This window comes from Gossypium arboreum, chromosome 3 (genome assembly GCF_025698485.1).
Source record: "Gossypium arboreum isolate Shixiya-1 chromosome 3, ASM2569848v2, whole genome shotgun sequence".
Classification (NCBI taxonomy): Eukaryota; Viridiplantae; Streptophyta; class Magnoliopsida; order Malvales; family Malvaceae; genus Gossypium; species Gossypium arboreum.
In genome coordinates, this window is record NC_069072.1 from 4,858,390 (window position 1) to 4,930,478 (window position 72,089).

General features: G+C 32.1%; 1 protein-coding gene, 1 long non-coding RNA gene, 1 other non-coding gene and 2 pseudogenes across 8 annotated transcripts; 1 reads left to right on the forward strand and 4 right to left on the reverse strand.

Annotated features, from left to right (window-relative positions):
- The first annotated feature begins 12,884 nt into the window (after window positions 1–12,884).
- On the forward strand, window positions 12,885–16,028 carry LOC128290234 (uncharacterized). Of its 3 annotated transcripts, none has more exons than XR_008279895.1 (5): window positions 12,885–13,024; window positions 13,259–13,472; window positions 13,571–13,652; window positions 13,735–14,096; window positions 14,236–15,886. It is a non-coding gene; the product is annotated as an uncharacterized LOC128290234 (long non-coding RNA). The 3 variants fall into 3 exon arrangements; XR_008279896.1 differs by having other exon boundaries at window positions 12,896–13,024; window positions 13,303–13,472; window positions 13,719–14,096; XR_008279897.1 differs by lacking the exon at window positions 12,885–13,024 and having other exon boundaries at window positions 13,340–13,472; window positions 14,236–14,312; window positions 15,591–16,028.
- A 1,796-nt stretch (window positions 16,029–17,824) lies between these two features.
- On the reverse strand, window positions 17,825–18,551 carry LOC108475048 (dehydrodolichyl diphosphate synthase CPT3-like; annotated as a pseudogene).
- A 4,726-nt stretch (window positions 18,552–23,277) lies between these two features.
- Window positions 23,278–23,384, reverse strand: LOC128290938 (small nucleolar RNA R71). Its single transcript, XR_008280717.1, has one exon. It is a non-coding gene; the product is annotated as a small nucleolar RNA R71 (small nucleolar RNA).
- A 16,908-nt stretch (window positions 23,385–40,292) lies between these two features.
- LOC108475809 (dehydrodolichyl diphosphate synthase CPT3-like) lies at window positions 40,293–41,456 on the reverse strand (annotated as a pseudogene).
- Window positions 41,457–44,442: 2,986 nt separating this feature from the next.
- Window positions 44,443–47,644, reverse strand: LOC108474791 (probable serine/threonine-protein kinase PIX13). 4 transcript variants are annotated; one of them, XM_053025436.1, is made up of 7 exons: window positions 47,557–47,644; window positions 46,892–47,454; window positions 46,471–46,784; window positions 45,994–46,129; window positions 45,747–45,889; window positions 45,534–45,657; window positions 44,443–45,381 (listed from the first exon to the last, which is right to left on the reverse strand). In XM_053025436.1, exons 2-7 carry the CDS (start codon window positions 46,956–46,958, stop codon window positions 44,933–44,935), a joined length of 1,233 nt encoding a protein of 410 aa, XP_052881396.1. In that variant the 5' UTR covers window positions 46,959–47,454; window positions 47,557–47,644; the 3' UTR covers window positions 44,443–44,932. The 4 variants fall into 4 exon arrangements, with proteins under 4 accessions (XP_052881396.1, XP_017632297.1, XP_017632298.1 ...); XM_017776808.2 differs by lacking the exon at window positions 47,557–47,644 and having other exon boundaries at window positions 46,892–46,981; window positions 47,130–47,520; XM_017776809.2 differs by lacking the exon at window positions 47,557–47,644 and having other exon boundaries at window positions 46,892–46,991; window positions 47,130–47,520.
- Window positions 47,645–72,089: the final 24,445 nt, after the last annotated feature.

The window sequence follows — 72,089 nt, forward strand, 5'->3', positions numbered from 1 at the left end:
TAACTTATACTCACTAAATTAATAATATTTCCTACTCATTTGTCGGATTTAGTGATCTTGAATCACTGTTCCGACACCACTGAAAATTATGCTGTTACATATGGAGTGTTCGAATCCTTGATATTCAAGTGTTTAAACTTTTCCAATAATTTCTTGGTGTAGTGAAATTGGCTTAGTGTAAAGCCTCTTTCATTATTTTTCATCTTTATACCGAGAATTGTATATACCTCATTGAGATCCTTCGTCTTAAAATTCGAGGCTAGATACTCTTTAGTTTCACGAACACCTTTTATATTCGTCCTAAAAATCAACAAATCGTCTATATAGAGACAAATCGTCTTAAATGCATTTATCCACACCATTATGTAAAAAATCATATGACAAGATAACCGAGTCAAATTTCTCATGTCACTATTTAGGCGCTTATTTTAAACCATATAATGACTTGATCAACTTACACACTTTATGTTCATTTCCAGGAAACTGAACACCTTCTAGTTGCTCCATATAGATGTTGCTTGTAAAATGATATGCAATTTTGTGCAAGTATACACGTCGATTCAAGTAATAAAGTGAAGAGTGAATATCGTTTCCACGAGGACCAGATTGAGGCACAAAAGTGGTCAAGTTATTATAATAAAATGCAATTAATGCTATGGTAAAGCTATGGTCAGTATGCAATAGCAATTAAAAGGAATAGTGATGTATGCAATATGTGGAATTAATAAATACTTGTAAACACTATGGCAAAACGAGAGTAGAAATGTAATGGCAATTATGGGAATATTATATAAATAAATAACTAACAATGATTAACAAAGATACTATGACAAAGAATAAAGGATATACAATGTTGATTTGGAAGGTCAGGATTACCTAGAATCAACCCTTACTGTCAACGAATAGTTCTAAAATGGTTTGCCTCTCACAAAAGCAAAACTTCAAGTTACCTTGCCCGTGTCTATAGACTTTTTAGATATCTTGCATGAGTTCCTTCTATATGATCGTGACTTTATGTCCAAAGTCGACTACAAGTGTCTATCAAATACTTTCTTATTTTATTTAATTTTAATCCAACCAATCCAACCCTTTCAGAATTAGAATCAGATTATAAGTATGTGGATAGTCTTCTATGTCTAGATATAGTTTGCATTGTAATTAAGAAATAAGAACAATCAAATGAAACAGTAAAGTAAATTAGAGATATACTACATCCATAAAAATAGTTAAGGTTTCATCGGAAGTAATCTCAACCCTATGAGATTTATCTCATGGAATAGGAAACAAAATTCCAAACCAAAATATTATCCGACATTGTGTTCAACTACTTCAATTCAATTTTTCGAAAGAACACTTAATGGAAATAACGAAAGAACTTCATGAAAACAGATTTTGCTTGCCTAGTCCACACTTCGGCAGCACAATGTCCTATGATGGCTAAGAAGGACTGCCTTCATTTTTCTTTCCTTTGCGCAGCCGAACCCTTATTCATGCCCAAAGATCTCTCACTTTTTTCTTTGCCCTTTGTGAGGCTCCCTTCATCGAGTTTTATTAATAGATTAGGCTAGGGTCGGCTAACAGCTCGTAATTATCTTCGCTTCTTTTAGGGGGATTTATTTGGTACAAGTTTGAATATAAACTGGGACTGCTGAGTAGAAAATGCTGACTTGGTCTTCCCGGTATTGCCACAGCATTCTTGCTGACAAAATGTCCCACCTTTTTCCCTGATAAACCTTCATTCATTTATTTCCTCGTTCCAATACATGTTCTTGTCACACCAAAACACAAAAAAAAAAATCTACCACAAGCGATTAAAAGCACATAATTCCAACACAGTCCAAGTCCTAATGCAATATTAAAAATGCTAACTAAAATGTCCTAAAATGTAACAAAATGTACTTAAGTACAAGTAATTAGCTAGGTCTAAAGGCATGAAATATAACTCTTTTCAAGAGTTATCAGTAGACTTCTTCTTCGAGATCACCATTTAAAAAAGCCATCTTAACATCCATTAGATGTACATGTAACTTATGGATAGATGCAAGTGCTATAAGAATTAGAATAGAGGTCATTCTAGCCATTAGTGTATAGGTGTCGAAATAATCTAGGCCTTCCTTTTACCTAAATTCTTTAGCCACCAACCTAGTCTTAAAGGTTGGAGAACCCCTTATTAGAGTATTCTTCCTTTTAAACACCCATTTACACCTGATAGGCTTCGATCCTTAAGGAAGATCAACTAGAATCCAAGTATTGTTGGACAATATTGAACCCATTTCATCATTGATCACCTCTTTCCAAAATGTTGCATCCCTAGAAGTCATGGCTTCACCTAAGGATTGTGGATCACCATCCACATTAAACATTGGGGGGATCTTCATTTCCCTCAACAGGGAATGCTAGAGATTGCGAGGAAATGAAATGAGGACCAAAGTCCTTTTACTTTTTTCACTATTTGACTTTTCCTTATCTCCGTATCATTATTGTCACAAAGACTTCTTTTGGTTTGATCACTTAAGATCATTGGTTGATATTCTTTTTTAGAATCTATTGAATCATCAAAAACCTTATTTTCAATGAATACATCTATTGTTTCAATTATTGTATTTGACACTAAGTCAAGAACACGATAAGCTTTAGAGTGTTGGGCATATCCAACGAATGCACCTTTGATGGCTTTTGGTCCTGACTTTGTTCTTTGTTGGTCGGAAACTCTATAGTAAGCCAAACACCTCCACACTTTGAAATAATCTAAGTGTGGCATCCGACCCTTCCATAACTCATATAGAGATACTCTAAATTTTCTCAACAGTATTCTGTTAAGGATATAACACACAGTCAATAATGTTTCACCCCATAGATTATATGGAAGTTTAGCATTTAACAACAACGAGTTAACCATATCCACTAAAGTACGATTCTTTCTTTCTGCCAAACCATTTGGTTGCAGAGTATAAAGCGCAGAACACTTATGTACCACACCTTGTTTGTAACACCCTTAACCCATATCTGTTGCTAGAACAGGGTTATGAAACATTACCAGACTTTACAGATTAATTACGAACATTTCATAATCTTTAATACATATATCATAACTCATTCATATAACACTCATGTGGTCTATTATATGGGCCCTCAAATAACAAAATAGGCGTTAGAAGTAAATCGGGACTCGACCAGAGACTTCAAGATTTTTTTGCCCGTGTGCTAGGCCGTGTGCAAAAACCTGGGCAATCTATTTTGAAATTTTGAAGTACAGAAGATAAACGGCTAGACCACATGCCCATGTGTCAGGCCGTATGTCACATACGACTGAGACACACACCGTGTCTTTACCTGAGTGGACGAAAATAAGCCATTTTAAGGCCACTTTTCTCACCATTTTTAACATCAACCTGCACACAACAATCTCATATACCAATGTATCCCAACCATGCAACCAATGCAAGCCAAAACATTTTCTCAACATGACATAACATCTCAAACATTTCCATTACTTATATTTACCTATTTAACTCATTCCATAGATTTATCAAATTCTATTTCTATGTAACACTCCTAACCTGTACCTGTTGCCCGAATAAGGTTATGAGGTATTACTTGACTGAACAAAACTTCTATAAGGTCAAAGATACTCACTATCAAAACATAACCGAATATCTAATAACAAATTTACTACTGTCAAGTTATAACTAAAACATTTCACCACATTAGTTCAATTATAAGGCTTCTCTAAACCAAATGAGCAAGCCATCTTCGAACGGCTATAATGTATACAAAGTCGAAATATCATTCTACCTATAGTCTATCCTATACATACCTTAAACCATGATGATATACAATCTTCTCAACTCACATAATGACTCAATAGTGTGATGATATCTCCGGCCCTTCCAACTTGAGCTAAAGTATAAACCTATAAGAAATGGAAAAGAGAACACGGAGTAAGCTTCAATGCTTAGTAAGTTTTAAGCAATGCAAACAATTAATTTACTTATAGATCGATTATTTCAAATTTTCAAGAAATCATTCCTAGATAATTGCCATTTTGGCCAAGTATCCATGAACATAATGCATATTTAGCATATTCACCTCACTTGAATCTGAACTCAATTAAAACCAAATATTGAAATCACAAATAAGATCATAATAACTCGAAAAGCATCTCATTAACAAGTTTTAACCATCTTTGCAACAAAATCACAAATTCACTACAAGCTGTCTTCCTGAGCAACAGTCACTAAATTATTTATAACTGGAGATAAGAAACTCCAAATCAAGTGCCGTTAATTTTCCCTGAAATTATACTCATATATATTCCATCCATCAAATTTTCAGAATTTTTGGCTTGACCAATCAATACCAGATTTTTTATTGAAGTTTCCCCTGTTTCACTGTTTGACTATTCTGACCACTCTTCACTACGAATCAATTTTCTCATTATACATAATTATAAATATGTTATCGTTTATTTAATTTGAAACTAGACTCATTAAGGAGTCTAAGGATATAAATTTTATCTTATAACCATTTTTGTACCATTTATAATGATTTTCGAAAAGCGAGCAGGGGACCTCAAGTCATTTTGACTCTATTCCACGCCACTTCAAATATCTCATTATTGGAAATTCTTTTGCTCACACGGTTTCTTTTATAAGAAAATAGACTTATTAAGATTTCATGACATGATTTATTCAGCTTCTAACTCAACTTCCACGATTTATGGTGATTTTCTGAAATCACGTTACTGCTGCTGTCCAGATTTATTACCCATTCTTGCATTCATATTATTTAACATGTATATCACCAAATCAATCTCATATAACCTTTCACCATAACCGAATACACATATGAGATTTTCACATATACTTCTCATTTCTCAATCATGATTCAATTCCGATCAATCTAACATATAAAAGTATATAATACATACCTGATCAACTTAATGTATTTGACATATTCAATGGTAGTTTACTACGAACATTCGAAATCATAATCTTACTCCAATCATCGACGTTAAGTCTGCTAGGTTTAAAACCCAAATCCAATCACCACCACAAAGCATGCGAGACTTTAAGCCTGAATATAATACCAGCACGAATGCCTTTGGGGCTTAGCCCGGATATAACACCAGCACGAATGCCTTCGGGGCTTAGCCCGGATATAACACCAGCACGAATGGTGTTAGCACGAATGCCTTCGGGGCTTAGCCCGGATATAACACCAGCACGAATGCCTTCGGGGCTTAGCCCGGATATAACACCAGCACGAATGCCTTCAGGGCTTAGCTCGGATATAACACCAAATCATATAATAAAATCAAATACCAACATCTAAGACTTTCTTTCTTTTTCACGATATACTATGTTATTAAATAAATACAACACTTAATAAATCACTTAAAACTTATAAAAGAATCAACCCCAAGTACTTAAAAAAAACTTACCTCAAAAGTGGTTGAACGATTATATACGGCTATTCGAGTACTTTGATTTTCCCCCTATCCGAATTTGGTGTCCTTGGTTCTCGAGCTAATAGAAGAAAACAAAGTTTACCATTCAATGATCTACTCCCAAAACTACAAGTTCATCATTTAACTAAATTTATTCACAACCGAATCTATATATAATTTATACATTAATATCATATGCATTTAGCCAAATATGTTTTCTTTTCATGTTCACATACAAATTTCATTTTCAAAATCATGAACTTGTAAGTTATATTCGAACACACAACTACACATTAACTTAGCTATTAAATCAAACCTTGTAATCATTTAATTTTATTAGCCGATTATTTGGTATATTTAAAATTACACATATAAAACCATTTTTCCAACTCAACCTTCTCTTTCTAATACTTCCAATTGCAACATCAAAAACACCAACTAATGCATTTCTCTCATGATCGAACATAAATATAAACTCATAACCAAATCTTTATATAAATCATTTATATACCAATTTACCGTATGCTCATAGCTTATATACTAATTCAATTAAATCATTTCTTGACTAAAATACCACATTGCCATAGTACATATAACCTAAATGGTTGAATCCACTTGGTTACTACTATCACATATCACATTCGTCACTACCATAATAATCTACTTGGAACTTTCAACTAAATTTTACTATACCAAGATTACATAGAAACAAAATAAATTCATTTCAACCATTTAGTACATTCGGTATTTGCTCACATGAATACAAAGATTTAGCATTAATTTTACTTAACTAAATTCTCCAATCTATATTCGGTAATTATGTTAAAATACTTAAGCACACCAAATAGATTCTAGCCTATCATCTACTTCACAACAATTCGTCTTCTTTTACAACACATACACAATCTATTAACTAAAGAGGGTCATTCGGCATCTATCCAGTATATATTAATAATTTAAAACACAACATCACCAAGCTATTACTCACATTCACATTCGGCAAGGACCAATTAATAAACCTTAAATTCAAAATAACTTCAATCTTATGATTTTACAATTATCTTATACTTTCACATATAACTTATTTATGGTGCATATATATATATATATATATATATATATTATCAAAGCATCTTTCGGTTCCAAAACTTAATCATTAAAAGACGTGCATGTACACACATAAACATATACTTATGAATTAAAATATAATTTCTTATGCATAAGCATAGCAATGACCGCATAAACACTCATATATATATATACAACAGATGCATTAACAATTTATCATTCAATGACTAAGCCAAAACATCTTTATCATATCATTTACACTTTTGCTTACAAGTATATACTCTTAAATCAAGGTATAACAATCACACGTGTATATTTTTATAAGTATGTATAATAACGTTCATACAAGTATACACATAATTCACAATTTGGTTTCGTATGCATATATCACTTGAAGCATCAAACCCAATTCATTAATACCTAATTTAACAAGTTCAAAACTCATTTCGACAATGAGGTTCTTGATTTAGAACAAGGATAATCACTCTATTCACTATCCATAATCAAATTCGGCAACCATATACACTGAAATTTAACATTCGTTCTTTCCCTCAAAATTCAAATTCATAATTCATTTCTTGCCAATTGTCGAACATCAATAGCCATTTAGGACAAATATACCTCATACAAGCATTATTTTAACCCACTATGTACTATTCATGCATTTTAACCCTTATAGCCAATTACTATCTATCTAACTAGCCACAACTAACTTTATTCATCAAGATATAAAATCAAACATACCTCAAATTGCCTTCACAAGGGCCGAACACCATAGAGCCTAATTGTTTCTTTGTTCTTTAAGCTACGGCAATTGAAGGAAAGTAAAGTGTGAAAACTTTGTTTTCACCACCCAATTTCTTATTAATTCCCAAATTCCAACATTATTTCACATTTTAAAGCATCAAACACAAGAATTCTTATCAAAGCATCCATGGCCGAAACATGCTTAACAATTATAAACAAGAATTGGACCATGAGTTAGCTAGACAACTTAACAATAACCTCAATAATCAAGTTTCCATCAAAATTTTCAAGAGAGCTTACCTAATAGAAGAAAACAAAGTGCCAAATGCCTTAGGAATTTTTCTCCTCCCTCTTCACAAGTTAATTTAGGTGAGAAGATGAACCCCCATGAAAACATTGTTTTTATCACTATTGTTATAATATTAATATTCCTTTAATATTATAATATTCATTTCATATTATAAAACAATTTATCTTATAAAATAAAAATAATAAAATCATATTTTATTCATGATTCATCATCATTACGCCCACTACACTTAAAGATGGGCTATTTGACATGCAAGGACTCCTTTTTGTAACTACAACTATTCACCACTTTTTAATTTTGCCTAGCAAGATTTCACTGTTTAACAACTAAGCCCTTTTGATTAATTCACATCAAATGACAAAAATCAAAGCATTCAAAGATTCACATGCATTTTCACATATATTAGACATAGAATATAGTATTTAATTATTTTCGTGTCTCGATTTTGTGGCCCGAAACCACTTTCCGACTAAGGTCAAATTAGGGCTGTCATATTCTAACTATTTACATACAAACATTTAAGATTCTTAACCAAATTTCAGTCTATTTCATTATCAAACCAACTATATACATGCCATATAAACCAAAATTTACATTGCAAAAACTATCGGATTAATCTGGATAGTGTGGCTTTAAATATAAATCTTACCGAACATACTAAATAATTCATTTAGATTAAACATTTCCTGCCAACCACAATTGCAATTGATGAATTCACATAATTGAGGTCAATATCAATAACTATTTATTTCTTTCACATTAATCCATGTAATACTTACCAATCTTTATCAATTTAGAGAATGTCTTACGGATTTGAGTACATTGTTTTCTTGATGCCATAGTCCAACTATGGTCTTATACTATTGCCATGACCCTACCATGGTCTTACACTCATAATGCCATAACCCAGTTATGGTCTTATCATCAAGATGCCATAGCCCAGCTATGGTCTTACACGTATACATATTCTGCCATGGTCCAACCATGGTTTTACGTTCAAGGTGCCATAACCCAGTTATGGTCTTTTCATTAAAATGTCATAGTCCAGCTATGGTCTTACATTCAAACATTGCCATGGTCAAACCATGGTCTTATCCGTTAACTCATCTTGTGTCACAAAACGATTGTACTCAATCCTGCGTTCCACTTAATTTGAACTTTCAATTCAATTTTCATACATTTACAATAATCATAATTCAATAAAAAAATATGACATAGTACATTATATCATTCCTAAATTAGAAATTAATCATGAAAGTTCAACCATATGAACTTACTTGGGCCAATTTGTAGAATTTGTTGTAATTTAGGGACTATTCAGCTAATTTCCCTTTTTCACGATTTTCTTCGGGTTCTTGATCTATAATATAAAATTATTCATTCATTAGCATCTAATTCAATTATAATTCACTTCAAATTTTATGCCCTTCAATTTTTGAAATTACACATTTATCCTAACTTTTACAGTTTTTATAATTTAGTCCTTTATCAAATTTCCCACCAAATAAGCTAATTTTTCTCAATTAACACTTTATCTAAATATTCTAAGCTATTATAAAACCTTTGATAAACACAATTTAATACTAAACCCTAAGATTCAATCTTTTCATAATTTGGTCCTAATAATCAATTCTTATTGAAATCACTTGATAAGTACATCATATAATAAAATTAAAGCTTCAAATCCATATTAATTCATTATAAAATTCCAGAACTCATCAATTTTAACATTCAAAATCACCCATGAAATCAAAAACTAATGAATTAAATAGTTGGACCTAATTGTAAAAGTCTCAAAAACACAAAAATTTCAAGAAAAGATCAAGAATTGAACTCACATGTAGTAAAAATATGAAAAACCAGCTTTTTGAGGACCTCCTATGGTTGTTTTTAGCAGAAATTGATGAAGAAATGTCTAGATTCAATTTGGTCACTTATTTTTATTTTTACCTTAATTTCCCAAATGACCATTTTGCCCCTAAGTCAAAAAATTTCAAGATTTTTTTCTTTGCACAAACTGTTTCAGCCTGCTAAAAATGTGTAATTACCTTTTTGGTCCTCCCTTATTTACCACTTAAGCTATTTAATCCCTATTTCTTTAATTGACAAGTTTTGCACCTTTCTCAATTTAGTCCTTTTTAATTAATTAATTGTCAAGACATTAAAATTTTCTAATAAAACTTTAATACTAAACTAATAACACTCCGTAAATATTTATAAAAATATTTACGACTCGATTTATGAAATCGATGTCTCGTTTCCTTGTTTTTGAAACCAATTAATCTAATAAATATTTCTAAAACATAAATCACTACTTCATAGTTTTTCCTAAGTTCATAAATTGCTCATAAACACTAAATAATAAAACTTACGAGCTAATTTTTCAGATTTTAGTGATCTCAAACCACTGTTTTCGAAACCACTAAAAATTGGATTGTTACATTGTTCCTCACAAAATACATTTAATTCATTTCAAAAATATTCACCACCTCTATCACTACGAAGCACTTTAATTTTCTTACTAAACAAATTCTCAACCTCATTTTTAAAATGTTTAAACATATCAAAAGCCTCGTCTTTACTTTTCATGATATACATATAAGTAAATCTAGAGAAGTCATCTATAAAAGTGATAAAATATCGTTTTCCACCTCTTGTTAGAGTTCCATTTAATTCACAAGCATCCGAATAGATTAAATCTAACCCTTGTGAATTCCTTTCACACTTAGTAGATTGTGAATTCCTTTTACACTTACTAGGAAATGACTTCTTGGTAATTTTTGATTGAATACAAATTTTACATTTATCCATAAACTCATCATTACTTAGATTGATATAACCATTCTTTTGCATATATTGTCAAGTTTTAAAATTAAAATGTGCTAAATGCGCATGCCACACAGTATAAGACCCAACAATATAAGCAAAAGAATTGATTTTATTCATATCAATGCTCAACTTGAATATATTCTCGTTACAATATCCTTTTTCTACATATATATCACACTTACGCAAGATAAACTTATCGGATTCCAAGATAATCTTGAATGACTTGTTACACAAATCCTCGCTGACACTAAATTCTTTCTCACACCGAGAACATGCAACATATTGGTCAAAGTCAATTTCTTCCCAGATGTGAAGTTAAGTTCTATCGTTCCTTAACCAAGCATCTTAACCAATTAATAGTTTCTCATAAGCACTTCACGATTTGCCACTAATTCATAACTTTTGAATTATTCTTGATCACTACACACATGGACAATAGCTCCAAAGTCGAGCTGCCAAATATATAACTTATCGGTCATGGTTATGTTGAGTTCAGTAATCATACCAATCTCCAAACTCTCGATCTCTTCTGTAACCATGGTCACTAAGTCCATGTCCTCCACCATATTGGCTTTAGAAGTTGTGACATCTTGCTTCTTTTTGAAAAGTTTACAATCCTTAATATAATGTCCTTTCTTATTGCAATTATAACAATTGCGAGATTTTTTCTTCTTGTTTTGCACGTCTTTGGTCCCAGATGTAGCCTTTCGCTTACCATTTTGAGAGTTCTTGGACTCGCTCATATGGTTCACACTACATCACGCTTCCAAGTTTCGTCTTCAATACGCAAATGCCTAAGTATTTTCGCCACGATGAAGTCCTCTACCATATGCAGTAGTTTCTTTCGATAATTAATCCAAGACGAGGGAAATTTCAAAATGATAGCCCCGACGTGTAACAATTATGAAATAACAAATTTCAAGTCACGAAGCTTGCTTACAATGACTTTTAATTCATGGACTTGATCCATGATTGGGATACTATCGAGCATTTTAAATTCGAAATACTTCATCATTAAAAATTTATCAGTATCTTATCACTCGGAGTTGTATTTCTCTTCAAAAGCTTTCCATATTTCCACTGGGGATTGCATCGACATGTAGAGATCATACAATCTATCAGACAAGGTGTTAAGGATGTGTCCTTAACATGTGAAATTGTCTTCTTCACGCTTCTTCTCGAGTTTGACCACTTTCGCAATTTTCTTGGGGTTTGCATTGGGGGCGGGATCCTCCACAAGTTGTAGGTTTGGATCTAGAACATACGCCACATTTAAGACAGTAAGAAGGAACATACGCCACATCAGTCAAGTTTCACAAACTCTTGGTTCATCGCCTTGAATGTGGTGGTAGCCTCCGCCACAATCTCCAAAATAGTTCTATTCAATTGTTGGATATATTAAGTGGAGAAGATAGATCTGAAGACGATATTGAATTAAACAGTAAACTTCAAGGTACGGGTGACGCTTTTCAAAAAGAATTATTTGCCCCCACACAAAGTTGCTAGAGAGTTAAGATAAAGGTCCTTCTAGGATACAACGAAGCTTTTGAATTTCCTTTGAATATTAAAATCGAGAAATTCCTTATTTCTTACTCTAATTTCTGAAAATAGGATTGATTGTAATGATTTTTGTGAGTACGATAGACTCTTTATTTATATGCACTAAACGGATACCATTTTGAGAAGTCACAACCCTCCATGTTGGACACACTTTTTAGAAGAAATATGCCCCATGGAAATGTATCCATTGAATAATAAATCATCACTTTCTAAAGTTAAATAAGTGCTCATCAATAATTAAATTTACAATCTAAAATTTCCAACACTTGCGAGGGTTCAAACCACCAACTAAGGCATATAGATCTTACATTTGCAACTATAGTACCATTTGACTAGCCAATATGCATAACTAATGCTAGATTTTATCACACCCAAGATGTGGTGAACTAAAATATTTATATTAAAAAAAATATTTGTAAAAATATATTGACAAATGATTATCAACGACGTGGCAAGGGTTTGTTTTATAAGAATTTGTTGGTTTTATGTTCGATTCTCAAAATATGTTTTTCAATTGTGTTATTCAAAAGATTATATAAAAGTATAAAAAGATGAAAATGTCCTTATAATAATATTAATTACCTTTTAAGGTAAGGATGTCTTAATAATTTCACAACATTATTAGTAATATATACTTATTATAAAACTTTTGAATGAATGATCTGACTGGTTTTATTAATAAAATAAAATGCATGAAACAGAATTTGAGCTAAGGTTCAGAAAAATAAATACAAAGAATGAAAGCAAAACCAAGATCTACTAAGAAATTGGGCCTAGAAAGATTTAACATACCTAACCCATTTCGTCCAAATGCAACTAAATTAAAATAGAATTAAGTCTTATCCTATACCAGCCAAATCTAACAGTTGGATACCAATATCTTTTGTCTTTTCACATCAATCAACCAGCCATTAATGGTAGCAGGTTTTCAAAATTGAAATGAATTCTTATCTGCTACTTTTTGTTTCCCAACCGTTCATTTCACCTTTCACTCAGTCCAGAGGTTCTGACCACAAGTTCTCCAGCACTTGACGAACCGATTCTGGGATTTCTCCTAGCAGGTAAAAATTCACTCCTCTCTTCCGTGCCTCTTTTGCAATAACATGAGCATTAACATTTCCTGGTTTACGAACAAAACGAAACTCGATCTCTTGGAATCTGTCTTTTCTACTTTGTATATCCCTTATAATGGCTCCGATGACCGATTTATCAATACCAGTATTTTGGCATTTTTTGATGACGGTTTTCGAGTCTCCCACTATTTCTATTTTATTTAATCCCATAAAAATCCCTAGTTTAACTGCTTGTAAACCTACATATGCTTCTGCCATGAACGGAGTTGCTATCTCGGAGTGTATGACTGCTTGTGATGCAAGGATCTCCCCCTCTGCATTTCGTACAAGCAAACCCGTAGCCGATCTGGACGATTGTCGGTCAAACGCTGCGTCAAAATGGATTGTGACCCTTCCGCTTCTACATACCTGTTGGGTATTTCCAGTAGAGTTAAGAGTAAGTTTTCTCTCCTTTAGTGCATCCAGCTCTGCAATATAGTTTCGAGTTCGTCTTGCTATTTCATGTCCTGACATGTTTCTTCTTTCATATAATAGTCGGTTTCTGCTGTACCATATTAACCAAAGTCCACAACAGATAAGTCGGATCTGTTCAATAGTCCCTTGACCGAAGATCCAGGTAAGCCACTCCCATGTACTCAGATTATTGTGACTTAATACCCATGTTAAGCTTAACTGTTCCCAGACCTCAACTGATGTAGGACACTTTTGAAAAATGTGGAAACTGTCTTCCTCTTCTTGGCGACACCTGAGGCATTGAGCTTCCATCACAACCCTCTTGCTTCTGAGATTGACAAGGGACGGAATGAGGTTCCATGAGAGTCTCCATACTGTAATTTGGATTTTGGATGGGATGTGTAATTTCCATAGTTTCCTATAAAAGTTTTTAATTTCGACATGTAAATTAAAAGTAATAGGATCCGTGCTAGTCTCATGTAATAGTTTATAGGCACTCCTAATGGAGAACTCCCCTGACAGCTCCCCTCTCCATACTTGAAAATCCTCGTGTTCTACCTCAGCTAGTGGAATCTGCAATATTTTTTCCGCTATATGCATTCGAAAGGTATTTCTGACTACCTCTGTTTTCCAGCTTCTGCTATTGGCTTCTATTAAATCCGAAACTAACTTAATATCTTGATTGTTGTCATGGTTTGAAACTCTATCTTCTTCGTTTCCTGATATCCACAAATCATCCCAAACAGATATTTGATCACCTCTCCCAACCCTCCAACACAAACCTGTTTCCAGCAACCCTCTCGCGGACCAAACACTCTTCCAGGTGAGTGAAGGTAAATTTCCTAACCGAGCTTGGTAGAAATTCGAATTTGGATAATACTTTGCCTTCAAAACGCGAGATAATAATGAATTTGGGTAATTAACAAGACGCCACCCCTGTTTTGCTAATAACGCAACATTAAACTTTGCAAGATCTCTGAAACCCAAGCCACCGTCTTCTTTTAATAAACATAGGTCTTTCCAAGCGCACCAATGAATACATTTCCAATTTCGACCCTTTTGCCACCAAAATTTGGCTATTATACTCTCCAAATCGGTACATAGAGCCTTCGGTAGTAGAAAGCAAGACATTGCATAAGTTGGGATAGACTGGAGTATAGCTTTTATAAAAACTTCTTTTCCTCCCTGGGATAGATATCTTATACTCAAGTTGTCAATTCTTTGTTTCAATCTATCCTTCAAATTTTGAAAAGATGATCTCTTTTTTCTACCTACCATATTAGGAAGTCCTAAATATCGTTCTGGATCAGTTGATCTTCGTACACCAAGTATCCGAGAAACTGTAACCCTTTCCCCTTCAAGTGTATTGGTACTGAAAAATACAGTAGATTTATCATAATTGACACATTGACCTGAACTCATCTCATACCCCTTCAAAATATGTCTTAGAGAATGTGCTCCCCTTTCAGTAGCTTCTGCAAATAAGATACAGTCATCTGCAAAGAGTAGATGTGAAATGGTTGGACCACTTCGACTAACTTTAACTCCGTGAAGAATATTGTTCGCTTTCGCAAGTCTCATTAGACTAGAGAGCCCTTCCCTACAGAATAAAAACAAAAACGGACTTAAAGGGTCTCCTTGTCTAAGACCTCTAGATGGAAGAAAAGTTTCTCCTATATTTCCATTTAAAACGACAGAATATGATACTGTAGACATACTTTTCATTAACAAATCAACCCATCCTGGGTCAAATCCCATTTTCTTCACTACCCCCTCCACAAAATTCCATTCAACCCTAATAGGCCTTGCTCATGTTTAACTTTACTACCATCAGCCTTTTCTTCCCTTTCTTCTTGTGTTTTAAAGTGTGCAGAATTTCATATGCTAGTAACACATTATCAAAAATCAGCCTCCCTGGAACAAATGCATTTTATGCCTGATCAATAAATTTATGAATCACTACCCGAAGCCGATTAGCAATGACCTTGGCTATCAGTTTGTAAAGCACATTACATAGACTAATTGGTTGAAATTGTGTAATATTGGAAGGATTCAGAATTTTTGGGATTAGCACAATATTCGTTTTATTAATCGAATGCAGATCCATACCTTCATTTAATTTTTGAAGGCAGAAAGAAGAGACATCCTCCCCAATAATCGGCCAACATTTTTGATAAAATAAGGCTGGAAAACCATCCTCTCCTGGAGCTTTTGTAGGACCCATTTCTGATAGAGCTTCTCGTATCTCCTCCTTGGTGTAAATTGCTTTTAATTTATAATTATCTTCCTCTAAAATGCACCAGTTAATTCCTGCCAAAATTGTATCGTAGTTATCCTGTTGTCCTTCTGAAAATAACTTCGTAAAGTAAGATCTGGCAATTCCTTCCATCTCTTTAATCTCCTCTGTCTCCCTACCATCGTCGAATTGCATTGTATGGATAAAATTACGCTTCCTTCTTTGTGTTGCTTGCTTATGAAAAAACGCTGTATTTCTGTCTCCAAGCTTTAACCAATTTAAACGGGCTCTCTGTTCCCAATAGCATTCATCCTTTTCAATCTCAAAATTTAAATGGATCTTAGTATCAATAATATCTGCTATATTCTCATCACTTCTTTCAGATTCCAATAGAGTTGCCAACTTTAAATTCAACTCCTCTGTTTTCATTTTTTTCTCCGTCGGATCTGACTTGCCCAACTCTCTAAACCTTTCTTCCAATTTTCCAGTTTGCTTAAAAGATCTCCTGTAGAAGTTTCCCAAATACACTGAACTTTCTCAAAAAAAGTTTCCTCCAAAACCCATCAGGCTTCAAACTTAAAATTTTTATCCTTCAAATTTCGAGCTCCATTTTCTGTATTAATAAGAAGTGGACAATGATCTGAAAAAGAGTGAGGAAGATGCTTAATTAAAGAATCTGGGAATAAAGAAATCCATTCTTCAGTGGCGACTCCCCTATCCAACCTATCACGAATGTTCGTTTCTGGCAAGTTTCCTCTTTCCCAGGTAAACCAATTGCCTGAATAGCCCACATCCACCAGACCACAGTCCTCTAACACATTTCGAAAAGCTTCCATCCTTCGCTCTGCTCGAGGTAAGCCTCCTCTCTTTTCAAACCCATATAAAATTTCATTAAAATCCCCGCAAACCAGCCATGGATACCCTCCATCATTACGTAATCTTCGTAGCAGATTCCATGATTCATCCCGGTCATGTGTGTAGGTAGAACCATAAAAGCCTGTAAATCTCCACATCTTCCTACCTCCTAAGTCCTCAATAAGCACATCTATGTGACAGTTGGAGAAACTTTGGAGCGTTATATCAACATCCCCTCGCCATGCTAAACTTAGACCACCCTTAGAACCTATCGAATCAACATCAATACCATAAAGAAAACTGCACCTTCGTCTGACTTTTTCCATCTGATTTTTGTTAATTTTTGTTTCCATAAAGAAGACCACTTGGGGATAATGCAACTCAGCAAATGCCGAAGTCTTTGAACTGTCCGTGGATTCCCCAAACCACAGACATTCCAGCTTAAGATTTTCATTGCGACCGGTCGGCTTGCCTTTTGGCAGCCGCCGATAATAAATGGGTCTCTTCTAACGCTCTTCTATTTCTTCCCCCCAAAGTATTGCATTCTTCACTGTCTCCCCTAGCTCTCTTTTTCCCCTCCTCTTCTATAGCCACTTCGTTCTCCAGATCATGATCCATAGCTGTTTGAAGTTGTTCAAATGATGTGCTGTCATTCCCTACGCGTGAGTGAGAAATTTTTCCTTCCAAGTTGAATCCTAAAATAGAATCAATACCCCCCCTTTCACTATTTCGTCTAAAATAATCACTTACATTGATGCCTCCCCAAACTCCTCCATTACTTACTATAAAACTTAAACTTTTATTTTTTTCCTCTTCTATAATTCACAACATCATCAGTAATATATACTTATTATAAAACTCTTGATTGAATAGATGTTACGGGTTAATTGAGTATAAACTCACTTAAGAAAAAACTAATATATCATTTTCTATTAATATTATAATTATAGTAGTTTTATATTTTCAAACTTTTATAAAAAAATTAAAATTATATAAAAATAAAATATATGTGTGCGTCTATTACTCCTATTATGGAGTGATACGATTTTAGGCATTTTATTTAAAAAAGTGTACAACTAGAAGCAAACACATAGCATAACCAAGCCCAGTACAAGAAACGATAAAATCTAAAAATAGAAAGAAATTAAAACAAAACATGGGGTACCAACACACACAAAAACATATAGCTAACATTTCATAATTCCTACATGCAAAAAGGCACCACATGTTTTATCAACAGTGGACTACTTTAAATGTTTATTCTTCTTTTTCTGAAGTAGTTGGTACCTCTGAAAATTAAACACCGCCCAAACTAAATGCCAGATTCCAATTTCCGGCCACAACGCTGACGTCGAATACAAGTAGCTTCCAGCAGTCTGCCATAGAAGGAAATTACTTAGTCGGCTTTCACCTGAAGTTCGTATAATAATATCAGGATCAGGTGCAATCTTCATATACATACATCCTTTTCTCAATATCTGCCAAACTAATAATCCCACCATCATTTTCGACCCATTTTTCTTGACAACATTTTTCAACCGCATGAATAATTTCATCAGTAGAAGTATAGGCCATGCAAATTGTAAGCAAAAGACCAGAATTGTTAACAGTCGTATCCCTCGAATGTTGAGGTAATAACTGCAAGTTCCCGGAGACATGAACTCTGATGCCGTAATCGTTAAAGAAGCTGTCTTTTCTACACAAGAGCTCAAACTTTTCGGTCATTAGATCCATGATGCTGAAAGCGTAGGCCGTCACGTATTTGATCCCCAGTTCATAGCAATATGTAACTATAGACAATAGAGCAAAGTAACCAGCTTCATGGCCGGCCACTTGTTTCAGCTTATTTTTCGTTGCGTATCTTCTGTTTCCGTCCATGATGAAGCCGATGTGCGAAGGCATTGGACCAACTGATAGAACACAATGCATGCATTTTATAAAAGGCTGAACAACTTTGGAAAGAAACTTCATAATTTTCTTACCAAATCCACATTGTAAATGAACAAAGAAAAAAGAATTAATCCTCGACTGTCATATAAATCCTTATTCACAATATCATCAGCTATTTATATATTTTCTTTAGCTCGACAAGTAGCTCATCCTCCATATATGATAAAACAATAGTCTATAGTGCAAACATATTTAGTACGTGGTCCAACCGCACTGTAGTCCAACCGACATTACATTTATTTTAATGGCATAATATTTTTAAAATATAATATTTAGAAGGTGTTTTTAAGGTACATATTGAGAATATTGTAGTATATAAATAATATTACATAACATTTTTATCTTTTTTTTCGTATTATACTATTTTATATGATTTTTTTATCGTCAAGGACACAACTAGGGGATACGTAAGGCCTTGGTCCCTTGGTTATATGGGATGTATATTAACATTTCTAGTCCTTTCTATTTGTCACGCATCCAATTTAAGCCAAAATTTCAACATAATTTTTATTTTGGACTTATCAAAATTTTATAATATTTATTTTACCTTGAATTATTTGTAATAGTTTGTATGCATAGTTATTGAATATACAATATACAACCAGTTGAATTACCGAACAAATCCATTATCTCAAAAATACTTGTTAATGAGGTTGTACCATGCACAGGGTGCTTGTTATAATCCATATAGTGTCCTTTTCAACTTATGAGGCTGAATATGTGGTAACAATTTCTTGTACTTGTCATGCTATCTGGCTTAGAGGACTGTTGAAAGAACTTCACCAAGGAGCAACCAAAATTTGCATTGGTAACAAGTCTGAACAAGTACTCGCGAAAAATCTTGTGTTTTATGATCGAAACAAACATATAGACACAAGATATCATTTTATCAAGGAGCATATCGCTAAGAAGGAAGTGGAGCTTAAGTTTGTGAAGACTCATGATCAGGTAACGGATATTTTTATAGAACCTCTCAAGGTTGAAGGTTTTCAAAGAATGCGTGAAAAACTTGGCGTAACCAAGAAAAGTTCAAATTAAGGGGAAGTTTTTGATATTATCATTTGTAACATTCTAAAATGTACTCGCTCAGTACTTACATGCACTTGTATTTAATGAATATATTTAGAGTAGATGTATTTAGTAGTCATGCATGTACTTAACTAGAATACATAAAGGTGTTGAAACCATTAATCACTTACAATTCCTATATAAATAATTGTATGTGATAAAGCATAAAAAGAGAGAGTGAAAAAAAAAACAAAGGTTAATATAAAGTGAGTTCATTTTTTTCCTAAAAGTTATTTCTCTTCCACCCCTTTTCAACACAGCCTTGGTCTCTCTCCCACTAAAAATTGCCACTGACTGTAAAATGAGTAGGAAAATTTTATCACCAAAATAGTCATGTAATAACTTTCACCCAAGTAGTACTTTTGCTCAACTTAGGTCAAGCAATGGGTAATAATTATTGGCTGATTCACTCCCTCGTGATGAAAATATATAGATTATTAAATTAGGGCATGGGAAAAAATTATCCATTGGGGTTTTATTTGTACATTCAACATTTTTTTTTGTCACTCGTGAATCAAATTTATCATGAATTTTGTCTTAGGTTATTTAACTTTAAGTTTTATAATATAGCTATATTGTTAAGTTATTTATTATTGTTGAAGGGAGTATCTCAGGTTTTTCATGTAAATAATATTTAAAAAATTACTGAAATGGGATAACATAGGCATTATTTATGAAACTACGCAAATTAAACAAAAAAAATGGTGTTGCCTGACCAATCGGCATCACCAGTATGTATCATGTAACAAATACACCTTTGAAAAGTACAAATATAGGTCAAAATTTATTTATTTTTAATGGTGCCACCTACCATTGACGTGACTGGTCAGTCACGAGTTCGACTTTACATCCAGTTTTCACCTTTTTTGTTTAAAAAAATATAAGTATTTTATATATAATTTTTTAAGTATTAAAGAGGGTTGGATTTGGTCCCCTAACCCCCACACAGAAGTTAAAAGCAAAAAATATCCCTCCAGCCACATGCAAAAAAAAGAGTTAAGGTTTGTTTAGAGTTAGAGAAGTTTTTTTAGTTGAAAGAAAAGAATTTGTATTTTTTTAAGGGTTTTTAGAACATTAGAAATATTAAGCAGTTTTATAAAAAAAATAGAGGACCAATTTTTTTGCAGGTATTAATTTCAATGGTGTTATTTTAGAAACAACCGTTGGTTGTATTTTTGAAACTCGCCAGAAAATATGAATGAGGTTTGATAGGAATGTGTCTGTTGGATATATGAAAGAAAAGATTAGTGCAAAAATTTGTCGACATTGTAAAAGGAGGATGTCGAAACTATTATACAAATTTCAAGTTTCATCAAATCCTATAAAATTTACTGAAATGGAACTTTTAGACAATGACAATGTCGAGACAATGGCCGCACTATATTGCCCGCCAGAGAAGGTGAACATTGAACTAATTCACTTGGTTGCTAAGTCAGTCGATACGAAGCTCACTAAAGATGTAACTCTGTTAAGTCAACCATATAGAGTTGAAGACCCGTGTACGGAGGGTCCCTGAGTGTTTGTCAATAGGAGATTGTCTATGTGTGGTTTTGACATCGATCTCAACATTGGATGTTTAGACCAGTACTGATAAACTGTAATTTATACATATTTTTATCCCATGCTTAGCACATTTATGGATGGTTTCTCCTTAGATTTGGTGAATTCGATGCTCCTAATCCTTTAATTTCATGTTTTATACTTAGGTGAGCATAGGAGAGTAAAAAGAGCGAGAAACGGGCCGAAAATGGAGAAAATGGACCAACATAGGAAATCAACACGGCCTGGACTTCCTCACACGAGCGTGTCACATGGCCGTATCTATTTGGCAGGATCAAAGCACGACTTACATGGGTAGACTACACGTCCGTACCTATTCAACAGCCTTGACCACGGGCTAGAGTAATCACATACGGGTGTGTCCCTGCCGAGCCCAAGTATAGCGCTATTCGGAAAAGGCCAATTTTGAGGGCTCTTAGGCATTCTAAAGCCTATTTAAACACATGATGAGGCACTTAGAAGGGGGACGCGAAGTAGGAGGCAAGAAATTACTCAAGGGAAGCCGATTGGTTCATCTCAGAAGTCGAATTCATCATCAAGACTGAAGATCTCCCTTCAATTTCTGTTCAGGGGTTTTGGGTTTTCTTTATGTTTTGTATTCATTATTCTTCTAAGATGTTTTCTTTTATAATTATGAACTAAACCCCCTAAATACCTAAGGAGAATGAAACCTAAGACGGATCTTGTTATTATTATCTGAATTGTATGATAAATATTTGACTTGTTCTTAATTATGTGTTTTTAATTCTTGTTTTAATATTCCAGGATATTGATTCAAGTTAATGCTCTTATTCAGAAGAGGAAGAGACCATGTCTAAGAGTAAATTTGTCATAATTAAGCGGAGTTGATGGCACGCCTAGAGATAGGGTGATAAGATTTTGCCGGATTAGAGTGAAACCTAATAAGGGGATTCATAGATCGAGTTAATACAACACTAAGACGTTAATTAGAAAGAGATTTCAATTAATCAACCTAGGGTTAGACGTTATTAGTCTCGAGAGAGATAATAATATAACTTAGGGATTTATACGGATCAAGTCAAATGAATAAATCGTCAGGTTCAGAGTCAAATAACAAGTGAAGTCTAAGTAGATTTTTCCTTGGGTATTGTCTTAATCAATCGAGTTTTCTCAAAAGCTTTTTTCCAATTTTCTCTCTGTGCACCCTTAGTTTAGTTAAGTAGTTTAGATAAACAAATCCCTTAATTTTTAGGCTAGATAATAAAAAGGAAGTAATTACTAGTACTATTGCTTCCTTTGGGTTCGACAATCTGGTATTGCTAAAGCTATACTACTATTCGATAGATACACTTGCCTTCATCGTGATAATAGTTAGTTTCCAGAACGCTTAATTATAAAATTTTTAAAACCTGTCGCGAATATCACATATCAAGTTTTTAGCGCCGTTGCCGGGGACTAGGTTATTAGGAACACTCAATTTTTATTACTTTAGCCATTTTACTTTTATTTGCAATTTTTATTTTTATTTTATTTTCTAATTTTTCTTTTATTCATTCCTGACAGGTTTTTATAGTGTATGGCTAGAAGAAACCCGTCGGGACCATTATTGTTTGATAGTGAGATCTATCGCACAGTTCGCAGAAACTAAAGAGAAATAAGGCTAAGCTTACGATACATAGAGAAAGAGCAAGAGGACGATACTTCTACCACAACCGAAGAGATGGCTGAAAATCAAGAAAATCTGCTACCTCTTGCGATTGCTGCTGATCCAGTAAATCAGAATCCTGCTCCACGCACTATATATGATTATGCTAAACCTAATTTAACAGGAACTGAGTCAAATATAGTTAGACCTGCTATTGCTACAAATAATTTTGAACTAAAACCTAACACAATTCAAATGAGACAACAGTTTGTTCAGTTTGATGGTTTGCAGGATGATGATCCAAACAATCATTTGGCAAATTTTCTAGAGTTTTGTGATACTTTTAAGATCAATGGCATTTCTGATGATGTCATTCACCTTCTGTTGTTTCCCTTTTCATTGAGGAACAAAGCTAAACAGTGGTTGCACTCATTACCACAAGAGTCAATCACTACTTAGGAACAAATGACCGAAAAGTTTTTACTTAAATATTTTCTGCCGGCTAAAACGGCTAAATTGAGGAATGACATTTCTTCCTTTGTGCACATGGATTTAGAAACACTCTATGATGCATGGGAGAGATACAAGGATCTTTTGAGAAGATGCCCTCACCATAGATTACCACTTTGGCTACAGGTTCAAACGTTTTACAACGTGAACCCCTTAACGAGGCAACTCATCGACGCAGCTGCCGATGAAACTTTGAATAACAAAACACCTGAGGTGGCTTACGAATTTATTGAGGAGATGTCACTGAATAACTATCAGTGGCAAGTTATGAGGACAAAGCCGACAAAAGCAGCTGGTGTTTTCAACCTCGATGCGGTTACTATGCTATCTAACCAAGTAGAACTCTTAAATAAAAAGATTAATGGTTTGTGTGGTTCTACTCAAGTACATAAAATGATGAGGTGCGATTCAAATGGAGGAGGAGCATGCACAGAATATCAACCCTTCAACCCTAGCATCGAGAAGGAACAAGTCCAATAAATAGGTAACAATAACCCTAGCATCAACACTTATAATGCAGGTTGGAGGAACCATCCCAATTCTCGTGAAACGGTCAAGGAAATTAAAGGCCACAACATCCTCCGGGTTTTCAACAACCACCTTACCAGTAGAAAAAGAAGCCGAACCTTGAGGAGATGCTAACAAAATTCATCTCGGTGTCAGAAACTCGTTTCCAGAATATCGAGACAGCACTTAAAAATCAACAAGAGTCGATTCAAAGGCTCGAAACTCAGATAGGACAGCTCGTCAGACTAATTTCTAAAATACCACCAAGAAGTCTACCTAGTAACACTGAACCCAACCCAAAAGAGCACGTGAAATCATTTACACTAAGGAGTTGGAAAGTGTTAGTTGAATCTAAAAAGAATCCACCACAAGAAGCTGGCAGAAAGGAGGTCGAACCCGAAAACAATGACAATCTAATGCCAAAAGAATATAAACCACCAATCTCATACCCAGCAAAGTTGAAGAAAGACCACATGGATGCACAATTCGATGAATTTCTTGAACTTTTTAAATAACTGCATATTAACTTACCTTTTGTTGAAGCTATATCGCAAATGTCTACATATGCAAAATTTTTAAAGGAGCTTCTAACAAACAAAAGGAAGTTTGAAGACTTATCTACAGTGGAACTTAATAAGGGCTACTCAGCCATACTCTAAACTAAACTGCCAACCAAACTGAAAGATCTAGGAAGTTTTACTATTCCCTGCTTAATTGGTAGTTTGAATGTTGATAAAGCACTAGCTGATTTAAGCGCCAGCATTAATTTAATGTCATATAAAATGTTTAAACAACTTGGTCTTGGGGACCTAAACCCACTAGGATGAGTATTCAATTAGCTGATAGATCTGTTAAATATCCTAGGGAATTATAGAGAACGTACTTGTAAAAGTAGACAAATTTATATTCCTTGTTGATTTTGTTGTGCTTGACATGGATGAAGATGTTGAGGTGCCTTTAATCTTAGGTCGGTCATTTTTAGCCACTGTTAGGGCTGTAATTGATGTGGGTGATGGTAAATTGGTACTTAGAGTAGGTGACGAAGAGATTATTTTTAAAATTTATGATGCCATGAGATTTTCTAGAGAACAGGATGACTCATGTTATTTTATCGACTCTATTGATCATGCTACTCAAGATTCTTTTCAGGAAATCATACACAATGACACTGAAACTGTGTCTCGCCCAAGGAGAGGGGGTGGATGACTCCAATGAAACCTCCCCGAAAGTAGAAAAATATGAGGGAATTAAGGTAAAAGATGAACTTAAGCAAAAACACACTATTGACGAACCTCCCAAATTGGAACTTAAACAATCCCAAATCACTTGGAATATGCATTCCGTGGAAATAATTCTACATTACCTGTAATTATTGCATCCAACTTGCAACCCAAGGAGAAAGAGGAATTACTCCAAGTATTAAGAGAGCATAAAAGGGCCATAGCTTGGAAAATTTCTGACATTAAAAGGATCAGCCCTTCTTTTTGCACCCACAAAATTTTAATGGAAAATGAATATAAACCATACGTGCAAGCCCAAAGACGACTGAACCCTAACATGAAGGAAGTTGTTAAAGCTGAGGTAATTAAACTCCTAGATGCTAGAATTATTTATCCTATTTCTGACAGTTCTTGGGTGAGTCCAGTGCAGGTTATTCCTAAGAAAGGAGGCATGACTGTTGTAGCCAATGAGAAGAATGAATTAATCCCAACAAAGATAATGACAGGTTGGAGAGTGTGTATTGATTACAGGAAGCTAAATGATGCCACGAGAAAAGACCACTTTCTTCTTCCATTCATTGACCAAATGTTGGAAAGATTGTGAGGACACATGTACTACTGCTTTTTAGACGGACTCTCTGGCTATTTCCAAATCCCAATAGCTCTTGAAGATCAAGAAAAGACAACATTTACAGGTCCATACGGTACGTTTGCTTATCGTAGAATACCTTTTGGATTATGTAATGCTCCTGCTACTTTTCAACGCTACATGATGGCCATTTTTGACGAACTCGTAGAAGAAGTCATAGAGGTATTTATGGATGATTTCTCGATTTTCGGTAACTCTTTCCATCTTTGCCTCAAAATTTTAAAACGAGTGTTAATAAGATGTGAGGAAACAAACCTTGTGCTTAACTGGGAAAAATGTTACTTTATGGTTCAAGAAGGTATTGTGTTAGGATATAAAATTTCTAGTAGAGGTATTGAGGTTGATAAATCTAAAATTGAAACCAAATAAAAAACTACATCCCCCTAATTCGGTTAAGGCTATTAGAAGCTTCTTAGGACATACTGGGTTTTATAGAAGATTTATTAAAGACTTTTCTAAAATAGCTAAGCCTTTGACTAAATTACTAGAAAAAGATGTGCCTTTTAATTTTGATCAGGAGTGTTTAGAAGCATACAATACATTAAAGGATAAACTAACTAAAGCTCCAATTATAATTGCAACTGATTGGAATTCACCTTTTGAACTAATGTGTGATACGAGTGATTTTGCAGTAGGTGTAGTTTTGGGACAGCGAAGAGATAAACATTTTCAACCTATCTATTACGCTAGCAGAACTTTGACAGCTGCATAAGAACACTACACCACCACGGGAAAGAGCTGCTAGCTGTGGTTGTTGTATTCGATAAATTTAGGCTATATTTAATATTGTCTAAAGTTGTCGTCTATACTGACCATTCCGCTCTTCGCCACCTTTTAACTAAAACTGATGCAAAACCTCGACTCATTTGATGGATCTTATTATTGCAAGAATTTGACTTGGAGATTAAGGATAAGAAAAGAGCCAGATGACATTGAAATCAATGATTCATTCCTTGAAGAACAATTTTTTGCTATATCTGATTCTGAGGTACCTTGGTTTGCAGATATTGCAAATTTTTTAGCCACTAACATTATCCCAAAAAGGTTGACACATCAGCAAAAGAAGCGATTCTCCACTGATGTGAAAAACTACTTCTGAGAAGACCCTTTTCTTTTCCGTAAATGTACAGATCAAATCATTAGGAGATGCGTTACAAGGACAGAAGCATTGAAAATCTTGGAACATTACCACTCAGGATCGACTAGAAGATATTACGGTGGAAATAAGACCACACATAAAGTCCTCGAATCAGGTTTTTATTGGCCCACTCTATTCAAAGACGCCAACAGGCATGTTACTTCTTGTGACAAATGTCAAATGACAGGTGAAAATAGGTTGATGCAGTTGAACGAGTTAGATGAGTAGCGAGCCAATGCATATGAAAATTCGCACCTATATAAGGAAGCGACTAAGCGCCACTACGATACCCGTTTGAAGCAACGAAGGCAATTTGAAGCTGGAGACCTTTTCCTGTTATATAACTCGAGGCTCAAATTGTTTCCTAGAAAGCTTAAATCACGATGGTCAGGTCCATTCGTAGTCCAAACTGTGTTTCCATATGGCACAGTAGAGGTAAGTCATCCATCACAGGGCACTTTTAAGGTAAATGGACATCGTCTCAAAATGTATAACGGTGAGAATTTCAAAGACGATAAAGAGGAGCTACGGCTCCACGAAGTTACCTAAATATACCCACAAGGTAGAGTCAAGTTTAGACTATAAACTAGCGCTTCTCGGGAGGCACCCCGAGCACTAAAGGTGTTAAATTCTTTACATTTTAGTATTTAACATTTAATTCACTAACTGAGTCACTGAACACAGGATTCCAGAACCACACGGCCAGGCACACGGGCGTGCGAAAGGGCGTGCACATACCACGGGAGACAACACGACGTGCGATACGGTCGTGTAAAAACAGAATAAAAATGTTTCCCCAACACGGGATCCGATAAGTTGCCACGGTCGTGCGACATGGCCGTGGGCAATCTTGTCAAATTAACACGGGGGTGTGACACGACTGTACCCACTGACCATGGTCGAGCCTGTCAAAATAACAAGGGCGTACGCCTGCATACACGGGCGTAGGAGAAGCAAACGAAGATTAACACGGTCGTGCAATATGGTCGTATACACCAATGCGCCCAATTTCAAAAACCATAAAATGCACAGGCTGAAATGAGGGCAACGGTCTCTATAAACACCTATTATTTTTATCTTTATATTTTGAAATTACTTTTTATTTCCTTTTAACACTGTTTTATCTTGAGTTTTTACAATTTTTATTTTCGGCTATTTCATTACTAGTAATTATGCTTCCTTATATCTCCTAAAAAGTTCCTGATTTTATCACAGTTATAAAGAGCTCCAAAGCTCATCATCGCATAGGAACTAAAAACTCCACTGGGAAGGTTCTCCACGACCGCCATGTCCTACTCGACCACGACCATAGCTGCTACCAGATATAATATTCTTTTGGCACAAGACTTATGGACTAATGAACTTCTACCACCACCGGAGTACCTTCCTCAACTCTTATCATTGCCTTGGCCAATTATTCTCCATAACTCCAATTCAAGGAGTTCATTCATCATTCAGGAAGTTTCACTTTTCTCCCTATCTTATGATTATATATCTATATGTTTCAGTATATCTATCTTTGTACATTGAGGGCAATGTACATCTTAAGTGTGGGGGGTCTTTTATATCATCATTAGAAATCCCTGAATTTTGTCTTATTCTCAAGTGAATAACTCATATCACTATTAAAATGAATCTTAATTAATTTATGATTTTTATTGATATGTCTTGAATAAAAACATAGGCATTTATTCATTGATTGTTTAAACTTTAAGACATTAGGGAATCAAGCATGATAAGTTGATTTTTGAAGAATTAAAAACTTTTAGGTTGTTTCCCTAAGTTTAGGTATTATCTTGAGTTGAAATTCACAAGTTTGAATATAAAAAAGCCATAATTTTTGTAAGATCTTGAGCCTTTAGAGCATATTTTATTTCTTTCATGCTCACTTTCATTATGAGTGCGTCAGTTTTGATTTGTTATTCTAGAACTTACTTGATTATGCATGTCAAAACCACATCATTTTAGTTGATATGTCAAGCTTAGGTTTAACCCACTCACTCTACAAAAGCCTACCTTCATAATTAACCCTTAGTGAACCCCTTTGAGCCTAACAAGTCATTAATTGATTTACCCTCAATATTAACCCATAACCCATTATTTTTGAAATCCCCTAATTTGACCCCTATTTTTGTCAAGATTTAATTTGAAATAATTGCTTAGCTATGTTTTATTCTTTGTTGTGATAATTAAGTTCTATGTTATTTGACTTGTTCAAAAATATATATATAGTTCAATACATATTAGTAGTAATTCATCATTCTTGAGCTTGAGTGTTAATTCCATATTCTAAGAAGAAGCTCACTTGTATTCAATTGATGACTAGTTATTTTTCTAGCTAGGTGATTTTTCAATTTAATCTCAATTCTAATATTTTCTTTCAGCTTGTGACCACACCCCCTAACCAAAGCCACATTACAACCCTCTAAAAGACCTTTTTGATTGATGTATCAGCTCAATATATAGTGGTGGAGATTTGATTTTCAAGCAAGCCTATGGTAATAACTTTTCATATTGACTAATGAGTGCTTTAATTGATGTCCTTAAACAACTTCAGTGATTTGAGTGAATCTTTAGTGAGGATGTTAAACTCTATGATATTTTGGTCAAATGTAATCACTTAGATAAGGGGAGACACCTATGACTTCGTGATAAAATGCTCAACTTGGAATGTTTGAAACTTTGATGTACTTTTAGTTGAATTTTCAATGTATGAATACTTATAGATTAGTTTGAGATATTATTGATAGGAATTATAAATTGAGAAGAATTTATTTTGATTGTGAGTTGAGGAATTTGCTTGAGGACAAGCAAACGCTTAAGTGTGGGGGTATTTGATAAACCGTAATTTATACATATTTTTATCCCATGCTTAGCACATTTATGGACGGTTTCTCCTTAGATTTGGTGAATTCGATGCTCCTAATCCTTTAATTTCATGTTTTATACTTAGGTGAGCATAGGAGAGTAAAAAGAGCGAGAAACGGGCCGAAAATGGAGAAAATGGACCCACATAGGAAATCAACACGGCCTAGACTTCCTCACACGGGTGTGTCACACGGGTGTGTCACACGGTCGTGTCTATTTGGCAGGATCGCAGGATCGAAGCACGACTTACACGAGCAGACTACACGCTCGTGCCTATTCAACAGCCTTGACCACTGACTAGAGTAATCGCACACGGACGTGTCACACGGGCGTGTCCCTTCCGAGCCCAAGTATAACCCTATTTGGAAAAGGCCAATTTTAAGGGCTCTTAGGCATTCTAAAGCCTATTTAAACACCTGATGAGGCACTTAGAGGGGGGACGCGGAGTAGGAGGTAAGGAATTACTCAAGGGAAGCCAATTGGTCCATCTCAGAAGTCAGATTCATCATCAAGACTGAAGATCTCCCTTCAATTTCTGTTCAGGGGTTTTGGGTTTTCTTTATGTTTTGTATTCATTATTCTTCTAAGATGTTTTCTTTTATAATTATGAACTAAACCCCCTAAATACCTAAGGAGAATGAAACCTAAGATGGATCTTGTTATTATTATATGAATTGTATGATAAATATTTGACTTGTTCTTAATTATGTGTTTTTAATTCTTGTTTTAATATTCCAGGATATTGATTCAAGTTAATGCTCTTATTCAGAGGAGGAAGAGACCATGTCTAAGAGTAAATTTGTCATAATTAAGCGAAGTTGATTGCACGCCTAGAGATAGGGTGATAAGATTTTTTCGGATTAGGGTGAAACCTAATAAGGGGATCCATAAATCGAGTTAATGGAATACTAGGGCGTTAATTAGAAAGAGATTTCAATAAATCAACTTAGGGTTAGACGTTATTAGTCTAGAAAGAGATAATAATATAACTTAGGGATTTATACGGATCAAGTCAAACGAATAAATCGTCTGGTTCAGAGTCAAATAACAAGGGAAGTCTAGGTGGATTTTTCCTTGGGTATTGTCTTAATCAATTGAGTTTTCCCAAAGCTTTTTCTCAATTTTCTCTTTGTGCACCCTTAGTTTAGTTAAGTAGTTTAGATAAACAAATCCCTTAATTTTTAGGCTAGATAATAAAAAGGAAGTAATTACTAGTACTCATGGTTCCTTTGGGTTCGACAATTCAGTCTTGTTAAAGCTATACTACTGTTCGATAGGTACACTTGCCTTTATCGTGATAATAGTTAGTTTTAAAAACGATTAATTAAAATTTTTAAAACCTGTCATGAATATCACTTATCAAGTACGATGGTGGAACCACATCGATATGGGCCGAAAATCCATACCATGTTACTTTACAAATACATCCAGTCGTTATAGAGACCGATGAGCATGGTGAAGATGGATTCAATAATAATAGTCATTCTAATCACGAAGGTGAAAATTTTAGTGACTCCTTGTAGATGGTATCCCTAATGATATGCAATGATCCTTAGGCCCACATGTCGATCATCGATCCCGATACTGTACATGCTTTCGAGTTCCTTGAGTACTCGAATATAATACATGCTCACCTGATGTTGGTAGATCCTGAATCGAAGGAGTTGTTCGTGGGTCAATGATTTACGAACAAAGACGATTATGTTGTTGCCATCTAGCGTTATAATATGTAGGTGTTTGTTGACTACAAAGTGGTTGACTTTAAACTGACAATATATGTTGGTGAGTGTTGGAGGTCGATAGAAGGGTGCAAGTGGTGGATATGAGCTATATTTATCCAAAGGTTCAAATAGTAGGAGATATGGAAGAACTGCAATGATGACCTTGGCAGCTAATAAGAAGAACTGCAACTGCTCATCCCTAGGTGAAGTGCTTAACTCGAGTACTCTGGGGCAGAACGGTTTACCCCAAACTCTGGATGATAAGAACTATCAGTCGATTGTGTGTATGACATTGTTGGTTTTGGCTCGGGCTTTGGTGAGAGAAAAGGCAAATAACGAGGTCGACTTTGTCGGAGACCTTGTTGATGCATATGTGGAAAGACTACCATCAATTCGCCACCATGTAGGTAGGGTAACCCATTTTCCATGTACCATTGTTGGTAGTCTACCAAGGGAGTGAAATAAAAAAAAAATGGTTCAAACCAAGACCTTCTCTCCAACTGGGCATTCCAAAATGCAATATATTATTGATGCTTTAATGCCCAATTCTTTGCATCTTTCTCCTTCTTGTTAATTCCATAGATGTAATAATCCAAATGCATAGAAACATCTGAAATATCTTGACAGCACTCGAATTGACACAGCACTTGATCTCCATTATACCATTCCATTGTTGAAAAATTCAACACAGGTGCGTTAATGCACCACATGAGTGCGTAGGCGCTAATCGACGGAGGAATGACAGGCACAATATCTAACGCACTATATAACATCCATACAAATTGCACAATTAATAACATGATTAAAATACTTATAATTCGTAAATAAACAAATAAAGTAATTACATGACATTAAAACATTTTTATTTTACGAAAATAAATTACCTCATCCCCTGTGTATGCCTCGATCATCTGTTGGTAGACAATAAGTGTTTCTGACTTCTTGATATTCAGACAAGTATACCATCTAAAAAATAAAGCAAACTTGTAAGAACATATTTTCATAAAAAAAAAAAAAAAACTCTTAATCCAAGTTTCAATTTTTTTTACCTAGTTACAAGTGGGAGCACATGTGCTTGGTGATCCACTAACTCCAAAAATGGCATATTATATAGCGCCCAAGATTATAGCAATACCAGACACCCGCTTATATCTCATGTTTTGTGCTTTTTCGCCCAAAAAAACTTACGATACAACATTATTAGTACTGTTGGTCCCCAACTGTAGGAATGAGCATCTTGCAAATCAAATAGTAGAGATAGTTACATCAAGTAAACTTTATTATTATTGGCGTTCAACATAAGGACCCTCTATAAGATGCAATATGTATGCTCGAGTAGCGTATATCTTCTCCCTCTTAGTCGTATTACTCGATAATGTTTCGAAAGTTACCTTCAACCATGAAAATTTTAAAATCGTAAATTTCGCTCCACCATCACTGGGAGAGAGTCCAAGCAAGTCATAGTAGAGCGTCGCAGGTTCTGCTACTTTACTTGAATTGGTTACCATATCACCATCCACAGGGAGCCCTAACTACAGTACGACATCCTCTAATATGATGGTGCATTCCCCACCAACAAATGAAAGGTGTACATCTCTAGGCTTCACTGCTCAACCAATATCGATATTAAGTTGGCTCTCGACTCAAACACACAGATCAATGCCACTAATCCAAATTCAAAGACATTTTGGTATGCCATAATTCATTCATCCGATTGGTTGCTTGGACCATAGCCATGTAGTCTCAACACACGGTAATCGTCCTAACCATAGTAAATTACAAAATTAGTTAAAATTTTCTAATTAAATAAAAAATTACGAGCCACTTTAAGTATGTACTTGTGAATAAAAAAAATAACACATTTTTTTACCCGCACATGAATCATAATTGTTGTGTGATCAGTTGTTGTAATAAAAGAACCCATATCGATATCTGCATAAACAGTTAAAAGTTTGATCATCGACTTAACAAAGGAACAATATAAAATAACGACAATTATTTTTTATTAACCCATTTGTGTAATTTTTATTACAAAATAAAATAAACATACACTATCAAAATGATCTTAAATCACAATTCTAATAATTCTAATAAAATAAACATGCACTACCAAAACTATCTCAATAAACATACACTCCAAAATAACAAAAATATAATGTTCAATGTATCTTAAATCACAATTTTAACAATTCTAATCATTTTATAATTCTAATAAAATAAACATATCGTACAAAATAACCAAAATAAAATGTTCAAGGTGAGTAGAAGCGGTCCACAGGTATCTCATTTATCATTCGCAGATGATTGCATCTTATTTGGGGAGGCAACAAGAAGAGAAGCTTTGACAATCAAGGAAATCTTGCGTGAATACAAAAAAAGCTCGGGTTAGTGTGTTAATTTTGACAAATCAACCATCTTTTTCAGTAAAAATACATCACAGGAAGACAGACAAGCCGTTGTTAATCAATTAGGAGTTCGTAGCTCAAGCGATCCGGAAAGGTACTTAGGTTTGCCGAGTATAGTTGGAAAAATAAAAAATAATCTTTCCAAGTTTTAAAAGTTCGAATAAAACAGCGCATCGATAATTGGAGGAAGAGATATTTGTCTCATGGTGGAAATGAAGTTTTTATAAAAGCTATTTTACAGGCTATACCGACATATTCAATGGCTTGTTTTTTATTACCAAAATCTTTATGTGATGAACTGGAAGGGATTATTGCCAAATATTGGTGGGAAAAGGGGCATGGGAAAAAAGGTATTCACTGGTGCTCATGGAAAAATATCTGTTTTTTAAAAAAGAATGGAGGTTTGGGTTTCCAAAGTTTTAGCCAATTCAATATTGCGTTATTAGCCAAACAGGGTTGGCGTATTTTTAATTACCCAAATTCTTTACTGGCAAGAGTTCTTAAAGAAAATATTTTCCAAATTTGAATTTTCTAAGTGCAAGTTGGGAAATCTACCTTCTTTTACCTTGAAGAGCATCTGGGCAACAAAGGGTCTCCTCCGAAACGGATTGTGCTGGAGAATTGGAAGAGGGAATAAGATTTCTATATGGAATGATTGCTGGATCCTAGGGAGTGAAAAAGTTGGTTGGCAAACCAGCGAAGAAAATAATGAGCTACAGTTAGTTTTAGATCTAATTGATAGTGAAAATGAGACATGGAAAGCAGAGTTAATCAATAATACCTTCCAAATGGAAGTAGCCTAAAAGATATTGCAGATTCCTCTTGCAGAGCAGACTACGAAGATTTCCAAGTGTGGAAAGGAGAACCTTCCGGAGATTTTTCAGTCCGAAGTGCCTATAAACTATTACAATATGCTAGCTTGGATCCTACCAGTTATTTATTACAGGCCGAAACTAAAGAATTTTATAGAAAGCTATGGGACTTACAGCTACAATCAAAAATTACATTGACCATTTGGAGGATCTCTTGGAATTTCATCCCCACACTAGTTAATCTTAGACATAAGCGTGTGGTTACAAATGATATATGTCCCCGTTGTAGCTCCAGAGCAGAGGATAGCTTCCATGTTTTCAGACAGTGTTCGGCAACAAATGAGTTATGACAAGAGCTAGATCTCTCTTGGGTTACATCGCATACAAGTCACAACATCTGGGAGTGGCTGACCTGGGCTTTCAAAAAAGGCACTAATGAATAGTTCGATTTCTTTTATTGCGCCTTATGGTTCATTTGGGGCTCAAGAAATCAGTTTATACATGAAAGAAAACACATTACAGTCAGAGCTATGTCACAAAAAATCAGAAGATATGTTGCAGAACTTGAAGGGTGCGTGATAAAAAGCTTACCTTTACTACAGTGAAAACTCATCAACCAACAAGGATGACAACGTGCACTATGGTACAGTTTGATGTTGCCTTTGATAGGAGATGTTTTAGATCGGCTTCAAGTTTGGTGGTTCGGGACCAAATTGGTGAGTTTAAAGCCTCAAAGACGATTCTCCATAACAATATCTCATCCCCGTTTGTAGCAGAAGCTCGGGTAGGATTAGAAGCCATCAAGTTAGTATTATTACTGGGTCTAAACTCAGTAACAACAATGGGAGATTCAAAAACAGTCATAAAAAAATTTCAATCGACAGCAATGGATAAATCAGTACTAGGAACAATCATCAAGGATATTCAGAATAAAAGATCGAGGCTCCCAGAGGTTACTTTTCAGTTCATTCACTGATCTGAGAACTCACGCTCATAGAATAGTAACAGAAGCACTAAAAAGAAAGGAGGAAACATACTTAAAGGAGGATGAGATGAACCATAGTGAGATCGCTCTGGAAGGAAGGTGGAGAAGAAATCCAGATTGAATCTGGTGGTGAAGGAGGAAGTGAGAAGACAAAATTAGCAAGTAAAGTAAAAAGATTTTTGGGAAGATAAATCTGCTGAAAAGGCATGGCTGATGGCGTGAAAAGATAAGAAAATTAAATGGTGGTCAGGCTGTTAAAATGTGACTGGGGATAGGGATAGGGCTTCCTTTTATTTATTTTTATTATTTCCTTTATGTTTGTCTATTTCAAATTTATTGTCGTTTTCTGTTTTGTTTACTTCTAGCAATGGGCTTCTCATTTAGAAGTGGGTACCCATGTCCGTTTTTATTTGTTTTCTAAAAAAGACTGAGACCAATATGTGTTGGGGGGTTTTGGTAGCTATTTTTATTTATCAAATAATAGCACAGTCATTTTATTTCAAAAAATGTTCAATGTTATATCTTAATACACAATTATAATATTCAAAGAAAAGTATAATGTTCGAAGTTAACATACCTTAACACTAATCTAATCTAATAATATATCAATTAACTTTTAACACAACTGTTGTGAAGTGGTCATCCATGCAAGCTCACTCAAACATGCAAACTCACCTAAAAATGTGAGCTCATCAAGACTGCGAGATCATCAAATTGACGAACCCTCTGGGTATGGCGAGCTACCCGAAATGAACACATGCAAAGTTGGCGAACACACCAATATTGACAAACCCTTTAAGATTGGCGAGTTATCACGAAGTGGCAAGTTTCTTACTTTAGCGAACTAGGATCATAAGAAAGATACGAACTGGGGTCGAGGTAAAAGACGCGAGTTGTATAAAGCTAAACCATGTAACTGAGAAGCAACTGGAATTTGAGGGCCTGCATGCAAGTTTAGTTTACAAGATATATTTTCTTTCTAGAAAATTTAGTATTTATTAGTATAATATGTTTAGCATTATTAGCATAAAATCTTAAGTTATTTCCTCCCATTTTAGCAATGTTTCTTGTTATAACTATCCCTGTTTTATTGTTCAAATAAAGTTGAGTGAAATTTAAAACTTTAACAGATGATTATGTTGCTAAATGTTCTTGCTTCTTCTCTACGATTCTTTCTTTCTTATAGTTGTAAATCCGACAATAACCCTAACCTAAAATATAAATAATACTTTTTTCAAATTAAATATTACAAAAAAAATTAACATACCTTAATATATTTATTATTTTCTCTTCAAACCTCCAAACAAGTACACACTCCTAACTCTCATTTGTTTTCTGCATGTGGATAGTGGAATGACCTTTTTTTTTTCAACCTTTGTATGGGGTTAGGGGACCAAACCCTACCCCTTTATATTTAAATATATATATAATAAATATAAGTTTTTAAAAGTAAAAAATTAAAAAATTTTAAACCTAGACTTAAAGATGAACCCGTGACCATTAAAAAAATAATTTTTCGTCTAAAAGTATAAAAATACACTGTATTTTTTGGGGCAACTGCATACTAGTGCCGCTGGTTGCTTGGGCGGCACCAAATTTTTTTTAAAATCTGATCATTTACGTAATGATTACTTCCAGGTGAGTGTGATGCCGCTGATTGCTTAATCGGCACCGTGGGATCACTATTACTTCTACCTATTCTTGTAAATAATGTCCAAACAATCTCATTTCAGTAATTAATTTTTTGAATATATTTTTTAGGTAAAAAAGTCGAGTATCTCTTACCCTCAATAGATGGTATTGTCTTTTTCATGAGGTTTTATTTCTCGTAATTTTAAGATAGGTTAAAAGGGTTCACAAAATTTAGGGAACACCTTAATTAGTAGAGATACAATTTGCAAGCTTACGAGGAGGTGTTAATATTGTGTATAATATTAGTTATACATATCGCACCTACAATGGTTCAAACCACCAACCAAGGCATATAGTTCTTACCTTTGCAATCATAGTACCACTTGGCTAGACAATATGCATAACTAATGCTAGATTTTATCACACTCACGATGTGGGTGAATAAAAATATTTATATTGAAGAAATATATTTGTCAAAATATATTAACAAATTATTACTAGTGGCGTGGCAAGGGTTTTTTATATGAATTTGTTGATTTTATGTTCGATTCTCAAAAAATATTTTTCAATTGTGCTATTCAAAGATTATATAAAATTATAAAAGATGAAAATGTTTTTATAATAATATTAATTACCTTTATGGTAAGGATATTTTAATAATTTCACAACATTATTAATAATATATACTTATTATAAAACTAATACATTTATTTTTCCTCATCTATAATTCACAACATCATCAATAATATATACTTATTATAAAACTCTTGATTGAATTAATGTTACGAGTTAATTGAGTATCAACTCACTTAAGAAAAAATTAATATATCATTTTTAAATGATAATTAATATTATAATTATAGTAATATTATGTTTTCATACTTTTATAAATAAAATAAAATTATATAAAAATAAAATATATGTGTGGGTGTATTACTCCTATTATGGAGTTTTCCACAAACGAATATTCTAACAATATCTAAATTTGAGTCGGAGGGTACAAATCCTGGAAAAATAAAAGAGATAAAATTGAACATTCAACAATTTACCATAAAGTTTCTGGAATTAAGACAAGCCTACGAGTGACATGATTCTGGATATATTAATTGCTCTGTCTAAATAATTTATTTTATTTACCCCTACTTAAATAGTTAAATGCTATCTATATATAATAAAATTAGTTAAATCATCTCTTTATCCAATAATAACAGTATTGTGTCATAAGTACAACAGTTTGATTTACTGTACTAACAAAAATAATTATCTCAAGAAATAGACGAATGATTATCAGGACATTTAAAAGATTGATGATTTAATATATAATAATAGGAAAACATAATTTAATATATAAAGCTATAAAGTGTCACACTCACGCGCATTATAAATAGAGGTGAATTTAGGAGGATAGCATGAGCCGACCTCCCTAAAATAAAAGATTATTATTTAGACCCTTTAAAATAATTTAAAATTTTAAATTAGTACAAATAAAATTATACTTTTGTCCCCTTATATTATAAAAATTGATTTAATCTTTTAAAAATTATAAAAATATAGACTATAAAAAATTAAAATTTCATTCGATCCCCTTAAAAAATTGTTCTGGCTTTGCCTCTAATAATAAATTTGTCATCTAGCTTGACAGGCTCTGTTTATAGAAAGAGAAAATTTATCATATTTATCAGTTTCTAAAAACTTTAATTTTTAGGATTTTGATAGTGGTGAGATTTTATTCGTATCTAAAAACTTTAATTTTTAGAATTTTAATAATTGTGAGATTTTATCAGTATCTAAAAATTAAAACTTTTAGAATATTAAGTTACTCTCATATTTTATTTTTGAGTAAAATATACCAACAATCGTTGTTGTCATTTAGTCGATCACATTGGAGGAATTGTTGTCATTTAAAGAGGTCATTCGATTACACCAAGAAGGTGCAAAAAAGAAAAAATAGATTAGAAATTGAAGAATACATCCATACCACCAGCAAAACCATTATTTTGTATGCTAAAAGGATCTGCTAGAAAACATTTAAAAGAAGTCAAGATGCATAAACAAAGAACAAAAAAATAAATAAATAAATAAAGGCAATTAATCAAATCCCATGAAAGGAAAGAGAAGAGCTTACAGAGATGAGAAAAAAAAATTAGGAGCCAATACGAAGGCACAAGAAAGAAGAAAAAGTAAAAGGAATGAGAGAAGTTTAGGCCTTCTCGTGTAATAATCAAGGTTCGTCCACACAAAAACAAAGGTCCTTGCCTTTTCATCTCCACTTTTTCAACTGATTATAACAACTCAACCAAAAAACATAGAGAGGAAACATATAAAAGCCCTAATTCTCAATTCCCAATAGAACATAACCCTAAATATAGAAATCATTAAAAAAATCTATAAAATTGTGGTTAATTCACAGATGACACATCGTTAAGTAAATTTACAGATCGATTAGAAGCTCTTCTTCACCAATAAGAAGTTGTGGGGGCGAATAAACGGTGAGGAAGGAAAAGTTTGGATCTCTTATGGTTTTTCCTTTCGACTTCTCCATTTCTTCTTATCCTTCTTCTTTGTATGATGGTTTTTCTTATTTTAAAAAAATTAAAAATTATTAATTTTATTTTAAAAATAATAAAAAATGATAATTATAATAAAAAAAGCTTCAATATTCTTTAAAAATTAATTAAATGCTAACATGTCATCCACGTGTATGCCACGTCAACAAAGTTAACAAAAGTTATCTTTTCCATCCATTTTGGAATGATTTAACAAAAAATAAAGACAAAACTAAATAGAAAACTAAAATAATTTCTTTTATAAAGTTAGAGGGCTAAAAAAATTATTATACCTATATTATATATATAAAAAAAGACTAGCACCATAAATTGGTCTAATCAAACTTGGGTAGCCATGCCCATAAGGATGGTACAATTTGGGCTTATTTTAGTACTAGACTAGCCTACTAAATTAAATGGAGCCCTTAGTCACACCCTATTTCAATTTGAGCCGAATTTATTTTAATTATAAATTGTTCTTGAAGCTTTGTTATTTTTTAAAAATTAAGTGATTGGAATTTTTAAAAATTAAAGCTGAGTGAATTTACCCTTTATTCTTTTAGCATAACCAAATCCAACACAAGAAAGTATCAAATTCAAAAATAGAAAGAAACTAAAACAAAACATGGTGTACCAACACACGTAAAATCATATACCTAACATTTCATAATTCCTACATCCATAAAGGCACCAAATGTTTCATCAACAATTAACTACTCTAAATGTTTATTCTTCTTCTTCCCAAGTAGTTGGTACCTCTAAAAATTCAACACCGCCCAAACTAAATGCTAGAACCCAATTTTCAGCCACAACTCCGACGTCGAATATAGGTAGCTTTCGACAGTCTGCCATAGTAGGAATTTACTCAGTCAGTTTCCACCTGAAAATCCGTGTAACAATATCAGGATCAAGTGCAATCTCCATATACATTCGTTTCTCAATATCTGCCAAACTAATAATACCACCATCATTTTCGACCCATTTTTCTTCACAACATTTTTCAACAGCATGAATAATTTCATTAGTGGAAGTATAGGCCACACAAATCATAAGCAAAAGACCAGAATTATTAACAGTCGACGCCAATAACTTGTCTGCAGCATCCCTCAAACGTTAAGGTAACAACTGTAGGTTCCCCGAGAAATGAACTCTGACACCGTAACCATTAAGTAAGATGTCTTTTCGACACAAGAGCTCAAACTTCTCGGTCATGAGATCCATGATGGATTGAACTTCTTTGGGCCTGCACATGAAATTATCGATGCTGAAAGCGTAGGCCGTCATATATTTGATCCCCAGTCCATAGCAGTAAATAAGCATGGACATGAGAGAAAAGTAACTAGCTTCATGGCCGGCCACTTGTTTCAGCTTATTTTGCCTTGCGTATCTTCTATTGCCGTCCATCACGAAGCCGATGTGGGAAGGGATTGGACCAACCGATAGAACACAATGCATGCATTTTATAAAAAACCGAACAACTTTGGAAAGAAACTTCATCATTTTCTTACGAAATCCACCCTGTAAATGAACAAAGAAAAAAAAATTAATTCTCTTCTATCATATAAATCCTTGTTCACAATATCATCGGCGGTTTATATTTTCTTTAGCTCGCCAAGCAGCTCATCCCCTATATATGATAAAGCTATAGCCTATAGTGCAAACAAACTTTCTTTTCAAAATCACATCGTACAATGGTCCAAATGGTGACAATTATTTGAAAATGGGATCTTTTTATCTTCTACTTTTGACAACTAATAATAAATCTTTAACAAAAAATAAATAAATTTTCGATTTTATTTTTATTTTCTACTTTTGTAAATATAATTCTTTTAATTTTAATATTTTTGAATTTTTATTAACTTAAATCTTTTAAATTTTAAATCTAATCCCTTTGTTGCCATATTACATTTATTTTATTTGAGTTTTATTTTAGTGTATAATCTTTTTAAAATATAATATTTAGAAGGTGTTTTTTTAAGGTACATATTTACAACGTGTTAATAGATAAATAATATTATGTAACATTTTGTTCGTATCATACTATTCTATATGTTTTTTTTTTTTGTCAAGGATATAACCAGGCGACACGTAAGGCCTTGGTTGTATGGGATATTAACATTTCTAGTCCTTTTTATTTGTAAAGCATTCAATTTAAGCCATATTTTCAACATAATTTGTACTTTTGTTTTTTTATAATGTTTATTTTACCCTGAATTCTTTGTAATAGAATTACTGAATATACAATATACAACTAAAAGTAGTCACCGACTGTCGAACGAGTAGCAGGAAAATTGTGTCACCAAAATAGCCATGTTATAACTTTCACCCAAGTAGTAGTTTTGCTCAACTTAGGCCAACCAATGGATAGTAATTATTGTCTGGTCCACTCCCTAGGGATGAAAATAAATAAATGCAAAGAGGCAAAATGGGTCCATGATTATTATATTAGGCATGGGATAAAATTTAACTATTGGGGTTTTATTTATAAAGTTATTCACCATTTTTGTTTTTGGTTTTTTTCTTTTTTGGCAACTCGTGAATCAGAACATGAGGTATAGATACTTTTACATAAAATATTTTCATCAAAACATAAGGTATAGACAGTTTTACATAGGTATCGATATTTGTCCCTGTATTAATTGAAAATAATATTTAAATCATTTCTAAGTATATTCGATTAACGAGTAATGTCCCTAGACTTTTAATATAATATTATTGGTTTTTTTAGATGAAAATTTTATCATTTAATGTTCAAAATACTTAGCGATTAGCCAATATTATTTTAACACCAAATGTAATATTTCTATATCGGGTTTCGAGGGTCGAATCGAGTATAGATGTGTTATATGGCAAGGGTTTTTCATATAAATTTGTTGGTCTTATATTTGATTCTCAAATAGTATTTTTCAATTGTGTTATTCAAGATTATATAAAAGAATAAAGAGATGAAAATGCCTTTATAATAATATTAATTATCCTTTAAAGTAAGGATATTTTAGTAATTTCAAACATTATCAATAATATATACTTACTATAAAATTGATACATTTATTTTTTTCCTCATCTATAATTCACAACATTATCGGTAATATATATTTATTATAAAATTCTGATTGAATTAATGTTATGGTTTAATAGAGTATCAACCTAATTAAGGAAAAATTAATTTATCATTTTTAAATGATAATTAATATTATAATTATAGTAATTTTATGTTTCTATATTTTTATAAAAGATAAAAATTATATAAAAAGAAAAAATATGTGTGGCTCTATTACTCCTATTATGGAGTTTTCAACAATTAAATATTCTAACAATATCTAAATTTCACTCAAAGAGGATACATATCCCTGGAAAAAGATCACTATTTACCATAAAGCTTCTGCAATTATTGGTAGTAAAATATGAAACTGAAAGGGACAAATCCAATTAATTTGATACGTACGAGTGACACCATTCTAGATATACATAGTAATTGTTCTGTAAAAATAATTTATTTTAATTACCAAATGTTATCCGTGAATAATTTTTTATATAATGAAAAATTATTATGTTATAAGTACAAGAGTTCAAGTTTAACGTCTTTAAAAAAATTCTCATAAAATAGATAAGACATTTAAAAAGATTGATAATTTAATATATAATAATAGGAAGATGTAATTTAATATATAAAGTTATAAAGTGTGACACGTGTTACATGCACAATGAACCCGTCATCTAACATGGTGGGTTCACTTTTTAGAGAGAGAAAAAATTATAATGTTAAAGTTAAATGACTAAAAACGTGAACATAGTATTGTAGAAATTATTTTTACCGTTCCTTTGTTAAGGTTCTCTCCATTATGCGAAACTAAACTAATTATTATATATCAAACTCGGTTATAAGATGGTAAGATTTTGAGTTGGTGCCTTAATATTCTTATTATTGGTATTTGGTAGATTGGGTTGTTTCTTAGCATTATTTTTAATATTGTTTCAAGTAGGATCTTTTGTCCGAGTAATACACAATTAATTAAGATAAATTGATTCGTAATTGTCTTTTTTATTCTGATAGCAAGAGCAATTTGGCATGGTCAAATAGAAGAGCAATTGGATCATGTTATGAAGGTGAATAATTTAATTTAAATAACCACGTAGTTGAGTATGTTAATTAGAGTCGTGTTTTTCTAAATTCTAAAGTTGTCAATAGATTAAATCTTAGAAACTATCTTTTTAAGACTCTTTGATTGTCAAGAGTCGATTGTCGAACTGTTCTTATAATTGATTTACAACTAAGAAAAAGATGATGGTTTGGATATGTTCTTTGATCGATTTAACCGGCTTACAAGAGAATCAGAAATTATTTTCAAATCAACTTACACTAATTTAATTTGAAATTTCGCTTTTTATCCTTTTCTGTTTTTTCGTATATTATTATGCACCTTTTCGTTTTTAAGGAAAATTTGATTTACATTGGCGAACCCCTGAATGGCAAGCCATCACTCTTAACGGTGCGACGATGGCGGACTTGAGGTGTGAGAGAAGTTGGACATCCTCTCCTTTTACTCAAGCCTATAAGTATCGAATACGAGAATGTACCCAGCACAGGCATATTCATCGCCTTTGAAGAGTCATATTCTCGTATCTAAGTCTAAGACACGAATATTCGAAAGAAAGGAGTAAAAGATAATCAGCCAAACTCCCAGTTTTACCTGGAATGCAGGTTAGATTTATGAATAACAGCAAGAAGTGCAAAAATGGAGCAAATAAAACAACTTTCTACAGTACTCAGGATACACCAAAACCTTTTATTCTACCACTGTTGAGACAAAGCCTAGAAAAATTCTTTGTAATTCAAAATACATGAAAACTATAATATAGTACTCAAGGACCCACACCAAAATTATAGGCAGGTCTCATAATTTGGATCCCCATTACTACTATTTCAGATTGATAAACAAAGAGATTCGCGGTGTAAAACAGCGTCGATAAAACTAACAAGATATCAAACTCAACTCGTGTACTTACTGAAATAGTTACAAGTTAACGATTATCATATCCATATGTCTGACACAAGCCGGACTGCAAAAGTTGAACTCGTAGATTCTTTGGAAAAGAATAAAGAAATGGGAATTGTGTGAAAAACAATTAGCACGGTAATTCGAGACCTGCAACAAATTGAGCCAGTGTGCCAACTTACCTCACCCGTGGTGGGGTCTCATAACCACGGCCTACTTCATGCTTTGGAGCGAGTGGAGATCGTTGATGAACTGGCTGCTGGCGATGTCTACGAGTTGTGTGATGAGTGGAACGGTTTTTTGGCTCTGTTGGCTTTTCATTGATTGACTCGATCTGTTCCAAAGTCTCCACAACTTCTTTCATTGATGGGCGGTTCCTAGGTTCAGGTTCAAGACATTTTAAAGCAAGTTGAGCTATTCGAAATGCAGCTTTGGAAGGATATTTGCCCTCCAAACGATGGTCCATTATGTTCTTCAATTTTCTTCTTTCAGATAAATGTGGCTTTACCCAGTCCACCAGAGTATGTTGCCCGCTTGGGCGGTTTTGGTCGAGTGCTCGTAAGCCGGTTAATATTTCAACTAAAACAACACCAAAACCGTACACATCGCTCTTTACATATAAATGTCCTGTTAAATCAGCAAAATATTCAAGTCATGGAAACTGCAAACCCTGATTTGCTCAACTGTCTCAAAAATACAACAATATGGTGCAAAAACAAGGACATTAATTTCCAAAGCACCCGAAATTCGGAAAAGGTTTGAGAGCAAAATCAGATTACCTGTAGCAACATATTCTGGAGCTGCATAACCATATGTACCCATGACTCTTGTTGTTACATGAGATTTGCTAGCTGAAGGACCCAATTTGGCCAACCCAAAATCCGATATCTTAGCTGTATACGACTGCAATAAAACCAATAGCCAAACCAATTAGAAGGTTACACCTCCATATCCATCCTATGGTATAATTCATGGGTTGTATAGAAAGCTACCCCATCAAGCAGTATATTTGAAGCTTTAAAATCTCTATAAATGACTTGCTTGTCCGACGTGTGCAAGAACGACAGGCCCTTTGCTGCTCCTATTGCAATTTTAAGCCGTATACTCCATTCGAGTGATTGAACAGTTGAACCTCCTGGATAACAAAAACCATGAAGGAAAGTCAGTACACACACAATTATATGCTCACACGAATAATAGGAGACTTAAAAAAACAACAGCTAAGTTTTAAGCTCTTACTTCCGAATAGATGATTTTCCAAGCTGCCCTTCTGCATAAACTCGTAAATGAGAAGAAGCTCTTGATCCTCCCAACAATATCCTAGCAGCCTCACAAGATTAGGATGAGACAACCTTCCTAAGAAATTTACCTCGGACTGCATCGATAAACAAGAATCAGAATTATGTACATGTCGTAATGTACAAAGAAAATCAGTATAACATGCACTAAATTACAAGTACGAACGTATCGCCACCTAGAGAAAGCGAACTGGATAATGTACTCCGATGTTACTACAAATTTTCTTTGGGGACTTCAGTGAGAGACACCAAACTAGATATCTCACTATTTCAAACCCAGAAACCAATAGGAATAGAAATACCATAAAGTTCTTATAGTGTCATTTTCTATTACTAACCTCAATATATATCTATCAGTTCTCAAAGAGTGTTCCACAAATAGTAATGTAATTGTAAAGCATAAGAAAGAACTATTGACCTGCCATTCCTCAAATCCTTGTAAGCTTTCAGAGTTGAGTTTTTTAACAGCAATGAGGGTTCCACTACCACTCTTCCCTGGTGTTTTCTCGTCAAGCCAACCTTTGAAGACTTTACCGAAACCTCCCTCGCCCAGCACCATTTCAGGCCTGAAATTCTTAGTTGCAGACTTCAATTCTGCAAAACTGAAGATCCTCAGATCAGGTGCTGGCAATATCTGCCCATTTGGGAAAACCTCATCCCCACTTGAAGCTGAGAACCTACTGCCCCTAGATATTGAAGTGGATGCTGTATTGCTGGTTGTTTGAGATATCACTATTTCAACCACAAAATTGAAAAAAAAATTGCACTCAACAAATGAAACAAAATAACCCATAATCATTAAAAAAAACACAGAAAAAGAAAGGGATTTTGAAAGGTACCTGAACTGAGACGACCAGTGGTGGTTGGTGTTGGATTATCAGCTGAAGAGCCCCAGCAAATCCCCATCTTGAAAAACCTTTTACCCTTCCCTTTGTCCACCTCGTTGGAGCATAACCAGACACAAAAATCAGCAATAGCAGAACACAGAATTTCCAAACCATAAAACGAAAAACAAATATATCTTTTAACAAGTTGATGCTCAAAAAATTCAACTTTTTTCTGCTTTAATCCACCAACCTTTTTTTCTCAATTCAAAGAAAAATAAAATAAAATAAAATAAGTGCTCCAATTGCTTTTCTTTGCTTTGGCTTTTTCTTTTTTATAAATTGACTTGAATTCTCAGTTCCTAGTTATTTCCATTGCCACTAACAGAGCAACTAAAACTTGACAATGGAAATGTTAATAACAATAATTAAATTTGCCCAAAAAGAAATCAACAAAGGGCCAAAGTATGAAGTTAGGGTAATAAAAAAAGACGAAGTCTTTTGATGTTTTCACAGACGACATTAATGAAGAAAACTTGTTGGCGGGTAATATAGACTGGAATTTGTTCTTGGGTCAACTGCCGTGTCAAGAAAAAAAGGTCAGTCAAACATGAGAATATTAATAAATGTATTTCAATCTAAACAAATTTCAAAAGAGAAAAGAAATTCAAACACTTTACATTTATTTATTTCATGCTTTGGTTTGGAAAAAGAAAAATGAATCATGGAACTATCCGGTTTTCTTCATTTCATGTGCTTCATGAAATCACTGTGTGAATGCTAATGGCGAAATTTTGTAGAGAGCCTTGTAATTACACGTTTTTGATAAATTTAGACTTTTTATTATAATCTGATCATTTTATTATCTTTTAAAAATTAAAACATTATTTTTGTCAAATAATTTTAATTTTTGAATCTTATATTTTAATCACGTGGTGACATGGCATATATACCTTAGCATTTGTCTATACATTTAGACAAATATTATATATATAAGTCAAATTATATAATATAACGGATAAAAAATTTAATTTTAAGACTTAAAATTAGAGCTGAGGGTTAACTTATGTATCGAAACTAGAAATTTAAAATGGTTTATATATAAATATTAGGTCGAGAAATTTGATTTGAGTAAAAATATTAAACCCATTTATAATATATGGTTAAGTTTGGACTTCAATATTTAAAGCTCGAGATCAATTCAATTGACCTATTTTTAACTATGTAATATATCTTTTATTTTATAAATTATTTTATTTATATCACATATAAATTAAATCTATAATTATATATATACATTACAATGTAAACATTAAAAACATGATAAATTATTTATGTTTGGACTTTCAATTAAAAACATATTGAACATTAAATTAAAATGGTATATTTTTTGTTAAAAAATTCAAAAATAATAATATAGATGGACTTAAACGAGTACAGATTAATCATTTACAAATATAATCAAGTTTTGACAAAATTTGAAGTCTATATTTTCGATCAACTTGGGCTTAAGCAAACATGAAATGTATTAAGTTCATATTATCTTACACAGACCCAACTCGAACCTGACTTGACTCATAAATACTTTCAGTGAAAATATGTATTTATGAGAGATTAAAAATATAAAGTTATAATAAAAGGACTAAATGCAAAATTATATATAATAGAAGGATTTTCGGTAGAATTTATCCATTTAATTGAAGCTATTTTTTTTTTTATAAAAGAAGTCATCGTGGAATAAGACCTAAGGGTAAAATAATAAATTCCAATGATGCATACATACTAATTAATTCATTTTATTCCAAAAAACGAATGGTTTTGGTGGAATATCACTGACTAAAAGTGAAATCAATTTTGAAGAAAAGAAAAAAAAAGTATTAGAAATTAATTAAAATTTGTTCGTGGGCTCGTTTTACTCGAGCAATGCAGTGGAATATGACGTCATAATAATATTTTTAGGGTAAAATCAAGAATATTCACTCAACTATTACATTTGTCTCTATTGTAGTTATCTAATTAATAATTTTTTTTCATTTTAATCACTCAACTTTTCGAAATTAAATATTTTAGTCACCTTACATTAATTGCCTAAAGGAAGGCTAATGTGGGCTTTGTTTTATTGGTCTAATAACAAACTTAGTCATCCAATATTTATACATTCTATCAATTTGATCTTAAATCTGAAAAAATTTAACAAATATAACTTTCAATGTTTACAAGATTTTGGCATTTTAGTCTTAATTATAAAAATTATAAAAAATCTTGAAAATTTTAAAAGTAAATATAAAAATATTTTAAAGATATTTATACCTAAAATGACTTTCAATGGTATCTTCGACTTTGTTCTTTTATTCAATTGACGGAGTTGGAAAATATCAAATGTCATAGTCTTGACATGTAATTTCTCTACAATGCTTGAACTAGAAATGATGAAGACATAAGAACACTAACGGCCTATTTAGTAGTGCTTAAAAAAAAACTTCTAGCTCTAAAAGTACTTTTGAAAGAAAAGCTGTGCTAAACAATCTGCTTTTGGTTGAAATTTTTGGTTTTTAAGATGTGCTTTTCAAAAGCTTCTGAAAAAGAGAAATTAAAATTTTTAGCTTTTCCTCTCCCAAGTCCCAAAAGTACTTTTGGTGCTTAATTACTTTTTCGCCCTTCAATAACATAGTACTTTCCTTTCTTTCTTTTTTTGGTACTTAATGACAAATGTGTTAAAATCATTAATTAAAAATAAAAAGTACATTTTAAAATACTAATTACAAATATTTAATGGTTATATTTAAAGTTTATATATTCTAATTAAATTCTATAGATAATTAATATTTATTGCTTAAAATATTTAAAATTTATGTTTCATATATTAAAATACTAGCAACAAGTTATATAATAATTTTTTTATATTCTTACTAAAATATAATAATATTAACTAATTTAAATATTATTTAAATGTATATTTGTTACTTGATAATAACATATTTAAAATGGACATTTTATTTCTTAATAGCATCTTTTGACAACAATGCTAAACATTTCAAAAACATTTTTCCACAACACTTTTCAAAAGTATTGCTAAACTAATCCTAAAACTTGAAACCAGTACTATCTCTATGGCAAAGAGTAAGGTCCTTGGAGTGGGTGTGGTCAACCCAACCATTTTCTAGGTTTATAAATTTGTTAATTTTGAGTTTCTTTTTTTTTTTTAACTTTAATTAGTCACTTGAGACGAATAATATAGCAAAAGAAAATGAAGACTAAATCAAGATGGACTAAATAAAAAAAATAGCTTTGATTTTTGGGTTTTTCACATGTTTGATTGATAAGAAAATTAGCACAGTTGATGAGAAAAAATAAATATAATTATAAAAAATAACATAAATTTTAAAAGTTTTAGAAAGTATATATAAAATTATTTTTAAAATATTTTAGAATTTTAAGAATTATAACGAAAATGACAAATTTTGTAAATATTGAAGATTAAATTTGTTGAATTTTTAAATTTAGAGTCGAATTGATAGAATGTGTAAAATGGCTAATTTGTTATTAGACCTATAAAAAGCCTACATTAGACATATGTTACTAAGTTAACAGCAAGAGTGCCTAAAATATTTAATTTTAAAAAGTTGAGTGACTAAATAAAATATAATAGTTAGACGACCAAAATAGAATAAATTGAATACTTGTGTGATCATTCTTATACTTTGCCCATATATTTTTATTGAGGAGAGGTTGATTCCATCTAAAGAAGTTTGGAAAGTGTCGTTTTTCAAAAGTTGATGAACCTCTTGACATGTTAGTATTGTCTTTGGTGGGAGTTTTGTTTTTCGACTTTGTTGTGCACTTAATTACATAAAAAAAAAATGTGACAAATTCATAGAGTAGAAGCACCTGATTGCATGGGTAGTAAGGCAGAACCTCTTCAGGTCTCCTCTTTATGTGTTAGGAGGCAAAACCTCCGTTGAGAACAGTACAAACTAATTGAGTGGTCTGCGGACTTCTATAAATAAACTTGGTTTCCTTCCATAATTCTGAAAATGTGTTTAAATACCATAAAGTAACTCTGAAAAAAAAAATTATTATTTAGTAGTTACGTTTTCTCATAATTACAAAAAGAATTAATTTTTAAACATATTTAATTCTCTATTACATATTATCCCACATGTTTCCCTCAATTAGTTCTTAACATCTCCTCTAAAATTTGAAATTCATTAATTAAAAAATAGTTAAATATGTACACAAGTATAATTACTAAATTATTTCCCAAAAACAAAATATAAATATATGATGGAATTATATCTCTCCATTGGGTAATTAATATTTTTAATTTAGTTATAAAATATAAATTTAATTTGGTTAATGTATTAGAAAAATCTTTAAATTAGTATATTTTGTTCAGTGAAATCAATCATTTCTTTAATTAAATGAAAACCGTAATATTTCTTTTACTTTTATTAATAATATTTTTTAATTTCAACTAAAAGTAAAAATAAATTTTTAAATTTCTCATGTGAGGAAATGACATAGTAAAATTTTATTTGTTTCAACACTTCCTCTTTTCTTTTTATAGAAAAACTCTAGCTGTTCAATCTTTTCAAACTAAATATTTGCTTTGTCAACCGCGATGACTACATCTTTCGAACTAGTTATTAGTCATAGTTTCTTCAATATTTTTTAGATAATTTTATTTTATTTTTAATTTTAATATATATTATCATGATTTCTATTAATAATAGTATTTTTTTTTCAAAAAAATTGTTGGTTCGAACAAACACATAAAATACAGCTTTTGTTGTTGTATTCAATTTGATACCCATCACAATTTTATCTTTTAAAAAAAATATAGATATCTTAACTAGAGGTGATCATGGGCCGGGCCGGGCCGGGCCCAAGTAAAATTTTAGGCCCGTCTATTAGGCCGGGGGCCCGGCCCAAATATGGGCCTAAAATTTTACCAAGCCCGCCCGAAATAAAATTACTAAGCCCGAGCCTGGCCCGCCCGACCCATATTAATTTTTTTCTTATTTTATTAAATAAAAAATTTAAAAATATAATAAATCAAATATATTTAAAAACATAAAATAAATATTAAAACAAATAAAAATAATACTAAAACAATTCTTAAAACAATACACAAATTAACAATATAATAAAAAATAGTTATATTAAAATTTAAAATAATTAAAAATAAAAATAAAAATATATTAATATATAATTGGCCGGGCGGGCCGGGCCGGGCCAAAAACTCTTACCGAGGCCTGCCCGTTTTTAAACGGGCCTCGTTTTTTGCCCAAGCCCATTTTTCGGCCTATATTTTACCCAAACCCTCCCATTTTTGAGGCGGGCCTTGGGCCGGGCCGCCCAGCCCATGATCAGCTCTAATCTTAACTGATTAAAAACTATTTTAATATATCGAAACTTAAAATATGTATATATAATAATTTGAGATGTTAAGAACATTGTTTGCAACTTCAGCATTTGGATTTCTCCAAAAATATTTTAATTTTTAGTTATAATTAAGGATTTTAATGAATACAAGTAAAAAAAAACAAAAGATAAAATATTTAGTTAAAAATATAAAAGTCAAATAAAATGAACTAATTTAAGAAATTTGTTTAGATAAATCTTAAAACTATATATAAACTTTGGTTTAATATGCAACTTTATATATGAACTTTAATTTTGTGCAATTTTATATATAAAACTTTGATTTGATTCAGTTCTTACATATTATTGACACAATTATTGATATAGCATCATTTTTATACACATATAATTATATTTATCCAATATAAAAATAATTTAATGTATTTATTTTTTAAGTACATACAATTGAATAAAAAATAAAATTTCATATATATATATATATATATATATATATATATTTTAAATTACAATCAAAATCCATATATCAAATTATACATTAAATAAAAATTCATGTATAATTTTAAGATTTACCCTAAATTTTTTTAAAATAACTAAATTTCACACCAACTTTAGGATGAAAATAATAAAACATTAGTTATATGAGAAAATAAAACGACAATAAATATCGAAAATTTGAGAAATAAAGAGTTATTTAATCGTTGTTAAAAAGATATAAGTAATTTTAAAATAAATTTACTTTATTTTTAAATAAAATAATAAAATTTGTGTGATTGAAGTTTTGACCAACTAATCCCAAACCAAATCGTAAAACGGATAGACACATCTCGTTGCATAAAAAATAATTTTAATTTATGTTTTAAAAATTGTTAATTTGTGTTTTAAAAAGAACACCTTTCAATTTATAATTTTACTTTTGACTTTTTTTCCTCACTTAAGTTGATGATATTGAATTCAACCAGGAATTTATAATTCTAATTTTATCAATTTTGATTATTATAATTTTTTCACTCATTTTTAACATAAATAATTAGAATATTTAATGAAATACTTCATTAATGTTAATGATAAAACTACATTAGTTATGTTTCTTTTCCACAAATACTTAGAATAAAATTAAATAAATAAAAGAAACACTATATAGTAATGATCAAATTTAATTCCATATATATAACTAGCTATGTATTTTTTAATAATTTGTTATCATTTTAATAAGGTATTGGTTGAATACCATAATTGAGGTTTTAAAAATTTTAAACTCATTTATTGAAGTTTTGTTGAGTATTTTACTGTGTGTCCTCATAATAAGAGAATTGAGTATTTATAATATACGATTACTATTTATCGAAATGACGTCCTAGTTAAGCTCCATGCATGCTGGTACGTATATTGTCCTAGACTTAACATTGTTCACCGATCAACTCGTCTGACTTCACATCTACTGCCTGCGAACACTCAAGAATATGCAAACTTGGCTTGCAAGCCCTTAATGTATCCACCTTGTAGAGCCCAAACTCAGATCACGGGTCGATATTTTGAGTTATATTCAAATTTTGGATTAGTAATGGGAAGTAACATAATAAATTTCACTCTATGTTACCATCTAAATTTATTTTGATTAATTAATTTATTAATTTAAATGGAATTAATTCTATTTTAACTTTTTGTTAAAATGGTTATCATGGCAAGAGAAATCGTGGTTTGATCCTTATAATATAAAAAAATTGCATAAGGTCACTTTCATTTTGACTTTTAATTAGTCTTTGGTCCCAACTCAATTAATGAGTCCAATCGGCCAATTGACTCCAAGGAAATAATGCAACAATTTCGCCTTCATTTCACGTTTTGAGGGCTAATTCTGTTCCTTTCACAAACTAAAATTATCCATTTTTCTTTTAATGTTACTTATACTTCATAAAATCCCATGCTGCTAAATAATTCAGACTATTTAATATCCATATACTCATCAACGTTTATTAAGTTTTCGATGTTTTTTAAGTAAAGTTTTCGATTTTAGTTTTGTGGACACAAAAAAAAAAAAAAAATATTGAGAGAGTTTTATTTCTCATTTAGAAGTCGAATTTTGTTTATTACAAATTTTTTTTGAGCCTATTTGACTATCACATATCAAAAGGTTGAAGACCAAAAAATTAGTATATTCATTTTAAAAATAATTATATATTCTTATAGTGGTAAAAATATGCTATTATTAGTCTATGTACTTTTATAGAATTTGAGATTTAGTTCATGCACTTTAAAAGTTCAAAATTCAATCCTTTTATTTTTTCAATTTGAAAATCATAGTCCAATGATTATTGTTTTAGTAGTTTGTCAAAATGTATCAATTTAGCATGTTTATTTTTATCAATCATATACAGCATTATATGATGATAGCCTAATAAATATTAGAATTTTAAATTAAAATGGTAGTACTTAATTTTTAACTGTTTTAAGTATATGGGCTAAATTTTAAATTTTATAAAATTATAGGGATTAATTACATATTTTAACATTAAATAAATACTTATATGTAGAATATAAATATTGAAAGAAAGAAAAAAAAAGTCCCAATAGATGTCTATGGCATTCCTTCATGTCCATTGTCAAAATACGGACTGTTTCCCATTGTAGGAGATTTTATGGCTCTCTATTTTTTCTTTTGACCAACTCCCCTTGTTAACATGTTGAAGACAAAGCTTATCTTTGTTTTCATTCAACACCTGGGCCGCTACAATCTTAACTATTGTCCTAAATAACATGTTATAATCTTTGTCTTAGCACAACAGTTTTAGAAGTTTAATCACATCTTAAATAGAACAACTTTTATGGCCGAAGAGATGAAATATGAGAGGAGTTCCATAAACAATTGTCAACTGCTAAACTGCATTTGAGATCAAAGAAATGACCTCAAATGGACTTAAAAGTCAAATTCAAAGATTACTTGAGGGTTTAAAAAGAAAAATAAAAGTAAATAAATGTATAATCCGAATTTGAAATGTTTCAATACTGCAGATATAAATATACAATTCCCGATGCGTTAATAACAAATTTATATATATAAAACTAGAGAATAAATTTAATTATAAAGTATATATTTTTGTCTATAAATGATTAATTAAAGATACATTAAAGCAAATTAAATGATTTTATGTAAAAATCTCTAAAAGCAAAGGATTAAAACCACGAGAATTGAGATTTTAATCAAAAATTCTAGTATACTCAAAGTTGTAGCTACAAGATTACAATATAAAATCATTACAATAAGCATATAATTCCAACAACGCTAACAACGGGTAAATCCAAGCAATGTCGACTTTAAAACTCAATTAAAGTCACTGTCCAAAAAAATCAACTCTAACAGATTACGGATAAACCCCAGATCAACTCTAACACAATTATTGTGGGATTGCGTAGCCCATTTGAGTTTGACGAATAAAAGTGAGGAAGGAGGGGTTGGGTGTTGTCTTTTGTGGTCCAACTATACCCCTCTCTCTTTTTGGGCCTTGCCACTGGATGGTTCAGTTAGAGTCAGAGGAGGCTTTCGCCCTCCCAAAACTATAAAAAAAATTTTAATTACCTCACCAAGATTTTTAAAGTCTTAGTTAATTCTTTTTTAAATTTTGAAATTTTTAATAAGTTTAAAATTAGATTTGGTAATGGGTTGATTGGACTAATACAAAATTTTAAGTTAATGTCCGACTAAATCCAAAAATAAACCTCAAATTTTATCCATCTTGGCCCAAATTAAAAATGTTAAATTCGAGCCTGATCGACTGCTTGTATTAATTTTTTATTTAAAAATAAATTTAAAAAATATATTACATCAAATACATTAAAAACATTAAAATAAATATTTTCCAAAAAATAAAAAATGTATTAAAAAAATCTTTATACTTAAATAACACTAAAATAATTGTAACTTAGCGAACAAATATATCTAAAATAGTAGCAAACTTAACAATAAAACAAGAGTTATACAATACCCAAATAATAACAAAAAATATAGTAGCAATATAATAGTGACATGATAACAAAACCTTAGCAAAAAAGAAATCTTAAGTTGATTCGGGCAAAATCAAAAAATCTTACTTGAGGCTAGATTCATTTAGGAAATTGGCCTTATTTTTTATCCAAACTCTTTTTTTGAGTCTATATTTTTATCCAAACTAATGAATGATCTAGTTCATGACCAAATCTACCTAAAGATACGTTCCACCATGTGCATGCTAGCGATGGTATAGTTGATTAACCCTTATTATTTTTTGTTGATTTCCCTTAAAACATACTCGAATCTAATTTTTCTTTTATAATAATAAAACCGATACAACTAAATTAAAATTAAATTTACAGTTTTGGTTTTGGATATCATTTAAATCTTATATAGGAATATATAGATGTGAATCTTCCCCATGCATCTAATATGTCCCTCATAGGTTGTAGCCATGTTTGTGAGTTGCAATAATTAGGCCGGCCGAGCCGAGTAGGCCATGTATTGTACCTTTTCACAAATGAGCAAAGATATCAATTAGGGCTTACATTTATATCGGAGCAAAATATCTAAAAATTTAATAATCTAGCAAGTAAGGTACACAACACACGTGTGCAAGATTTCATCTGCCACTGACACCAATCATTTCTTCAATTAAAATAAATACAATCCCGAAGTCCCATTGTACGAAACCGGCGAAATCAGAGGGCTCATAATGGTTACATCTCATCAGAATGAATATTTGCATTTTAGTAGGCACCGTAGGAAAAAATTCCCAAGAATTATACCCTTTCCCATGTTGTAGGCCCTTAAACCATATGGACTATGGACCAAATCAATAATGTATTGTGTCATGTGTCCCAACCCAATATATTTGTCCTCAAGGCCCCCTAGCTCTACGCGCATCTATCTACCCCTTAGTAATTTTTTTTCTTTTACCATTGAATTATGAAAAGTTAACGTTTTGATTATTTATCCGTTAAAAGTTATTACACCCTTAACAAAAAAGTGATATCACATGTTAATTAAAGGACTTATATCTAAATTGACTCTTGAATTATAACTAAAATATTCAGTTTGATTCTTTTATAATATTTTTAATGATACTTTTATTCATTTTGTAAATAAAGAAACATAAAATCTCTCTATATATGTAAGATCATAGTTACATAATTACATTTAAAATATACATGGAATACAAATGTTGTAATAACAGAATAGGGTTGTAATTCAAAGAGTCATGGCTACATTTGGTCGACATATCACTGTTAAATAGTAAAAAGGTGTGCCCTCCAAAAGAGGTAGCCCCCCCATTCAGAAAGGGATAGGTGGTGATGGAGACCACAAATCTGTGTTAATAACGCTCCCTGTTTTTTTTATTTAAATTTGGCTGTGATTATTAATGAAGATGGTATGAATGCATGTCAAATTTCCATCCAAAATTTAATTTCTCATCTCTTTCTGCCATGCAAAGGCCCCTCCACCCCCACCCCCATCATACAGTTCATATTATATTATTATATTGAAAAGACAGTCACCCAATACAAACCCCTTACTTCACCTGGGCATTTCACAGGAAACAACAAATACTTTACTTGCAGCACCTCGAACCCAAATTATTTAAAATTTCTGTACGAGTATTGAGTGTGACATCGTATAAAATATTAAATGAAAATATTTAAAAATTTAAAAATATGTGTGAGATTGCTTTTTACCAAGTGATGAGCGATAGGAAGGTGCCAAAAATCTTAGTAAGTGTCAAAATGTGTCGTATAGTAATAGCTAGGTGAAGGAAGGTTTTGTTTGGTAATGTGAGTACAGTGCATGTGGTTCCCGAGCTCAAGCGATTGGGACTGTGTTGTTTGGTGGAGTCCCAGCCTGCAGTGACCGCCCTTTATAAGCTGGGTCCGGGAAAATATTATTATTATTAAGGTAAGTTATTAATAAGTTTTATCTTTTCATCTTTTAAATTAAAAAAAATTATAAAATATCATTAAATTATTTAAAAGTTTTTCATTTTAATTATTGAATTATTGAAATTATTATTGTATGATATTTTCTACTTGCACCATCCATATCAATCGAAAACTCTCATTCTTCTTCTCTTTTACAATTTAGTTTATTTTTTTTCATAAAACAACATTGATTCTTACAAATCTGTAAACCAAAATTTGAATAACTTTCTTCAATGATCTTCTACACTAACCATCGAATTTATTTAAATATAAGAAATGTTCTTCTACTTGTGGATGGGTACTCATCCACCATACCAATTGTCGAATAAGCATTAGCTCGCTAGCCAGACTTTAAAATAAAAATAAAAACCCTTAACAACCCATTGACTTAAATAAAAACTTTTGAATAGTTTAGTGACCAAAATATAAACTTACTAATAGTTTAATGGCTTTAGGTGTAGTTTACTCTTATTATTACTGATATGGTTCCCATGCTTCACATAGAGTTCCTTTTTTCTTGTACCAAATTATAGAATGAAAATTTGAAAGTTAAAATATGCTTTAAACATTTTATAATCTCCTAATTTTTATTTTTAAGATTATAGTTAGTCTATTTTTCAAATTTAGAAATTTAGGTTTAATTGTTATCATTGTTAAAATTCATCCATTAAATTCATCATTGTGACATTTTAAAATAAAAAATAATTCACTTAATAATGATGTAACAAAAAATAACATTGACAATGTTGGTGTGGATTTAAAAAAAAAAACTTTAATTCAAACTCAGCGTGATAAAATACATTTTTTTTGTAGGAATAGTGTTCTCAAGAAAAAAAATGACATCAGCATTGAATTGAAATAGTTAACAATATTAACAATTTAGACCGCCGACAGCAATGATTAATCCCCTCATCACGGTGCTCTTTGAAGAGGTAAATGGTTGACTGTGAAATGTGTTATGTTCCATGAGCAAGGATCGAACCCCCAACTAAATAATTAAGGGATGATGTGAGTAACCACTACACAATAACTCATGGTTTAAAAATTTAAATTTAATTATTTTCTAATATTGTAAAAAGCAAAGCAAACCCAACAGATAATTAATTTTAAATCCAAATTATATATAACCACCGAATAGTTTAATTGAAAATTTAACGACATTAACTATTTGCATTAACTAATAACATTATAAAAATATAAAGACTAAATTGTATTATAAATTAAAGTATAGAGATTAAATTTCAAATCTTAGCATAAAAAAGAAACTAAAACTTAAATTTTACATTTTGTAAAAAAAAAAAATTGTCTCAGCAAAAGGAAGACCTAATGAATAGACCTGTTCATGGGTCGGGTTACTCGCTCGAAATTTGAAAAGGTTTGGATAAAAATATTAAGCCAAAAAAATAGGCTTTGGCAAAAAAATAGGTCCATTTAAAATATGGGTCAGGCTCGAGCTTGAATATTCAAAGCCTAAGTCTGGCATGACCCATTTTTAAGTTTACAATACTTTATATTATGTTATTTTTATATATTATGTAATTTAGAACACATTAAAAAACATATACAAAATATATAACACTACTCTAATGTAAACATTAAAATAATGTTATAAAAAAGTTTGATAAATAAAAATATATAAAATATATAAAAATAATAAATATTAAAATAATATAATATAAATATTTAAAAATCTTAAAAAGTATGAGCGGGCCTATAATGAGCTTGGGTTAATTTTTTATAAATATGGGTAGGTTTTGATAAAATTTTGACCCCATATTTCGTGCTAAGTCGAACTTAAATAAACATAAAATATATTAATATCATATTTAAATCTGACCCGAACTTAACTCATGAACACCTTTACTAACTATCTTTCTTTTAAATACGTTATAACTGTTTTTTCTTTCACAAAAATTGTAAGCAAATTTTTAAAGTTTAGGGATTAGCGAAAACTAAAAGATTTAACCATGAGCCAAATTCTCGAAATTAGGAACTAAATAGGATGATTTGACCATATATATCTTCTTGTTTTTTTTAAACCCTTTTTCACAAAACCCCATAAGTCATTTCACTAAACTCTAAAATTTGAAATGGATTTTATTTTTACAGAGAACAACTCGATTAACGCAGCAGCATGTTCATAATAGAGAAAAAGAGAGCAAAAGCGTAGTTTCTATTTGTCCAAAGTCCAAACATGAAAAGGGGGAGTGAATCAAACAAGTAATTAAAAAGAGGATTGGGCCAATAGGAGAAAAGGAGGTTTGGGTTAATCACCGACCGGAGAGCAAATGTCGCTGATATGATCATTTGTTTACTAGTGAGGTTAGCAAATAGTAAAAACCAATCGACTACATGCAATATGCTTTGCACTTTAATCAAAGCTAACCCACCCTTTTCAACTGCCACTCTTGCTAATCGGCTCAATGGGCAGAGGCGGCAACTTTTTTTTAGTCCGATTTTACTATTTGAGTCTAGTTTTGTTTATGCTACAAGTAAAGATTAAAATATGATTTAAGTTTTATATTCTATATAAATTTAGAATTTAATTTTATATTTTTAATTTTAATACTTTATTTTTTTACTTGGTAATAAAGTAACTAAAAAATAATATTATAATGAATTTAGATTTAGGCTCCGTTTGTTTGCAGGTAAAATATTTTCCGGAAAATGATTTATGGAAAATGATTTCCTGAAAAATAATTTCTGGAAAATGATTTACTTTTCTGGTGTTTGGATGAATCTGTGTAAAATATTTTCTGTTATTTGGCAAATTTATTGAAAATATTTTCCTGAAAAGCTGTTTTATAATAAAAATTTATATATTTAAAGAATTATTATCTTTTCTTTGTTTGATTGAATTTATTTTATATATAACAACATATTACACCACATGATAACTAATATTACAGCATATTATAACAACATTGTCCAAGTGCATAACTAATATGACATCACATTATTAATATCTTCAACCTTGAGAAAATTTTTGAAGCCAAATTTTTCTATGCTTCTTTCTTTTAACTAAAAAAGCTTTTGCCTCAGATTCATGACTCACTAAATAATCAAACACAGAACAAAGGAAGTCATCATCAAATCCTTCTACCTCCATTGACATCACTTCTTTGTAAAGATGTGGTGTCTTATCCGCAATAAATTGTTTCAAAGCATTAGCAATTTCGCCAAGTTGTTCACTCACAAGTTTAATTTGTTCATCTTCGACACTTTCTTGGGCCTTTTTTCTTTTACGTTTGGATGTGCCAGATGAAGATACATTTGTTCTTACCTCTTTAGTCGCTTCATTCTCGCAGTCTATAGGCACTGAACCTATGTTATCATCATCCAAATCTATGTCAGCAAATGTTCGGGCAAAACTCCCTGTTGCCATATCTTTGCCAACAACCAAAGCCATTTCATCATAATGATCAATGCTTTTATTCAAAAATGGTTCATACTTCTTGTGTGCCTGTTGGATATTATATAAAATTAGAATAACAAGTAAAAAATAATTGAAATATACTTAACATATACATACATATATTACCATTCTTCTTGCATCATATGTCGCTCTATCACATGTGATCATTTTCATGTTATCATCCCATCCAAAACCACTTTCACCCTGAATTGTGCATATAATCTGCCACTGTTTCTTTACAGTCCTCAAATGATTTTTCACATGTTTTGCATCGCATTGAACTTGAAATTTTTCAGAAATAGCTTCGACAACTCGATTAATAGAAGCTGCTTTGAAAGTATTAGAAGGCTTATTTCCTTTCTGGGCCTCCTCAGCTAAAATTTCAAGAAAAAAATGTTCCATCGGTTTTGTCCACCTGAATTGCTTGGAGGTTCCTTCTTGGTTGCCCTTACCCATTCTACATTAATAATTGTCATTGTCAATCATTTTAATATCCAACAAGCTTAAATCATAATAAATTCAATATCTAACAAACTTGAAACATAATCAATATCTAACAAAATCAATACAAATAATTTTAGAATCCAACAAACATAATAAACTAAAATTTCAGAATCCAACATTAACAAAAAAAAAATTTAATAAAACATACATAATATAGAAACTACAACCCTAAGCCCTAAACCTACATAATATGTCTAACCATATAATCAGTCCACATAGTTTGTGCAATTTCATCTCTCTTAGCAGACCATTCTCTTGCTTCTTCTCTTTCTTCTCGCTCCATAAGTGTAACACCCCGAACCCGAGACCGTCGCCGGTGTCGGACACGAGGGGTTAACAAGCCAAAACCACTTATGGCACCGACCAATTCGACGTTCCCAGGCAAGCTGGAAAACTGCGTCGCTGTCGCCTTAAAAAGAATATCTCGAGTTTCACAATTCGGAAACTGATTCCGTAAATTTTCCCTGAATTTAGACTCATATATCCATTCATGGATTTATTTCTAGAATTTTTGGTCGGGCCAATTGGTACAGTTTATTAGTTAAAGTCACCCATGTTACAGGGGTCGACTACATTGACCTTTGAGCGTTACAACTTGAATATCTCTCTGTACAGGGTTTCAATACTGATGCTGTTTGTTTCTAATGAAACTAGACTCAAAAAGGAATCTGTATATATAATGCATGACTTCTAATTCATTCTGGATAATTTATGGCAAATTTTCAAAGTCGCGACAGGGGACCCAGAAACCGTTCTGGCCCTGTCTCACGAGAACTTTAATATCTCTCGGTATCCTGATCATATGATCGTTTCGTTACTTTCATATGAAAATAGACTCGTCAAGGTTCGATCACATAATTTATTCACTATTTAACACCATTCCTACAAATTTTGGTGATTTTTCACATCCACGTCACTGCAGCTGGTAGCCTCTGTTTTTAAGGTAGGCTTTACCTATATTGTAGTTCCCATGGACCAACTATAGTCTAGTCATACTTAGGTCCACATATGATCATATTTAGCCATTCCAATGGCTGATCATGTGACCAACTCTCTCATTCCAAACCATAATCACATCATGAAACCAAATATAATTACAAACCACATATGGTCAAATTCCATACTCCACTTTTACGAACCATTTTCGCATGGCCGCACATATACATCACAAAGTACTTAAAACAACCGAGGTAGTCCTATACATGCCATATCCAAAACTCAACTAAAGGAGTACCAAAAAGGGCTTTGATAGTGTGGTTGACTTCAACTTCTATGATCCCGAATCCGATCGCTAACGAGCAAAATCTATAAACAGAGAAACAAAGAAACGGAGTAAGCAATTTATGCTTAGTAAGTTTCGAGCCATAATATACACACAATCAAAGCATAGCATTCAAGTAGCTAAACAATAATTCATATGTACAATTTCTCAATGACATGCTTACTTCACAATCCCAACTCTTATATTCATACACAAATAACGGCCTAGTTAATGCCGATAGCTCATTTATCATTAGAGCGAATATTCGTACGCATTTACTCATAGTGTGCAAAGCACACACAAAACATACCTTGTTGGGAATTTCACAAATGCAATAACTGAAAATTTTCCAGCAGCTTATAAATTTCAAATCACATACCTTCGGAGTTTATCCGGATATAGCTACTGTTCAAAACACCTTGGGACATAGCCCGGTTATGGTAACCCGCACAAATGCCTTCAGGACTTAACCCGGATATCACAACTCGCACAATTGCCTTCGGGCTTAGCCCGGATATCATAGCTCGCACAATTGCCTTCGGGCTTAGCCCGGATATCACAATTCGCACAATTGCCTTCGCATCTTTGTTTTAATTTCATAACAAACTTTTATGCACATTTTACTTAATCAAAATATCATTTCGCTCAATGGCCATATACAAGGGCACAGTTTGATTGCTTATTACTTCATTCAATCGAATCAAAATCTAAGTTTCGATACTCAAAACTTACCTCGGATGTTGTCGAATGATTCCGATGGCTATTCGACTACTTTTTCCTTCCCTTTATCGGATTTGGTCCTCTTTGCTCTTGAGCTTAATTTAACAATTAAATTGATTCAATCATTTGAGTATCGAAAAGAGGAACTCAAGGCACTTAGCCCACATATATTCACTAGACATTAAAGTCACATAAGTACGAATTCATGAATCAACTCAACACACAAGCCTTCAACATGCTTACTCATGGCGAACAACACAACCTCTTAGGCACTCATTCATGGCCGATTATGCATGTTGATGTTGAGGCCAATTACATGTTTAATACCACACATGAATGGCACACATTTTACTAGCTAATGCTTTACATATTGTAGCTCAATACACATCTATCATTTACTTCATAACCAAAACATAATCACAAGAAAATACATACTTTGAGATAGTATGTATGTCATACCAATACATCATGTGCAAACATATGTACCCTTATAGGTGCAAGGCGAATCTCAAGGTGTTCATATCCATTCAAAACACAAATTTTACCACTCAAGTAACAAGCATAAATCATGCTCATGAATGCACCATGGCGAATACATCACAACCATACCCTTTCAACTTCGGTCATGGTTAAACAAAAAAAATTCAATGTTTTACTCAAGATTGCTACAAAGAAATTTCAAGAGTAGTCAATCCATCACCACATGCATCATTAGCAAGCTTCACATTTAGCATGCAATGGCTTTAACACAATATCCACCTTGGCCAAATACCATTTTCATGGCATAACAAGGATTTGAACCATGGCTAACATGCACATCAAGTTAGCAACCAAAACAAGCATGAATCTCATGACACAACCTCAAACATACCTTAATCTTGATGCAAGTATAGCCAAATCTCCTTTTGGTTCTCTTCTAAACCAAGCATGAAGCAAAAATCCTTCCTTTTTCCTTAGTATTTTCGGCCAAAGAAGAGAAAAATGGATGAACAAAATTTTTTTTCTTTCTTTCTCTACAACTCACGGCAACAAAGGGGGCATCCACACTCTTTTTTTTATTCATTATTTCCCTTTTTCTCCATTTCTTTATTCTTTCTAACATGATCCATTAACTAGACATGTTTGGAACATGTTCCCTTGCCCATGCTCTTTATTTTATTATTTCTAACATCCACCATTAACAAAACATGTTCAAGACATGTTTTCTTTAGCCCATCTTCATTACCATGGCGGCCACTTCCTATAGTTGGCTAAATTGACATGCAAATCCTCATGTCTTTACTTCATGCATTATTTGGCCACTTAAAAATTCACCTATCACATTTTCAAGTCCTAACACATGGGTCATTTCTTATGAATTAGCACCTAATTAATAAAATCAAGGCACGAAATATTTACACATACAAATTCCACATACAATAAGCACAGAATATAACACCTAATTATTCTTGTGACTCGGTTTTGTGGTCCCGAAACCACTCTCCGACTAGGGTCACGTTAGGGGTGTCACAATAAGAGTTGATATTATCAAATCAGACTTAGGCTCCCCGTATAATTCTTGATTAAATAAATCACTAGGACCAACTCCCATGATATGATTATGAATGATGCAACAAGCCAAAACTATATCTACTTGAGTTTAAAAATTCCAAAATGGTTCAGCATCTAATACACGAAACCGTTTCTTCAAAATCCCAAAAACACGTTCAATAGTGATTCGCAATGATGAATGACGAAGATTAAAGAGTTCCTTTTCATTTTAAGGCCCCTGAGCACTAAACTCTTTTAAATGATATCGAACACCACGATATGGGGTAATATATCCATTACGGATGCCATATCCAGCATCAGCAAGATAATATTTACCTACAATTTGACAAAACATAATTATTACTAATAAATTATGAGCTTAGTAGAACTATTTGGTATTTAATGTTTTATAATTCTTACCTTCCGGAATTTTTAATCCTCTTGGGCGTGAAAGTGCATCACTTAAAGTACGAGAATCATGTGCACTACCTTCCCAACCAGTTAGAACATAGGAAAATTTCAAATCAAATGTAATGGCAGCCAATACGTTTTGTGTCGTCCCCCTTTACTGACTCTGAAATCTTCCTTGAATGTTAAGTGGAGCGGATGCACGAACATGAGTTCCATCTAATGCTCCAATACAATCTTTAAAATAAGGATAAAACCTTGGATTGTTTCGATTTCCTTTGGAGTTGACTCATCAGAATCTAATAACTAGCTTATACAATTTCAAAACACTCTCAATACAACCCTAAAGTGACAGTGAATTGTCTCAGTTGATCTATAATATCTAGATCCTATCACTCGAAACCTTACATTATGACCAATTATATGTAAAAATATAACTACTTGTTCCCTAATATTCACCGATTTAGTTGATTGTAACAAATTATTTCTACTAAGAATATCACACAAATTAAAAAATGCAACCGGTCTCATCCTTATCATATCAATACAATGCTGGTCACCACTATATAAAATACTATTAATATAATTTTCTCTTTCATAATCTCGATTTACACGAGGGTGAAAAGTAATTTCCTTTTTAGTTTTTAATTTTTTTATCCAGAGAGCCCCAAAAGCTAAAACTGAAGCCACGACTCCGACAATTGCATTTTGATGTTGATTATGATCCATCTTGAAATACCCCGAAAATTTTTACAGTAAAATATTATCCGTGATATAGTAAAATAAGGAAATAAAGTGACAAAAAGGGAATTTTTGAGTGCTGTCAATATTGAGAAGTATATTATGATATATTAATTCAAGAAAGAACTAAATTGCAAAGATGAGAAAAGTTTTGTTGCACAAGAGTAAATACTCAAAATTTAAGGGGTTGAAGTGTAAATATAAAAAAGTTGAAGGACTAATGGTACAAATATTTTAAGGGTGGAATGATCTAGAAACCAAGAAAAATTGATGAATTAGGACCAAATTGAATAGGTAAAAAAATTATAAGGGACTAAATCGCAATTTTACCAAATTAAGTGATGACTCAAGGATGGAATTCTAAAAGATCATGAAGGGCAAAATGGTCAATTAGTAAGAGAGAGAATTCTAGAATGTAATGATTATGTTGATGATATTTTAAATTAATTAATTAGATAAATATTATTTTATTAATATTTTATGAGATGTTTATTATTATTATATTATTATTTATTTAGTATAAAAGGAAGGAAAGATGAAGAATTATCAACACATTTCCTTTCCCATGCAAACTAACGTAAGATAAGAAGAAGAAAAGAAGTTTGCTTTCTTTACAATTTAGTCCTTCCACCAAAAATTCATTATTTTCACCTAAAATTGAAAGAATTTCCATAGCCATCAAGAGAGAAAGATAGCAAGGAGATGATGGGGAGAAAGAATATCAAGTTGGATTCAAGAAATCAAAGCTGGAGGAGAGAGAAAATCAAGTTAAAGATTGAAGTCAATAAGAAAAGGTAAGTACATCAAGATTTCAATATGTTTTAAGTTTGTTATTATTGATAAAGCATGGAAATAATGTTATAGTAGAGTTTTCTTACATAAGGTCCCATGTTCTTGATATGTTAGTGAAGAAAAAATAGAGAAAGTGATGAGAAATGGTGTAAAAAAGAAAATAAGAGTGTTATAACATGGTAATTAATAGCTTGCACAAAAGCAGTTTGGACAAAGAAGAAGAGACTAACTTTGAAAAATCACCATAAATTGTAGAAATCGAATTAGAAGATGAAAAAATATGGAATTAAATCTTATTAAGTCTAGTTTCTTATAGAAGAAATGATGTAAGCAATGGATTTCTGAAAAGGAAAATTCGATGGATCTCTGAAAAGGAATTGACGGTAAAAAGGATCTAGCCCGGACGGGTGATCCTATTCTGATATAACCCTCCTGAAGAATACGTGTAAAATGGATTTAGCCCGGACGGGTAATCCGAATTAGGGTCTGAATTTAGCCTGGACTGGTAATTCAGATCCAAGCTCATTAGAGTAATTGTCGTTGCAGGGGATTTAGCCTGGACTGGTAATCCCGACAATACTCTATGAGTTTATATTACAGGGGATTTAGCCTGGACTGGTAATCCCACTGTAAGGATGAGGTTCGCGGGAGTGTGCTCTCTGATATGAAATGTGTAAGACCATGGTTGAAAGATACCATGGCAACCTGATATGAAATGTGTAAGACCATGGTTGAAAGATACCATGGCAACGTGATATGAAATGAACAAGACCATGGTTGAAAGATACCATGGCAACATGACAGAAAATGAGTAAGACCATAGTTGAAAGACACTATGGCATCATGTCAAAGATAAATAAGACCGTGGATGGGAGACGCTCTAACATCTGTTGAACAATTGATATTCAGGTAATATGTATCAGATGACGAATGGTTATATGAAATAATTATGAAGATAGATAAACGAAATAAGTATAAGTACATGGAATATAATTTATGTTAAGTTTGATATAAGCTATTACCGGAATAAATATACATAAAATATATGGAAATGATGGAGCATGAAATATTGATATAATGAAATGAATGATATATGCTTATGAAGAAACAGTAAGAGCATGATATGTTTCATGACATGTACATATATGATTATCTTTGATATGTTGATACATGGAAATTATGTAAGTTGAGACTATTATTAAACTCAAGTGCGATATGTCGAGAAAATAGATATATAAATGTTGAATTTATATGAGATATGTGCAAGTATACTAACAATGTTGCTGTTTGATGCTTATACAAGTGTCAAACTGTTGATTGAATGGTATTATATTTATTTATATGATGCATTGAATCGGTAAGTATTTAAATTTTTTTTTAGTGATCTGTAAATGGTAGTAATGCTCCGAAACCCTGTTTTGGCAGCGGATACGGGTTAGGGGTGTTACACATCTACACAAAATAATATCACACAAATATTTGATCACTACAAAAAATACATAAACTTTTCATAAGGGCACATATATGACAAAAGTTATATTGTCTAAATTGCATACATATATATATATATATATATATATATATATAAGTTTCTCAAGCAATGACTCAAGCAATGCCTAAAGTTACTATGACTAAAAAGAATAGAGTTAACTAACCAAACCCAACATAAATAATAACAAAAAAAGGCATAATTCAAGACATAGTTATCATAATCAGTAGTACCAAATAGAACAAATTTTGCATCCTACACATATTTGTGATTATTATATTTTATTTTCCAATTAGTGAAAATTTTTAAATATTATAGAATAAAAATATATTTTTAAAAAAATCAAGAAAACTGATAAATAAACGATTTTATTCAATTTGGTTATATACAATATTCAATTGAACTTGATCTCTATTCTTAATAATAAGACTACATGCGTACTTATGTATGTATGTTTTTAAAGATCAATTTAAGCTACCAATAGTTGTTAGATTATGGCACAATTATAATGGGAGTGGAAAAAACCCAATGGACAAACAATGGCACCTACTTGGAACTTTTACTATATATATATATATATATATATATATATATATATATATATATATATATATATGGTTTCATTTTTTCGCTCGCTATTAACAAAATGAGATTGACAATAATTTTCAATTGAGACCATTACAAGTTAATTTTGTGATGATAACAATAGTAGACCAAAAGACAATTGAACTACCGATTGCTTAAGGCAAAAACTACACACTTTTACATGACTTTTTTTAATCATAAATCATATTTTAAAATGATAAATCTACTAAGCATATTCAGACAACGCCAATAACCATGAACTTAAAAATAAAATATATATTATTTGACTTATTGTTTTTTTTTTTTGCTAGTACAACAACTATGAAAGCTGCATAAAAACAAAGTAATCAGCAAGTACAAAATGACCCATCCTAAAAACATAAACATAGACAGATCGCAACAAACAGAACCTTAAAATCCCAAATTACACCTATCTGTTGAACAAACCTCAAACCAGACAAAAATCTAATTCCCACAAGTCACTCTAGGTGATTGTTTCCATGCTATTCAAAGTTCTCACTTTAAAGCTTCCAATCTTTGTAGCTTTGAATGCAATGGCCATCATAAGATACCTTAAAAATACCTCTTTGTTATTCAAAATTTGAAGCTTAAACAGTTACAAATGATTAAAAGTAGTAAGTAAAGTTCGTCCTCAATAATTATCAATTCAAACAAAATGACAAAAGAAAAAATAGAGATGAAAAAATAAAGAAAACCACTGCTACTTTTAACAGCATTTTAGTCATATAACTTGCAAAGGCATACTGCCTAAACAAAAATAAACTCGAAATAAAGCGCATCTTGCCTTGTGTTTCTTGTGTAATAGTCTAAATTTTAAGCTATTTATCAACCTGTCTTTTTTCCTGCAGATCAAAATGGAATTAGTCTATATATCATTTGAAGGATATCTATCTTGTAAAGACTATTAGTTGAGGTCCTCGTTAGATTTTGTACTATGTTGTTAGCTTTGGAACGGCCATAGAATCATTTGAACTTGATTTGTAGATTCCATAAAAATGAATTTATTGCCTTTCCTAAATTAATCATATAATGTTTTGAAAATTTGAAGATTTCCAAATTGGAATTTTAGAATTTCAAGCACCTGGAATAGGATATATGTAACCTGTATTTTTTTATATCCTTTAAAATTCTATACTCCATGAAGTATTAAGCATGTGGAGGGGTTGTACCCTCCACACCTTATTAGGATTTTTTAGTGGAAGCTTGCTGGGTATTTTTCTTTAAGAGTAAGCTCTTCTGAATTGAGCTCCCTTTCCCTCTGCTAGTTTGTCAAGATCGTTAATCAACATCTCTAAGTTCATCACTATGGCATTAATGTTTCCACAAATGTCTTTGTTTCATGATTTAAGGAGTTTTTTTTTTTTTTTTTTTGACAACTTCCAAGTGATAATCAACTAACCTCATTTAACTTAAACAAATGGAGATAAGCATATATAATTTTAAACTGTTTAAAATCCAGAAATAGAAAATCCAGTCAATAACCTTCAATTCAATGTTTTAAACTGTCACATGAAAAAAAAAGCAGATTGCAGAGATGGGGTAAGTGGGTATTAGTAGAAAAGGGAAAAACAAGAAGCCTAAGTGTGAGGTTTTTAGTGTATTTGTCTAAACCCTTAAATGCTCCTTTCCTCTGTATATTTGCTTAAATAACGTTTTTACACTTTCAATTAAAGATGAATAATGGAAGAAGAAGAGGAGAAAAGTTACTTGGATGAGAAGATGAAGAACGACGCAAGGATGATACCGGTTGTATGCGAAAGAGAAAGCACCTAAGACCGAAAAGCTACCATTAGAAGAGATTATGCGAAAGGAAAAATGAAAGAAGAAGAACAGAAGAAGTAAAAGTAGAAAATACGGATGGATGAAGAAGAAGGAAGATGAAGCAGCGCAAGGAAAGTGAGAGTTTGGAAAATGTCTTACGAAAAAAATCCGTAAGGCATTTTACATAAAAAGCATCCCATTTTACCGTGTTTCTGAAAACGTTTTACTTATGTAAAATATTTTCATGTAACCAAACAACGTAAAATTAGGAAAACATTTTCGGAAAATGTTTTCATGGTTACCAAACACAACCTTTATAAAATAATTTTAACAGATTAACAATTAGATTTAAATTTTAAAATCTGAAAAATAAAAAATTAATTTCTAAATTTACAAAGAATATAAAGACTTATAGGAAATTCTAACCATTTATAAATTATGAGAGAATTGAGTTAGATTTCAAGTTTTTGTTAGAATTTCATTGGAAAAATAAAATAATTTATTTGAGTTCAACTCAGTGTTTACTCATACTTGAGTTTAAAATTGATTATTTGTATAAAATCAATCTCAATTTTTAAAAAAGAAAGTTTGATATTACTTAAATCAAGTATTAAAAAACTCATGATTTAAGTTTGGATCAACAATTGTAGACTCGAGTTTG

Bases quoted from the DNA above. Each gene is read 5' to 3' on its own strand.
- LOC108474791 (XM_053025436.1), bottom strand. From the start codon at position 46,958: ATGGGGATTTGCTGGGGCTCTTCAGCTGATAATCCAACACCAACCACC. The intron at 46,130-46,470 runs GTCAATAGTTCT...TTATCGATGCAG, and splicing joins AAGGATTTGAGGAATGGCAG to TCCGAGGTAAATTTCTTAGG. The intron at 45,382-45,533 runs GTAATCTGATTT...CTGATTTAACAG, and splicing joins TCCAGAATATGTTGCTACAG to GACATTTATATGTAAAGAGC.